This window comes from Erithacus rubecula (assembly GCF_903797595.1).
Source record: "Erithacus rubecula genome assembly, chromosome: 3".
Taxonomy (NCBI): domain Eukaryota; kingdom Metazoa; phylum Chordata; class Aves; order Passeriformes; family Muscicapidae; genus Erithacus; species Erithacus rubecula.
The window spans coordinates 41,335,835-41,394,536 of NC_136689.1; the positions used below are offsets into that span (position 1 = coordinate 41,335,835).

Here is a 58,702-nt window from a genome sequence, read left to right on the forward strand (position 1 = left end):
GAATTGCAAATGGTTATTCGCAATGGACAAATGAGGTTTTCTATTCATATATATTTATATATATGAATATTTATAACTAGAGTTCAGTTCTGTCAAAAATGTCACTAATATCCACTTGTATGATCAGGCAAGTTTATTTCATCTGTCTTCCTGCCCTTTGTAGTCTGTATTTTTTTCTTTATTGAAAAGGAGAATGCTGCATGGAACGCCTACAAGAATGCATTTTACAAAGAATAGTGGAAAATATAAATTCAGAATTTCCTTTTCATAATCTATGGCACACCCAGTGCTAAAAGGTGCTTCCACTTTATCAGGAATCAGAACCAATGGTAGACCTGCCTCTATTTCTTACACTTGCAAAATTAATACCAGTAAGCTTCATCTCAGAATGGACTTTGAGAGATTGTCTGGCAGATATTTTCAAATGATAAATAATGGGAGGCAAACAATACTGTCTGGACAGTGTACCAGCTGAAAAAGAGGCAATATTGGTCCTTGGAACTCTTTTCTAAGTATTTACATACTGCAACTACTCAGCATGAGAGGCAAAAAAAAGTTATGATCTCTCCATGTCCTCCTCTTTTTGGACTGTTCCCAGTACTAATTTCAGCAGAGGAGTGTTCTAGACTGAAATCCTCTGGCTTTGTTACTTACAGGAACTCAAAGGCTGCACACAATGTTGCAGGTTTTCAGACTTTTTTGCAGTAGTACTTTTGTCCTGCCTTTTTGTGAGGCCAAGGATCCACAGCAACAACCCTTTAGCTGAAAGCCTTTTGTAAACTGAACCAACAGGAGCAGATGCAGAAACAGATTTCCCTCGGGAAATAATGTCAAGTCAGTCTGACAGCTGTAGTGGCAAGTATTAGCAATGTTCATTGCCCTTGTAAATCTTGGGGATAAACACCCCTAACATGTCAATGATGGTGGTGGAGACTGAGTGGAGTGTAGGTGTTGTAGTACACAGTGCACATTCCTGTGCTCTCACTGTGCAAAAATGGCAATGAATGATCGTGTCCATTGGGCAGGGTGCAGCTACTGTGTCACAGAGCCCATGGGCAGGCAGGGCAGAGGTGTGGTGCAGAGGCTTCTACGTGGACATGTCATGATGCTCAGCATCCATTGATTCTTTTACTCCCTTGTATTTGTGTCTGTCCAGGTGAATGCTTCCTCTTATTGAAGCAGAAATTGTTTATGCACAGCACAGTGCCAAGAGCCATGCAAACATTAAAATGCAGATATGATTAATCCCTGCTGATGGAAGCAAACCCATGGCATAAGAGAAGCAAATTATTCTGGTTCTTTCCACCGTGGCATGGACATCTCTATGAGAGGCTGAAGGATTTCCAATCTGGCTTTGCTCCCTGTTGGAAATAACATTCCCCTGATGCAGCCTTGCAGGAGAAGTTGGGCTGGCAACACACCCTCTCCTGGGCTGAGACACGTGCCTGTTTCATGACAATGAAAGCTTCCTCTAGGCAAATTTTTCCTCTCAGCCAGCCTTCTGGATACCATCTTTTGCCCTTTTTGCTTTAGAGGGTAGGGAAATTACTGACAAGACATCAATAACAAAGGGAATTTCATTGGCAAAACCAGCAACCTGCTTTTCATTGTTACTTTTTATTCATGCCTGGATCACATGCAGTGGTTTCTATGACAACAGAAAAATTATTTCTTAACATAAATCAAGTTTGTCAGACTTTTACTTGTGCATTGCACTTCCTGAAGGCTAGAAAAGCAATTCTGAGATGGAAAGCAGACAAATGGATCAGGTCTATGAAAATGGATCTACCAAGGATGTAAAACGGAAAAGATTCTTTGTTTTCTTAGGGAAATTTCTTCTTACCATTGCATTGTTGTTGTTATTCTATATTTTGAGAAAGAAAAGCATGGGAATAGTGAATATCAGAAGTAGTACACTTACATTTTAAATGCAGACACTTTGGGACAAATCAGCTGTCTTTCTAAGAAAAGAAGTATGAATATTCAGTACAGAAGCAACATAGGAAAAAGAAGAAAAGAGAAGGTTCATAGGAGCTCCTTTTTAGAAAATGTAAAGGGGTTTCTTAAAATCACCTTCTGTTCCTGTTTGATTCACAGGTAGTAATGATAGTTCTTGGTAACTCAGTCCCCAGAATGTGAAATCATAAATTTACCTTTTACTTTCACTTTGTTTCTCATCTTGTCCTCTGGCATTTTTTTTTTGTTAGCCCCTAAAAGTATAGTTAGCATTGGCAGATTGCAATGACTGTTTTGCAGGCAAATTTTGCAGGCTGTTTTGCAGGGCTACCGTATGAGTATGGACAAGCATATTGTCTTCTGCCCCTAGCACAGCTCCTGTTTGTCTCAAAGAGAGCTTCCCTGAATGAGCAAAGGCAAAGCCTCACCTTTTGCTGCAGAAGGTAATGGATTGTTTATTATCCCTTCACTCATTTTAGTTTTTGATTTGGCAAAACTCAGTAGGAGTGATTTCTCTTCCCTTCCTTCCCATTTTCCTTTCTCTCTGCTCTACTTCCTTCTTGGCATCTCTCTTTTCTTCATCCTTCTTCCAGCAATTCCAAGCACAGCCTCAACTGCATCTTGGCTTCATTTCTATTCCTCTCCATCTGCTAAAATGTATTCATGTATTATGTATCAAATGTTGACATTTATAATGTTGTCAATAAGGTTTTGAGTCAAAGCCTGAATAGAAACAAGCAAATTAGGCAGCATTTATATCTCATCAGTATTTTATATTTCAGACTATTTTTTGGACTGAAGAGAGGAAACACTGCACAGTTTGGACCTACTAGGAAAATCTCCTGAACAACAATGATAGATAAGAGCAATTTTTTACTTTAATGTAAGTATAAAAGCCAAAGAATATGATGGTTTCCTATGTTTAACTCATGAATCAAGGTGACCCAACGTTTCAAGAATCCTGTGTCAAAGCAAACATATGCAATTGCAGCAAAGTGAATGTGCAGTCCTTTTGGAATATCCACACATATTCATGAGTAGGAGTGGGGTTGTGTTCTTAAAACAGAAATTCCACAGCAGTTTAGTATATGATCTAAAGAGGGGTTGCCCTCTGCCTTTCCTGACGTGCTCTCTCCATTCTTGTCTTCTCTTTGTGTGATCATACAGAAAGCCAGTTAAGGGGGAGAAATGAGCAAATCATTTCATGGGGTGTGCAGAGGGGAAAAGAAGCATTTCCTTCCAGTTTAGCTGTCCAATTCACTGCAGGATTAGGTATGGGTTTTGCCAGTGTGAGGGAGAGGTGAAAAATCCAGTCAGCAGTGTTGTGGGACAGAGGGGCAGGTAGTCCAAATGTAACAGCAACCTGGGTCAGCTCAGACTCTGACAGAACTGCAGATTCAAGTGGGGATTTTTAATATCTCAGGCATGACTTTGCTGTATCCATAAAAGCATGAGAGGTGTGTCAAACTTGCTTCAGAAGCATTGCAGCATTAGGGATGCTTAAATTTACAGCCTTGGTTTTCATTCCTTTTCATTCTCTGATGTATTGATTGCTACTCTTCCTCCAAGCTGTTTGCTATGCATCACACTTTGATTTTAGGAGAGGTCTCAGACAGCTCTGGGTATTTGGATAAGACAAATTTCTCCTGCTCTACAGATTTATTTGATTTATGTTTATGGGATGCCCATATTTGTCTGTTTGGATATGAACTCCATATACACAGAATAATTTGATTGCAAGTTCCATAGGTCTTCCAATTACAAGATGCTACAATCAGATGGAGGCAAAATATGAAATAGGATCAGGGACAGTACCAGTCAATGCTTATTTTTCCCAAAATGTGATTCTTTTTTTTCATTTCATCCTATAAAAGTTTTAGTGCTTGGAAGAAATGGAACAAAATGCAACAGAAATCTTTAGGTGTGATTTCCTCTTGGTAAAAACACTACTGAAACAAACTGAAATTCAGCTTCTTCATTAGTATGATGAAACAAAGAGCTAGGCAAGGTAGATTAACAAGTACATGGCTGAATCTGGAAGGAACAGAAATGGAAAGATGTTATAAGTGAGAAAAGAAAAAAAACACTGCTTTCCTGAATGCCTCACTTAGCCAAAGCCCTGCACAAATGCACAGCCAGGTGAACCGTGTCCCCTTTACCCTCTGATCTGGGTCTGCAAATGATTCATGGCATTCACTGATCCTCCACACCAGCTTGCCAGTCAGTTATGAGGGAATCACAGTTTCTATTTTTTTCATTCCATCCTTGCTTTTACTTCATTCAGTTAATCTCTCAGTGGTGTGTTTGCAAGTGTGAAATAAGCAGCAGTGAAATGCAGAAGAGTTTTCTCTCTGTGTATGGCCTTTCTGCTACTCTGCCTTTGTGTTTAAATGTTTTCTCTTGTGTTTGGTTCTTGATCCTCCGGGTCTTTTTAAATATATCTCATTTTCTCTAACCATTTTGCAAACACAGACTCAACCAAAGGACACACTCCAGGGCAGAAAAATTCTGCTTTATTTGCTCTTAGAGGTCACCTACCTGAATATTATATTTACAATTTTGAAATTGCTGTTTATCCATTCTAACTGGTTCAACCCATACATTCTGTCCTAAAAATAAGACCTGGCCTTGAAACACTCTGAGGACCACCCAAGGATTGCTGAGCACTTCCCACTTCTGTGAGAACTGAAGGCTCAAAGTAACCCCCTGTGCTGTGCCTTAACTCTTCTGGCAGCACAGGACTTCGAGGCTTCACCCCCTTCTTCTGCTTCCCACCTTTCCTGTTTGCTAAGCATCAGCTGACAGGTACCAACCAGTACCTGTGGTTGCATTTCTTCAGCTGTATCTCAAACAGAGAAGAGCTCAGCAGTGCTTTTTCATACTTAGAACAACCTCTTGTAGCTATCAAGTCAAAGGAAATGAAATGTAGGAATATTTGCAGGAAAATTCCAAATCCCACTCCTCAGTAGCTGAGCACAAGCCTTTTTGGGAGAACGTGTTTTGTATCAATCACAAAGAGTTTGCAGTTTAACTGTGTCATTCTGGTATATGTGACATCCATGACTTTAAATGTGGCATTTTAACGTGCAATTTAAATGTTTAAATGTGTCATTCTGGTGTGTGTGACATCCATGACTTTTCATCCACTACAGGATGACCCTATGCCATCACAGAATGATACCTGTCTGTCCTAAAGTGAAGGCACACCTTCTTCTCTCAGGAGGTGGATTCCAAATGGAGACAGCCCACATGTGACTTGCAGGAAGTAGTATATTATTTAGTTTCCCTTTATTATTTGTAGTCACCAGGACCCATAAAAGTTGTGCACAAATGTTTGCCAAACTGGAGCTCTATTCTTTTAACTTACAGTGCACCTGGCAACACAATCAAACATTTCAGGGTATTGTCAAGGGGAAAAAAAAGTGATGTTGTGAAGTGATTTCAAAAGGAAACAGAAGTGTTCAGTCATGAGGCTAATATTTGGCAAGGGAAAAGTGACAGTCTATAGAGAACACAAAATATATTTTCAGAGGATGGTGACTAGAGAAGGATATAAGAAAGCTGTGCCAGATGGCAGAACCAACAAATGAGAAAATAAACTGTACCACTCACTGGAATTTTACATGGCAATACATCATCTAATGGGCTGTAATCTCAGCGAGGTAGACTGGAATAACTCCAGTAAAATCAATGAACTCAGCAAGTCCAGCTGGGGACGCAGAGCAAGACGTGTCTTTAGCAAGTCTTTTTGTTTAAGCCACGCTTTGGTGCTTTCTATGCTGTTTGTTTTCCTCTTGGAACACACTAAGGGCCAAACTCATTTTCCAAGGGTGTCCAGCACCCAACCTCATCAGCATCATTGCTCCTGTCAGAACCAGCAGCAGCAGATTGCAGCAAGATGCCCGTTCTGGGCAATGGTAACAAATGTTAGCCAGACAGGAACAGACCAGAGGCCCAAAGCAGCCCCCTGAGCTGGCCTGCCCTGGCCAGCACTGGCAGCACAGCCCAGGATTGCAGGGCCAGGGGTGCCTGGGCAGGCAGCACTCCCAGGGAGATGTTCCGCCTCATCTCCTCTGCAGACCAGCTGCTTCTGCTCCTCCATTGTTTCCAGGGGAGCCAGGAACTGAACAGGCAATTACAGACCTGCACACATGCTGGCAATCTGCTGCCCCATTATGTCCCTCGACCTGCTCTCTCTATGTATAATGGGGTAGTGAAGTCAGACCCAGGGCACTCTGCAATAAATGCAGGAGAGCAATTTTAAAGGAAAAGCAAAGCTTTTGACAAGAAAGAACTCTGAAGGAGCTAAAAATTTTATTTTATGGCATGTAAAACACATGCTTGTGATGAAATGACCTAGTCATATGCAACAGACAACTTGCAGAAAAACACCAGTGCTAAGCACAGAGCAATTTGAAGGGAAACAGGCCTCCTGAGAGTATTTACAGGTTTTATTTGTATTTTCCTTTGGTAGCATGGATGCAAGAGAAGAAAACCACCTGATTTGTTTTTCCCTCCAACTTGTTTTCCCAGAACTCTGCAAGCCAGAACCCATCATAGACAAAATTCTGGAGCAAAGATCAGCTACATCAGACCTCCAGGTAAATGGATACCTTGGCTCACTGTTTTCAAAATGAGTCACTCTGGTTATTCCCTTTCTTAGATCACAAATGACATTATTGAGATTTTCTCTCTATTTTTTACCCATCATCAAATGACCTTTAGCTGTGTGGGCAGCACCAAGTAAATATGATCCTGTCATCTTACGGGTTAAGAGGAAAAGCACAGAAGAAAAGCAAGGGTTGATGTAAGTACGCTGCCAAGCAGCCCATGTATTCATCAACTAATCTCAGGCAAGCCTCCTGAGATGTTTATCAAGTTAAATGCTCAGTTCCTTTCCTTCTTTTCCCATTTTTCCTGCTGCTTTTGGATTTGCTGCCTATTCAGAATAGTTGTCTTGGTAAATAGAAGTACTTTGGAACCAAGTGCTGGCTCTTCTGGCTGACTTTTCCAGAGCTGTTCTATTCCTGAGCACTGCAGTACAGGAGCAAAACATTATGAATTGAAGCTTAATGAGTCCATTATTCAACTCATCTCTAGATACAAGGTGTCCTAATTTATGGACAATGTGGAACAGTTGCTGAGTTTTTTTGGCATAGTGAGGGCATCTTTCTGGTCCTCCTCACAATGATTACAACCATAAGAACATAAATATTAAGGACCTGTTAATTTTCCAACATTTTTCTGCAACACCCTCAAAAGTCAGCAGGAGCATCTATTTTCCAATGAAAAGTCACTTATTGCTGTCAGTGGGGAACCAATGAATTGTTTCTCTGACCTGGCAGTGAAAAGAGACAGAGGAATAACTTCAAAAGCAGTTTGAGGTATTTCTTCTTTACTTTTTAGGGCAGTATAGATGTATGTTCCTAAATGTTCTCTTCAGGTTAGCTATATCCACTTGTGTTTGTGCTGGAATGGCTAAAGCAGTACAGCTTGTGGGCACAAGCAGTTATTAACCTTGGAGAGAATACAGAAGAGCTTCTGATGGCAAGTTGTAGTCTGGACCTCCTGCTGTACCAGAAGGAAAGTCAAGAGGATGGAAGGCATCTAGGTTTCAATAAATCACTTTTCTGTCACTGTGGAAGTCCTTTTTCAGAGCCTGTAGAGAACAATAGACTTAAGCAGGCTGCTCAGCTCTCCATCCTCACTCCAGAGGTACCTGGGGACCTCATCAAAACTGGGGAGTTTGGGAGGAAACTGTGGTTCAAGTGATTTTCAAAAGCTCTGGGAAAGGAAGCCTCTTTTGCAATGTACTCTCTCTTCTCTACATGTGCATTTATCTTGTGGTACAGGCTCGAATTTTAAATCATAGTCAGAAAGGTAGTCTTCTGAATGGAAATTAGTCCTGAGACTAAGGAGGAAAAGGTTGGCATCCTCCACTTAGTCAATGGTTAATGATAGGCATCTTCCAAAGCCTTTGGAAGCAAGCTTACATTCCTTTTTTAGGATGTGATAATTGCCCTCAGGTCTCCACAGGCTATAGAAATAAACTCTGTGTCAGGGTTTGTGTAGATGCTTGGTATTTAGAAGACTAAATTTGGGTAAAATTAATGTTCTTCTATTGATAAGATTTTGTTAGTACTAGGACTAGATCATCACAGATTGCACCCAGCTTGGTCACTGTAACCCCTCATTTGGTATTGCAGCTTCTGTTTTTTGGGCATTGCCTTTTCCCAGTGACTTTATAACCTAATGCTGGCCATTTTGATTACAGAACTATTTCCTTTCTCTCCTTCAAATGATCAGGGATGTCAAACCTTGTGATGGAGATACCATTTTAACCCAATTTTTTTTTTTTATTTAAACATACATTTCTTTGCCTCTGCTCAATCTGCCTGTATGCCAGATTTTGGCAACCATGACATGAAAAGAACTGTGTGGGACTGAGTCTAGAAGAAGTTGCAGTGCCACAAGAGAAGTCATGAGTGTTTTGGGGGAATGTCAAGCTCCTTGGAGGTAACTGGGTTCACCAATTCTGCTGGAACATGGTAAGACAGGTATGGGTGTTACTAGCACTTGGAGCCAGCTTTGTGATATATATTTAGTTGCATGGCACCCAGGTTTCATTTGCCACTGAGAGGGACCCTATCCATGCCTATATTATTTGTGAGTTTAATTTTTACAGCCTAATTTTCAAAGATAGCTGTCTCCTCCAGCCCCAGTGACTAAAATTGTAGTTTGGAGGATTTACTTCCTGTGAATTCCTAAATAATTACTCTATTGATTACACAAGGGGGAAATATTGCTGCTGCATGTAAGAGCTGTGGGATTGGACTCTTGAGAGTTAAGATTCTCCTGGCTATGATCATCTTCCCTGTTTGGTCAGCTCCAACAAATTGAAGACAAGCAGAACATCAGCACACAATTACATTTCTGACACGTTGCATCTTGCTGTGCTGTTCCTTCTTAAATCAAAACCTATTTTCACTCTTATAATTTAATAGAGCATGATATGAAGCCTTGAATAGAATGCATTTCTTTAAAATTTGACTAAAAATAGCTTTCCTTCCACAGTGATCTCATATCTTTTTTGCTTTGTTTTTATGATCAGTTGACTTCCATTTCACATATACACATATTTTATGAAGTGGATTCATACAAATGAGATCTCTGAATTATTAATTTACTTTGTGATTTATTTTAATAGTTTCTTTATATGAGTTCTCAGAAAAAGAGTTTACTGTTATGTAAATGGACATTTTGCAGACATAGCACCACCTCTTGTACATAAACATAGTCAAGTATATACTTTTATGCTTTCCTTTTGAAGGGCAGAAGAGTTAGTGGCTGCTGAGGAAAAGTTTAATTTACATACTTTTATCACCTCTGGGCTTTGTTAATCTCTGTGACTGTAGGCTTGCAAAATGATATGTATACATTTGTTTACCAGAGGCCCTGCACTAAAAAATCTGGGCTCTGTTCCTATTGAGTTGGATAACTGGAGTGAAGCTGTGGGAAAAGCTCTATTTTTAATTTTTTTCAGCCATCTAAGACAATAAGGCTTCAAGTCCTAACTGCATTATCTTCTGCTTCCCAAGGTTTTCTGTTAACCCTGGGAAATGGTCATCTGCTGGCAACTGTCTGTATAATTCCTGGTCAGATGGTTGGCCCCTTCATGCTCCACTTATGTGTTAAATCCCTTTTCTGTGTACAGTGCAATTGGATTTCTTGTCCCAGCATGGATTGTCCATTTTCATGACTTTGCAGCACAAAACCTGGGCATTCTAGCAGGCAAATGTTCATGATAAAGTAAAAGTAGTGTTTCGAAGAGAGCTGTACCTCTCCAGATTTTCTCTGCCTTTATCTGTCAAAAACAAAACTGCTTAAGGAAGGTGAGAAGGGAATTTGCATTCCCAAAGTTCAATCAAAGAAAAAAGCCCTGCTCACCCTGCCTCATTAGCCTGGCATTAGATTGTGGACCCAGTACCAGCAGAGCCCAGGTTTGTTCAGGGGAGCTGTGACTGATTATCAACAATGATGGACCTGATTGCTCCTAAGGCCTGAGGAGACCTGCAAGGGGATTGGCACTGGAGGACAGAAAATGCTCCTGGCACAGATGATCTCATTAGAATATTTATTGGTGTAAAGAAGACAAATTTGAATGTGTCAGTTATATTCCAAGGAAAACACATTTGTGACAGGATGCTTCAAGAGCACAAGACCTTTAACATATTTACTCTGTTAAGGATATTCAGGATCAATGCATTAAATGTGGTGGTGAAAACAAATAAGAAGATTTTTAAAAAAGAGAAGGAGAAATAGGAGCCAGGCTTAGATTTCATAAATGTTAGAAGTTGTGCCTATTGACTCAAAAAGCTGTAACATCAGTTAAAAGGATTCTGAGCTTGTTTGCAGAAAGATACACTTTCAACAGACTTGCAGAAATCTGAAATATTAGAGTAACATTAAGACCACTTGATTACACTTCACCATATCAATATGACTTTTCACAAAGCATTTGTTGAATGACCAGAAATCTGCTGAACAACAGGGTTCAAATATTTCCTCTCACTATTAGACTGCCATAACAAAAAAAAAAAAAAAAAGAAAGAAAAAAAAGAAAAAAAAAAAGAGGAAGCAAATCAAATCACAGTGTTCTGTGCAGTTTAGCATGGTAGCCAAAAAGACATCTGACAAGAGGCAGAAGTTCAGCCATGGGTTCCTTTGTCTCTTATTCAAAGGGAAAACAATGGGAAGAGATGTCCTGTTACACTGCTGCACAGTAGCTCCTTTTTTGTACTTTGCACTTGAAAGGAGACATGATACTGATCTTCATGGCAAACCTGATCTCCAAAGAGACCTCCACAGAGGGTATAAGCACTGAGCACTTAAAACTCTAAACCCTGCAAGACAATTAAGATTCCTGATTTCATCACACCGTGATAGAGCCAGTCTGTCAGCACTACAATCAGCAGTGTAAATGCCAAAAGAGTCTCTGGGAAGCCATCCCTCATCCTGGACATAGAGATACCTCAGGAGACAGGAACATTCCAGTTGACTCAGCAGCTTGAAGCTTCCCTCAATTTCCAGCAGGGACTTCAGAAAGAAAAGTCCTGGGTACACTGAACTTCTACTTTAAAGAAAAACCCTATGGAAATCTAGCAGAAGAACTGTGTTTCATAAAACACCCCATCTAACACTGAGAAAATGGCATTGAGCACCATGGCTGAACACTAGAACTGTCAGTGTTATAACCTTTACTCTGTCCCTTGGTAAATCACAGTCCCAGTCTGGCAGGGTGTATTTTAGGCAGGCTGAAAGGAAATTTCAAACAGTCTGTAGCTTCCAATAACGTGTATCTTAACCTATTTCTCCCAGCACCTCTGAAGTCCCTCCCAAGCCAGTGGCCTTTTGTGTGTCCCATCCCATCATTGTTCTCCCCTCCCTCCCAACTGCCTAAAGCAAAGCTCTTTCTCTCCTGATACCTTTTTCCCGTGTAGTCTGAGGGAGGGAAAATTCTGCTCCTTCTCCTTAAATCCCCCATTTTTCTGAAAAAAATTTATTATTAGCTAAGCATTGCCTGGTTCAGGTGATTCCTGAAGACTATGGGAGGTGGCAGTTTAGAGAACAGCCATGCCTCTACTACCATACCTGGATTATATATTTTCCTGCTCCAACAGGCAGCAGGAATGTGACACAAATATTCTCCTTTCACTGTTGTTAAATTGTGGCCAAGAATATTACAGCTGCAAGTTCATCAGCTTAATCAATATTAACAGTAATAATAATAAAATTTCTTCAGGTTAAATGGGAAATGTTTTCATTTCAGATGAAGACCTTCAACCAGCACTTCAACCATGAAGTAGATGTCTGCTGGTTGCTCATAATTTTGTCATATTCCCATTTATAACTGGGCTGTATTTCTTTGGAAAAAAGATAAAAAAAACCGTAATAAAAAATTCTTGGTGGTGAATGTTTTGCTGTATGGGTCATGACATTGGAATGTACTTATATCCTACCTGAACAGGAAAACTATTTCCAGTTCTCATCAACCCTTAATTATGTTGCTGTTAATCAAAACCCGAGAACAGTATCATAAACTGTGCTTATTTTTACTCCTTGCAGACTGCAGATCCCCATTACTTGGGGGAAAAAGGGGGTTATGTAGGTGACTGTCTCCATTAATTAAGCTATTCAAATCCAATTAGCTTTTTCTAGAGGGTACTTTATCTCATTACAGTTCTCTTAACTTGAACAATAAAACAAACAAGCAGAAACTACAAACCAAATCTCACTGTTCCCCATGTCACAATCAGTTAATGTCCTGCTCACCAGAAAGTGAGCATTGATGTTAACTCGTCTAGTCAGGCCTGCTCTTGCCTTCATCTAGGCTGGGGAGCAACTCTGATGTTCATTAGAGACACTTATCACTGTCACAGGAGAATGGCAAGTCAACCACAGCAGCAGTGGCCCACCACGAAGCAGCCAGAAGTTTTTGGATGTAAATTGGTTTGTAGGCAATCACAAGCCTGGCTGCTGCATTCAAAGGTGAGGCCAAAGCTCTGTTCTCAATTCAAAAGGCACAGCCTGTATGGTGAGAGTGCAGCACGTGTGAAGATTTCCAGCACTAAGGCTCAATGTTGCTGTTTCCCACACAGGATTTCACCCAGCCATGTGGAAGTGAAATGCTGCCACACACCAAGTTGTTTTGCCATCTGGACACTGCAGGAAGCATTTTGCTTCTCATAAACAGGCTGAGATCATCTTCCCTCATTAGCTAGGTCATTGAATGGCTAGCTATCATGCCATGTTATAACATGCACACTCCAATGCATAAACACTTCAGACCAATAGCCTCCAAAATACAAAAATAAGGACCATCATAAGATCCATAATTTTACATTTCTTTGCTGAAAGATGTTCCAAACTCATGTTCACTACTTGGCAGTGTAAATGAGCACCATTCAGGTAATTTACTCAGCAGTGACAGTGATTGGCAGCTCTATGAGAAATACCCAGATGTTCCTGTTCATTTCTTGCCACCTTGCAGGATTCTGGCAGCTGATTGTAATCCAAGAGAGAACTCATAAAACCAGAAAGAGGGGGTAATAAAGGCCAGATATGCTGGGAAGCCCATGAGAATGGAGAACAAGCTGCTCTGTCAATGACTCAGAAACAACCACCTCCCTTAGGAGTAATTTCATGGGATTTTTTTTAGAGGACAGAATTTGAATTAATGAGAGACTTGATGAATTTAAGTAATAATATTTCTATTTGGGAACTTGCATAGTCAAGAAAAACAAACTAAACAATCTGTGAGTGCCCATAAAAAAAGACAGGCCCTGAACCAGAACAATGTAGGACTTGGCAAGTTGGATCTCTAAACCCTTTTGCCCAATAGGTGCAATTGCTGGCATGCAGGTGGAACTGTAGTTGCCAGGGATAGAGCAAACTGAGAACTGGTTTCGAGACTGAACATCACCAACAAGCCTGAGAGAGAGAAAACAAATATGCCAAAGTAGTTTTAAATTAGAGGATTTCAAAATACTTGTCATTGATATCAAAAAGGACAAATTGGCACATAACTCCTTTCCTCCTCTGGTCTCTGAGGCAAAGTCTTTGTGTATGCAGTGCTGTTTTGAACCATATCACATTCTGCATTAGTGCATAATTGCATGTGTAGATTCTTTCTTTTTCCTGCCTTTCTTCCACAAGTGGTGAAATTGCAAACTATAAGGATAAACAGCAATTTAGAGAGCAGCTCTCTGTAATCCTTGTTTTCTTCAGAACATGGACTCAGAAGGGACAGCATGATAGACCTTGCTGCTTTATCAGATGACCTGGGTGGAAGCTGAGAGTGTTGTGGAGGGCATAGCTGGAGGCAAATGAGGGGAAATAGGACAAAAACCTGTAGGAATTAAATATCTATTTGGTTTGCTTCTGACAGAGCAACGTGTTTGCAACATTTGCAGCAAACTTCAGCACCAGGGTCTGCTTTGTAATGCTGGTAAGCCTTAATAGCAGAATTTCCCTGTGATGTTTGAATGGTTAAACAGGTTTTGTTTCAGAAACTAGAGGAAGTATTACAAGTATTATGATTAATGGATGTCATTATGCTGCCAATTTCCTAGACATGTTGTAGCTAATTTTAGGCAAGATGCATCAACCTTTTGTGCAGTCATAAAGTCATTGGTTGTGAAAACACACCAATCTCTAAGGAATGTGCAGAGCTACAAGATGGGCACATGAATTTTAGATGCCTGAGACAGAGCCTCAGCATCAATTGCATATCCATGCAACACAAAACCAGAACCCAGTAAGGGCAACATTTGGGAGAGCTGAGTTGGGCAACTCTACAGAGCCCAAAATAACCACCCAAGGAGGAGAGCAGAAATAACATGCATCAGACATGCAAGTCATTTTGGTTGAACCCTGAACCCTTCATCCATTCCAAAGACAACTTTGTAGATGACTAAATGAGAGGTTTGCTTTTGGAATGCAGCATTTACTGCTGATTTGAAGGGATGGTGCCACAATTGATAAGTTTGACAACCCCTATTTAGCTGGCCCCTCAGGGAGATTGTGATCCTGAGGGATGATGGTCTTTGTCCATACTTAAGATTAGGTTGAGCTCCTGAGTGATGCTGCAGAGGTTGTCTCCTAAGCATGTGATGGTGTTACAGTCACCAACAAAAAGGAGTTTCTGGATGATCTCTTCAGTGACTCTTGCAGTTGGATTTCAGTTGCTGTGGACAAACCAGTGACCACTGCCACCATTTGTCACAGTCTGAGGAGGACAAGGCCTGAAGACAGGGGAGTTGAAAAAGGGAGCAACTACTTGGTCCTGTCTTAATTCTGAAAACCTTGCTGACATTTGTGTTCCTACACCATGTGTCTGCTGGCATGGTTCTCACAGATGCTCTGACTAATATTAATCACTACAGCCAATTGTTATGTGTCTGAACTTCTACGTGTCTTCTCTAGCTGGTGTACACTGATGTGAGAAAGCAATCAGACAAAAGATTTCTCAAGTCCCCAGTTAGGGTAACATATCATACAGGTGGATGAGCAGTCTGTGTCTCTTGTTCTTTGTCTAACTTCAGGTTTTGCATCAGTAATGTCCCAAGTCAAGGTGGGAATCATCTCATCTGACATCAGATGTCTCCATCTGAGCTGGCCTTTATCATCAGTGAAGGAGGTACTTGTAGGCATGAATCATCTGCCCTCTTTGAAATGTCTGCATTGGGCTGAGATGACTCACCCTCTTCCCATTTACTTCAAAGGAAGCTCAAACCACAAGCTCAGATAACACCTCAAGATCCTAAGACTAGCCCAGCACTATTCTTAATATCTTGAGGTGTATCAGTGGCCCAGTTGAACTCCTGGCCTGTCTTTTCTAAATAAAATAAAGCATTTGCCCTGAGAATGATGTGTTGAATTTATGCCTACTGAAGTGGGTGCTCTCAAACTGGAAATAGCCCAGTTTCAATGAAGTGTAAATATCATGGGAATACCTCCTGTCCCTGGCTTCTATATAGCCAGCTATATTTTGCTAAAGTTTTACAGTCACATCTTCCTGTTATCTTTTAAATTATATTTCTCCAGCCACCTTCTACTCCACATGAGCTACTATGGAGAGACCAAACAAAGCATAAAAAGAGGACACAGCAAAGAGAGAAGCTAAGACATACAACTAATTCTGCCAGCTGTATGAAAAAAAAGTGATTGCCCAAAGGATTTTTCACTTCTGTCTCTTTTCTTTAAAAAAAAAAATAGTTATTTATGACAGCAATAGAGACTTCTCCAATAGAGTGATCTTAGTGGGCAGTGTCCATTTAAATTAAATTTTTCTAATCAAATAGCTAACTTCATCAAGCAGCCAAAATCAATGCTTTGTATTAGACACGGACCCAAACTCATTAAGGCTTTATTATTCAAGCATGCACCTCCCTTCAGCTTTTATCTCCCCTCAAGGGTTTTCATGGTAAAGCAGGCTTTTTTTTTTTTTTTTTTTTTTTTTTTTTTTAATTAGCCCTTCTGCCCTGGAGTCTTCTATTTGATTTTCCAGTATCCAGGGAAGTATTGTTTTTTTTAACTACTCAATCCTTGAATAGAAAATTTTGCCTCTTTTTTCTACATTATCAGTGATAATAAAGCCTCGTGGAAGACATTTTGATAATGCAGAGACAGAAGTGCACAAAGGCAAAGTGACACTTCAAAGGAGCATCAGCTCTGATATTGGAATCTCATTTATCTAAGTCGCTCCTAAAGGACAAGTTGGCAATTCGCGAGGGTGCAGCTCGCACGCACACATGGAGTGGCATGAAAGGCTTTGCTTCTGCAGAGCTGCCTGATCCCAGTGCCCTCAAGCATGGGGAGATTTATGAATACTGTTGTTGTATTTTCATATTTCCTCATCTTTATTTTCATATAAAGAACCAACTGCCTGCTTAGCTGTCTTGTGTGGCACCCAGAAATGGTTGTATGAGGTTTATGGTTATTGTACGAGGTGTAATCTACAGGTTTGCTGCTTTCCCAGTATGCTGAGCAGCCTGTGACTGCTCACCAGCCCATAACTATCCATCCAGGTACCCATCTCAGTGCCAAGGATGCTGTGCCTTTGCTGCTTACCTGTGGTGTACCTCACTGACAGGATAACACAGCAGGGCTGTGTTAATAATCAATGTTCATGTATTCAATGGGGATGACTATGTGTCTTATACACTGGAAATATCACATGCACCCATTCAGGAACTAAAATTTTATTAATAAGGGCATTACAACATGTTGTTCAAGGGTCTTCTCAAAGCTCAATTCACATGCTGGACCAGATTGCTGTCAGTGACTGGTGAATCTGTAGGGTGGGTAGGAGCACCAGGGAACCTGGAGCTGCTCACAGTGCAGAAGAGCTCATCTGCTGTAGCAGCAGGGCTCTCAGAAGACAAAGAGGTCTAAAACTGCTGTCACCTTTTCTATTATTTCCATCCTTTGCACAATAACTCACTGTGTGCCAGCCTTGAGTGCCAAGGCAGATATTGCACGTCTGTGGCACAAAACAACCTGGTGCTGAGCTGGGTCAGACAGACACACCCCTGGTAAATTTCCATTCTGGCAGGTAGCTAATGCATCTGTCTCCTTCCCTTTACTAAAGACTTACACTTACTTTACCTCTGTGCTTGACAACTGCCAAAGTCTCTATACCTTGCTGAAAAACTGGGATGTCAAAACTGAGACCAAGAAGAGAAAGGTTTCAGCAAGAGACAAGCTGGGAGCGAGTGTGACTGGGAACAAGGCATTTGGTGAAATTTTACCTCAGTTACTTTCAGACTAACCATCATCACATGAAGAAAATTCAATGTGAAAAGCTGGCAAATTGTTCTCCAAAGCGAGACAGTTTTAGGCAGTAATTTCGAAAGGAAACTGTTCTACTCCTTTTAGTGAAAGAAATGTCTGCAAGCAGCCATTTAAGTGTCTATGCAAATTAATTCATTCAGTGATCATTTTGCTCCTGCTAATGAGTTTATCTGTATTCTCCCAAAATCCCCAAAGCCTGGGGAATTTAAAGTTGTGCACTGTTTTGGGAAAAACCTCAATAATAGTAGTTGAAAAATGGAATTTTTTGAAATAGTGTCAAAGAACTGAAATTGGCCTGAAATGGCTGTCAGATTGAAAATTTTTACTTCACTTTCTTGGTCCAATCAGTTAATTTTCAAAGTTAATTACTTCTTAGTGTAAGCTTGTCAGAAGCAAGCCCCAGCCCAGCACAGAGGGCTCTGAATCATGCATTAATTTTCACACTCACTCTGTATGTTTTTATATTTAAATCAGGTTGCCACAGAATTCCTGACCCATCCTGCCAGAACTTTCCCAAAAAAACAAGACTTAAGGCAAAGCTTAGCACCATCCTGCTCCCTACATGCATTTGGGAATAGAGTTTTCTTCATTCTGCATCACCATCATGGGAGATAATTTCCCTATGGTTGTGCAAGCTTCTCTGCCTCGCATTGCAGCAGGATCCACACATGAAGGGAGAGGCTGGCAGCACAAGCAGGTGCCTGGCTTTGCAGTGCCCCATGTCTACTTACTTCTCTTTGTTCTTCTATCTTTTTGTTCTCAACTTTCCCATGGGTGTCAGTTTAGTGGAATTTGGTGTGTTGCCTCATCTGAAGCTGTGTGATTTTGGTGAGCACTGTAAACCAAGCCAGGCTAGCTCGCTCTTCTGGGAAGTTCTGTACTGTACTGGGCAGTAACTGGAAGTCTCCAGAGTGGAGTGTCCCTGGTGCTTGTTCCAGCCTGTGATGGGAATTCCCAGCCCCTCTGACTTGACACCTTACCTGCATGTGTAAGCACTTCTAACCCTGGTCAAAGCCAGTCAAGTCTGCTTCTTGTCATAAATCACAGCTCCTCGGTAACTTAAGGAGCCCATGGGAACACAGGTGTCATAAATGTGTGACCCAAGGATTTCATGTGCTTCATGTTCAGAAGGTGGCTGGCTGGCAAACTGAAGAATATGGTGCTTTCAAAATGCCATGAATAGCATTTTTAATACAGATAATTTTCTAGAAACATTGCTAGTTGGCAGAAAGGGAAGCTTCTCTTTTTAGCCAGACCATGATTAAAACCATGCCAAATATACCATCTATGCTTGGTATTAAAAACAAATACTTGGCTCTCAGGAGCTCTTTAGATCATTAGCATATCTAAAAGTGCCTCAGGAAAAAGGACTGTCTCAAGCCTTCAGTATCCACAGAAATATCCCTCTGCTCTATGATAGAATCAATTACATGCAAACTAGATTTTTGACAAGAGTTTTTCTAGTCTGCTCTTAGAAACCTTTAGTGACAGAGACTCAATAAACAGCCAGGTAATCTCCCTCAGTGTCTCACAATGTCTAGAGTTAGGAAACTTAATTTTCTGGTCTAAGTCTCCCTTGCTGAAGTTTAAATTGACTTTTCCTTTTCCTCCTGTAGTGGAAAGACTATTCCCTGCTTCATCATCACATTTGAGGGCTGCAGTCCTCATTCTAAATCTTCTGTTTTTCTTTCTGGTCTTGCTGAACACTACCCATTTGTACAGCCTTTTCTTATTGGTAGTGTTATTTAGACACTTCTACTCCCCATGGTCATTGCTGTCCTTTGAATTTTGAAATATATCAAGTGCTTTTGTTTTGGTGTGCTGGTAGATGTCAAATGCAGGTCTCCAGCAGAGCTGTGGCACTCCCAGTGTCTCATGGATAACACTCATCCGAGTGAATCGAGTATCTCCCACACATTTTCACAACTGCATGTTATCATCCATGTATTTTAAATTGGAAACTGCCACCTTAGATCTCTCTGCAGAGCTTCTGGTGGCTAGGAACACCAAGAGCTACAGAAGTAAAATGGCTTGAGCTGTCCCCTCCAGATCAGAGGCAGGTGTGGGAACAGGAAGGAGGAGGTTGGTTTTAGAGAACTGTGTGAAAAGCAGGGAAAGAACAGCATGTGGAATGCAAGTGTCAAGGGCTCACAGGGAAGCCCTCATCAGAGTTGCAGCCAGTTCCCAACCCACTCTCCTGCATTCCAGCCCATCCTGGAGTTTTCTCTGTTTGCTCAGACAAACCAAAGCAGTTAATCTAGCACTCACCACCTTAAAGAGGTCCACGAGGTGGTGAAGGCCATACAATATCAGATAGATACCTGGAGTCCCCCATGAGTGTTATTCTGCCGTGCCAGAGCACGGCTCAGAAGAGAAACCAGCCAGCAAAGCAACCACTGGGTGCTGTAAGGGTGTGTCGGGCTCACTCTCAGTCTGCACAGCACTGTGGCATGTCTGGGCTGAGCACAGCCCCCTCCTCTCTCACTGACACATGGGTCAGGGGGGCACAGTGCTGCATCCAGAGAGGCCACAGCACAGTGTGGTGACAGCATCAATGCAGGGCCAGAGCAAGGATGACTGATGGAAGCAAGGGCAGCAGGGAGGGGAATGAAAAAACAGAACCTGCAAAGTTCTGAGCATATTATGCTCTCTTCTTACCAATTTTCATTTGCATTGAGAAGGCAGCTTTTTTTTCTAATCATCACCAGCACAGCATATTTCCTGACTATTTGGAGTGGTCCAGTCATGTAAGATGTTCTCATTGAAAGCTATATTGCTTAGAAATGAAAAAGCCTGTGTTTGAAGAAAGCCACCTTTTTGTTTTTCCTTGATATTTGTCAGGCACTGAAAAGGCTCCATGCCATGTGCACAGCATCCATGCCTGGAAGGAAGGGGTACTCTGGTGGAGAGTGGCACAAGGCTGTCATCCTGGCTGCAGAGAAACAAAAGCTCCAAGAGGCACTGCTGTCAGGAGCAGAGGGGACATGGAGCCTTGCAGCTGTCACCCTCCAAGTGAAGCTCCCTATTCACTCACCTCCTGCCATCCATGCTCATCAGGGCTCCAGATATTCCCCCCTCCCTCTGCCTGTCACTCAAGAGCCCCCAGGGATGCTAATGCTATAGCCTCTCCCCTGCAGCATGAATAAAAAGCTCTGTTCTGAACTCAGTTTAATAGGAAGCCTCACAGCAATAATTAGAAAATATTCAGAATTTGGTTGTTGTCTTGTTGTGGATCTGCAGCATCTTGTGCCCCTAGCATAATTATTTATGAATGTTCCACAGAGACCAGGTCCTGTCAAGAAGTGATTGAGTCAAATGCTCACTGGCTGCACTGCTTGACTGCTGTGGCAGTCATCCTCACCAATCACCAGCAGAACAGGATACTGCCCTTATTAAAACAGACTACCTAATTGCCTCCTCTGGGAAGGAAAGAGTTCCAAAATCCTTATCTGCTTGGAAAGCAGTGGACCCAAAATCCCTGTTTATATCTCTGTAAAAATACATGTATAGGTGTTCACATGACTGTAGTTAACACATACACACTGGCATGTGCACACAGTCATCACAGAAAGGTGATAATGACACTTTGATATCTTTGATGATTATGTGAGGCACTGGGCAGCTGATACAGTGGTAGGTGGATCTCACCAGGCATCACAGAGATGACAGCTCAGTACAGCTGTGTAAGGAGAGAGAGCCAAGTAGCTGGGTCCCTTCACACTGGCCCCTGATGGATAGTCCCTGCCTTGCTGCCCCCTTTGCTATACCACAGTGCTATAGACCTTCTCCCAGTTTGTGGTCCCACAGGCCAGCAGCAGAAGAGAGGCTTATCACTCTGTATTTACAATATTTTGTAGTATTTTTCCTCTAAAATAGTAGGATCACAGCTCCTGTGTCTTGGAGCACTGCTGTCAGTACTTGGCTCACTGACCCATATTTCTGCAGAGTGCTGAGACTGGTGAGTAGTGTGGCCACCTCAAACCTACATCTCCTATCAGTCATATATCCTGACACCTGATATGGTGTGATCAGTGCCCTGATGAGGATATGATAGGATAAGGATGGATGAGGAGGAGACACTGACCCAGTGACTTCTCTTCTGTTGTGCAAGTAAGTGCTAACACCAGAAGTTTCAATATGTGATGGAGATGTATATTTTCTCATATGAACTGTGAATTTTGTTTCCCTGTCTGACAGGTCTCTCCTGTTCAGGACTCAATGAAGGTCCCATTCTGATGGCTACATGCCACTTCTCTGCTGCTAAAAAGAAATTAGGCTAAAAGGAAAAGAGGAGGAAGATAACTTCAGATATTTCTGGTTCCCCCCAGATATCTGTTCTTCCACAAATACTAGCTGAGTGAAATTTTGGGGATGCACATCCTGTGTTAAGTAACATATTCCAGCATTTGAGTACATTTTGGTGAAGAACTTCATTGAACCTGCCTTGTGCTAGTTTTATTTAGTGGTCCCCACTTCTTGGATTGGAGGCCAAAACTAAAAGTTTTTCCTGTTCTCCATGGTCACATTACTTATGACTTCACAGACCTTTAGCATCTCCCCTCTGCATTTTCTCTTTTACAAGAAAAAGAGTCCCAGAAACATTTATCAATGTTAAGTTTTGTCTGCCATTTATTGCCTGTTCCCCTTGCAACTCTTTGCATTTGGTTTTGATTTTATTACACCTATTAATTCATTTTTCTACAGCTATTAACTTGAACTTTCACAGATGAAGAATGGGTATAACCTGAAGCCATGGCTCATGTACATCATGAGTGAGAGTCCTTCTGCTGTGTTGGAAGGGCTTTTCAAAGCAGGCAGCCTTGGATCTGATTTATGATGTCTCCAAGGAGAGCTTAATTTGCAACTCATGAACACAAATTCCTAAAGGTTTCAGAAGCAGTTAGCCCCACTCTGCTGGCAGAGCCTCATGCCTTGAAACAGAGAGGATCCACTCTGGTAGCCAGTGCCTTTGGGAGAGGTGCAGGGCATTGATTGATGTAACTGGATATATGTTCTATTGTGCTATAGTGCAAGGACAGAGCTTGGTGAGGCATGCAGGGTTTTGTTTTAACCCAGTTTTCGGAGGAAAGAGGCAGCTTGCTGCTCTGCCACCAGTCTGTGGTTTTTAAAAGCCTTAAAACACTGGTAGCAAAGGGCAGCTGTCCATGGGTTAGATACAAAAAGAACTTCTTTTGACCTAGAATGAAGTTCTTCTCTTCCTAGTTTCACAGAATCATGTGCCATCAGAACAAAAGGATTTGTAAAAGCCTATAAAAAAAAAAAAAAAAAAATGGGGCAGCTGCACTTCCACAAGCCTCTGCTTCTCTCTGCCAGACATCCCTTATGTGCCCAGAAGATGGGTGAGGTGAATGAGGTAAATGCTGAGCTGTGAATTCCTGAGCCACCCAGCCTATTACTAATTACCATGATTAAATATTGACACAGTGACTGCACACAGGGCTCCCAGGCAGAGATCAGTACCCCTCTGTGGCGGCAGCAGAGAAACCCAGACAAAGAAATAGCTCCCCAAGCACTTACACTGTAAGACCCCATCCTACAATTATCATCCCCTGGGGACTGGCAGCATGTGTGAGAGCTTGCAGAGCCCTAGCAAGAGGCAGGTGGGAGTCAGGAGGTTTCTGACCCCAAATCATTGCCTTTGGAACTCCCTTTGCAGCAGTCTCCAGCAGCTGGGGATGGTGAGCAGAATGAGGCAGCACAGGGGGATCTGCTTCCCTGCAGCAAACACAGGCTGTTACCCAGAAGAATAACAGGGCCCTGCTGCTTTGGCTGCCAACCCCAGGGCATTCTCAGGGAAGCTCCCACACTGACCTCCCAGTCCCACTTGGCTGCCTCCCTGTGTGCCTGCCCAGGCTGGCCAGCCTGGTGATTGCAGCCCCCCACACCCCCCTCAAGCATCTTATGCCTTGTCCTGTCATGGGTCCCAGCCAGAGATCAGGGCAAAAGCTTGTGAATCTGCACTTGAGATTGCTCCTATTCAGGAAAATGTCTAATCAAATGTCTAAGAGTATCCTGCACAGGGATGCACAAACACACCTAAAACGGGAAGATTTTGCCCTGGAGATGCTGCCAGAACATGGAAGCCTCTGGAGGCTGTAGCTCCTTCTTCTCTCTCCTCCTCTTCCCCAGCACTTCTGGTTAATGTGCTGGGCTGTGTGCCAGGGGCACAGATGTACTACAGCACGGTTTTTACTCCCGTATTGTAGCCGTGTCCAGCGCTGATTTTGACCATGGTCATTTTTTAATACAGCAGCTGACTTGGCCACAAGTGAAAAATAAAATATGATCCCTTGCAATTGCAAACTGCCCAAAGCCATCTGAGCTCCTTCTCCTCTGGGTAAAAGAAGCACTATCTGTGAAGCTCCTCTGTATCCAGTGCATCTACTAGCCCAAACTCCATTCCTCCTTCATTAGATTTTCCTTCTTCATCTCTTCAAATCATGATGGGCAGCTGCAAAAGCCAGGATGAATTTGTGTCGGGTTAGTACTTGTAAAGCAGCAGCATATTGAGTTTCTCAGCTTGACCCTGCTCCAGTGTTAAGGTTTTTAATGAATGCTCCCTGTTGCTTGTGTTAAGAACAATCACTACAAAGTCTGAAGCTCTAAGGAGCATTTGCTTTGTGGCTGAGCTTTCTCATCCTGATGCCAGACAGAAGAGTATATTTTATTTCAAAAGTGATGACAGCAGAGGTAGCCTCTGAGATTGTATTTGCAGGGAGACAACTAAAACTCAGCTTGTATATTGATACAAAATGTTGCAAGGCACCAATTTCTCCATTCCTTTGGTTTCACACTGCAGCATCCAGCAGCTTTCACCCTGTAGGGTGAAGGGCTGCAGCTGCTGCGATGCTGGATGGGACCACCCTGGCTCCAGCTTCCCTTCTTGCTCTCCCAGGAGCAGTGAGGAAGGGGGAAAAGAGGGAGGAAGTTATGCTGAAGCTTTTTTCCCCCGTGGAGTGTCAGAGGCTGCAAAGACAGATGGAGGCAAGGGCCAGAGAGGGGACTGAGGTACTCACTTGTGGTAGATCCTGTCAGTGTACCTTCTGCTGAGGATAGCTCATGTTCAGAGCCAATGGCAGCCCTGAAAACACTCGCATAACCTACTTGTTTGGGATGGGGAGAGGAAGGACAAGACAGGACACAATGTATTTCTTATCCACCCCAGACATAAACAACAAGCTGTTAATTATCAGACTGTAGCACATACAGCTGTAGCATACATAGTTTATACTGGAAACTGTTGTTTAAAGAAAATATCAAGAATTATATTATTTTGGCTTCTAGTTTGCCTGTACTGAGCATGTTGCTTGGTACTTTAGTACAAGCCTGGTATATTTCCAGTTTATTCCAGTTAACCAGAACTTAGCTGGGAAGAAGCCTGAGCCATCCTCCAGGTTTGCAGATGAGCTGGGAGAGGGGTCAGGGAAGCTCAATTTTGCTCCACTTCACCTCGGACCTTTCCCCTGTCTTCAGGGAAGATGCTGGGGCTGAGGGGGTCATTCTAACCCAGGGGTAGGTCCCACACATCTGGCCTGGTTCAATTGGTGTGTAGCAGGTGAGAGCTGCTCAGTGTCCAGCATTAGAAGTGCTAATCCAGTTGGAATGAAGGGGAGGGTTATGTGGGAGTCTGTAGAGAAGGAAACACACTTTGTCCTGATTTCTCCAGGTACTTTTGTAACCTTGAGAAGAATTAAAGGAGCCTCAGTACTGTTCTTCCACTTTTGACGATATTTTAATAGTTCATATTTTAATGTGTTCATTAACACAGTTGTGTATTCAAGTACTTGAGCACTCATGCTTTAGGTGTAACTTCAATCAGCACTTGAGGATTGGGATGAACATCGTGGTCCATAGCCAAAGAGCTGTGAAGCACATACACAAGAAGTGACATACCACCATCTCAGGCAGTCATTTGATTCACATTACTTTTAGCTGTAGCTTCTTTTCTTGCTATTCCTCATCCCTTAAGAATCTCCACTTGTTACTCCATCATCTGATTTGGGGCCAAAAGGTGAACCAGCCTGTTATTTTGAAGTTATTTCTAACTTCATCTGTATGGAGGCTGTTTTCAACACAAATAAAGTCTTCAGTCTCTTCATTGTGTGTCCTGACAAATAATCTGACACAACTGAGAGAGCAGGGCTGGAGAGAAATGAGTGGGCAAATGCAGAATGAACTCTCACTTGAGCTAGACCTCCTCCAGCAGTGTGTATGCCATCCAGGTGCTATCTCCTGCCCATGCTGCTGCTGCTGTGCACACTGGGGCTGCCTATTGCTCACACTCTTCAGAACCTGTGTGGGCAGCATAGTGGTAGATGTGAAAGCACTCTAAAAATGAGTATCAGCAACAGTTTTACATCCACTGAAGAGTATGTGTAATGGAGAAGGCAGCAGTTCAACTGTTGTCCCAAGTCTTGCTTCTGTTGGTTCCTCAGTGACTCTTCCCTAGTTCCTGATTTTTCTAGCTCTACTTCTATTTCATTAAAACACATTAAAACACATAACAAGGAATTTCTATCCCTGTTTTTGCAAATATGTAGCCAGAACTTTAGTTATTAAAAGAATAGCGTGGGTTTAAATCCAATTAGTCTGAATTTTCTGATGAAATTAATCCAGATTTTACTCCCTTCTTGAGAGCAACTAAATATGTGGTAGCAACTTATACCTCTACAAATCAAGTATTTATTGTCCATCTAAATTTTTTCTGCCTTCTTTCAAATCACTTTTCTCCTGCTTTACAGAAGAGAAAACTTTAAATGCTTAAGTTTGGCCTGCAAAAGTTGTTCATGGTTTTGCACAGAGTGTGAGCTGAGACAACTGTTGTCCCAGGCTGTCACTTCAAAAGCTATCGGTCCAAAAAATCCAGAAGTTGATTTTACATTAAGGCATCCATGGTGCATGTGGTCATATAAGTACATCATAGTGGAGACTTCTATAGGTTGTCAAGGGGCAGGTTTGTATTTATGGTACCCAAAGAATAAAAAAAATGGAAAATAAATTTCCTGTTTTGAAACGAGTCTCAATTTTATCATAGGGAAAACTACATCATGAAGCTGACTGCAATTTAATGTACACAGCTCTCCTGTTTAGCCACTAAGCAGATTATTCTCTGCTGGATGGATGTGTCATTCCTTTTAATGTTAATGATAGTCGCACATATGCCATGACAGAATAAATGCCAAAGTATGTGAACCATTTAATCCCTAAAGGAAAATGGAGTAAATCCTTCAAGCAATGTAGAATCTGCCATCAAAGTGATGGGAGCCTGTGATGGGTAGAGAGAGCTTCTAGCAGAGCTGAAATGTAGGGATTTTGCTTTGCCAGCTTTGGCAGCAAAGCCAACTGAAGATGTTCCCATCCATCCTGTCCCCATCCCAGTCCCCTTGTGCTGTCATCCCCTGCTCCCTGAATTGAAGCAACTGTAAAAATGCAAAAATGAGCTGCTAACAGGACTGAGGTTTAAATCACCCCTCCAGAAGAAACCAGAAACCCGTTTGCCCTTGCTGGTCTTCAACCCAGCTCATTTCACAGTTCTGCAGACAGTTGTACCAGAGGCACTGGGAGCAGTAAACAGTGGCCAGAGTCCAGGAACAAGCAATTAGAGAAGGGCTGGAGAGAAAACTTTCTACGCTGGCGCAGGAGGGAGCGGGCGAGCTGAAGGATGTGGAGTTATGCCAGGGTGCCTGCCTTGGCACACAGAGCAGGGCTGAGCCACCTCTGCACAGGAACACTGGCTCACCCAGCTGTGGCTCATCCAGCTGATGACTCCAGCAGGCTTTGGTCAGCACAAGGCTTCTCACCTGTGCCTTTGCCCAGGCTTTGAGGTGGACTGTCCAGCTCTCCCAGATCACTGCCAGGCTATTCAAGGTCCATCCCTGTTGTCTGCCCTCTGAGACACCTCTAGAAATCATGGACACATGCCAGAGCAGTGTGACAAGGGATTCCATGATGCAGAAAATCCTGAAAATGAATGGAAAAGGCAACACCAAAACATCCTTTGGAGTTCTTTATGCAGCCATAAAGCAAATGTTCAGGTGTACAAAAAGAGCAGGAACTGGGATTTTATTATTTTAAGAGGCCCTTGTAACCACTGAGCTACGCCAGTAAAATCAGCTTTAACTGTGTATTTTCACCCAGATTATCACAAGTTTATCAACATACAAACCCAGTGGCGTTACTTAACATCTTGACTGCTAACTTGCCAGGAATTCAGAGCCACAGCAGAGGAACTAAGCTGGTTCTACCCAGTCTATTCCCAGAGGATGAAATTCCAGTGGGTGTCCCCAGTAACAGCTGACCTGCAGATCTGGGGTACTTTCATTCCCTTTACTTTGTCACAATACATACATTTCTTTAAGAAATTAGGAAGATTCTTGCCATTGGAGCTGAGAATCTTAGAGGTCTTTTCCAACTTTAGTGACTCTACAATTCTATGATTCTGTGATTTCTGAGGTAACCTTCATGGTATTAATGCAAGATATCACACGGAGCTGAAGGAATGCAGTCAATCACAGCAGAGTTTGGGAATTAAACCAGACTCTTGCTGCTTCAAACATAGAGCAGGTCATCAGACCAAGTTGCTTCTTCCCCACACAGGGTTTTCTTCCATGGTTGAGTCAGTCTGGATTCACGTGGAGTCTCTCACATGGTACCAAGAGGATATGAAAGTGAAAACAGACACGAGGGTCCTGCAGATCTGGCAGGTCAGCCTCTGCAAGCCCTGTTTGCCACCCCACCTTCTCTTGCCCTCCAAGACTGATGGGGACTTTGCAAAGTCCCCTGATGTGCTGATGTTGTTGTGGTTGACAGCTCCACATGCAAGGCTGTTGCTCACTGGGTGCTGGCAGTGGCTCCAGCCTGTGTGTTTGACCTGCTCTTCTGGCTGGCTGCGGTTTGGTGAGCCACATCCCTGCTCCCACACTCCCTGCACTGGATACCGCTTGCTGTACTAGTATCAGCAACAGCAGACAGGAGCAGGGAAGAGGACAGAGGACCTTTCAAAGGACACTTGAAAGAAATGCCCCCCTTATCTAGAATGGACTGTGCTGTTCATCAGAGAGGCTGTGAATTGTGACCAGTTTTGGGGGTGATAGCACAGGTGTCAGTAGAGATGTAATTCTGAGCATGGTTGTCCATTCACAAGCACATGCCCACCATCTCCACTGCCAGGGTAGCTAATAGGAGCATTGGTTATTTCATCAGTCTTCTCCTTCTCAGAAGCTCTACTCCTCTGCTATCACAGCTAATGAATCATTTTTATGGGATATTGGGAATGCAGATTGAGACTATTTAAGTACCACTGCTGGAAAAGAGTGCATGCATTCTGAGAAATGACAGGTAGGTGACAGGCACTGACTGGAAGGTTTAGTCTGCCAAACAGCAGCTGCAAAGGCAAGGGACAGCAGGGATTCAGGGACCTGCAAGACCATATGAGCTGCCCATCAGACAAGCTGACTTCAGTGGCAGTAGTCAGAAGCATGCTATTCACATCTTCTGTTTAATTTCCTTGTGTGTCTGAATGTCTGATACACAACTGCAAGCATCAGGTCACTGCAGATGACTGAATGGCTAAACTTAGTCACTTTGATTGTAGTAATTCTCAGAGTCATCATCCCGTTAAGCAAGCTGTAGACCTGGGCAGGTCCCTTCTCCATGGGTAAGGCTTTCCATACAGTGTACAAACAGCCCTGTTGCAGGACCAGTGGGAAGAAGACTTTATTAGGAAAGAAAACACGATTTTTATTGTTCTGAAAGAACAGTTGGTGGTGAAAGCTCTAACATGTACAAGCTCATGCAAACAGACATGGTGACAAGCTGTGCTAAGAGTGCAGAGGACTTTAGCCTCAGAGCTGCAGCAGTGCCAGCCTCACAGAGCAGCAAACAGCCCTGTCTGTCCAGTGTGGTGGCTGGCTGGGTGTGGAGCACTGTGGCAGGATAGTGCATAGTCATAAGGATCTGGGGTCCTGCCAATGCTCTTTTTGCAAAGGTTAAAGTTGAGTGACAGGGGAAGAGGTCAGAGGCTGGCTGTAGCTCCTGAAGCAAGACCAGGTGCAGAGCACCTCACTGGAGACTGCTGGGAAGGAAGAAGAGGGTCAGTGGCTGCCATTCATTGCTTGGGTTCCATATAGAGGACTTTTCTTCTTTCCAGAAACACTCCAGTTCTGAGATGTTATCTCCACCACTTCCTACATGTTTCTGAAGACTGTTTACTGGTGGATCTGGCAGCAGTAGGTAAAATGCTGGACTCAATGATTAATTAGAGGCCTTTTTGAACCTTAATGATTCTAACCCAGGGGTGGCAAGCCTATCCCCAGTTTCCCTCTTGAGCTCTTTTATGTGCTGATGCACAAAAGCATGTTCTTGGGGCCTTTGCTGATCTGCTGCTGCAACCCATCTTTTAGCAGGGATGCTGCACAGGGCCAGCTTGATTGCTTGATTGCTCATCTCTGCCTGGGAGGGTTCAGGGAGTACTGAAGAGCTCTGGTGAGTGATCATGTTACCGGTTCTGCAGGTAGCACCCTCCCTTTTCTTGGATGACACAACAAAAAAACTGTACATTGACAAAACGTAAAGGAATTTAGTGAGAGCCTTGCTCTGGTGATTCCCAGAAAGGTGCCTCCTGCTATCCTGCAGAGCCAGAAAAACACAGTCATGCCCTGGCCCTGATGCACAGTTGGAGAGGTCTCAGCAAACATTTCATTATCCCACTTTATATCTGCAGCTCATGGATTGCTGCATCCATAAAACTGTCATACCCTCTGGCTCAGATATTTTGCCATGGCAAGAAAGGGTCCATGGTCTGTGCTTTGTAATTTAGGTTTTGCATAAATAATTTTATTGTAGCCTGGTACACTGACTTCAGAAGGCTCAAAAAATAGAGCTGAATTCATCAAGGTGAAGGCATTCACTTCCCATAGCCAGGGGCACATGGAGGAGGAGATATGTGACCAGCACCGGGTTGACCACCCTAGGCACGGCAGCCAAGAGGGCCATTGACAGCTGGGTGACACATCAGCAGCCTTTGTCATGAGATGATGTGAGCTGGGCACAAACTCACATGCTCAGCTCCCAGAGCTGCCACTCCCCATCGCTGCTACATGACTAAGAGGCAGCTCAGAACCTTCCCTGATAAGAGATTTGCAGAAACAAAAAGAAATACAGTAAACAAGGAGTAATAGGATAATAAAAAAGAAAAACCTTCAAGAAGAGCCAAAATAAAAATTTCCAAACTTTTATTAACCAAACCAGGCAGTGTGAAGGCATAAAAACTGGCACCGATTTTCTGTGTGAATTGCTGCATTTCCAGCACTATGTGTCCTCCTGCACCAAGACAGCAAGTCTTTGCTCTTTGCTAGAGCTGAGCATATGATCCTTAAGGATGCAGAGGAAAATGGAGAGATGTGCTTGGAGGTTTCCAGATAAACAATAGAGAAAAGGGCAGCCATAGGCCTGAGTATGCTGGCCAGGAGAAAAGCTGGGAGGAAAGAAGCATATTTTGCCAAGTGCAGTTATTTAGCCTGCAGCTGTAGCTGGGGAGAGGGGGAGCAGTGTGTAGGGCAAATGCAAGCTCATGTCCACTCAGGGTAACTAATTTTCTCATTACTGGGAAATATGATGCACATGTTGGCAGTGTTCCACAGACACTGGTTTCAGTTCTCCCCGACTGGGCTGCTTGCTGCAAGGCAGACATGGGAATGTCCGTGCTGGCTGGACATGGAGTGCCTGCTTGTCAGCCTCAAGTCACTTCAATGTGGTAGAGATTGGCTCCCTTACACTGCTATTCCAGCCCCAGAAGCTGAAAAAGCCTAGGGGAAACTCAGCTCCACCTCCAGTCCTGGGCAAGGATGGCAGGTAAAATGAAGTAGGCTGGGATTGCAAGGATCTGGGCAAGCAGAGGTAACACAAGATCAGCAGCTGCAGCGTGGCCAGCATGGCACGGTGCACACAGGTGAACACTGAGAGCAGAGCAGTGTGATCAGCAGCCACTGGAGCACTGGAGTGCAGATGCACACAACACCAAGCATAGCTGGGGCAGAGCCTGCTCTGCTGGGACATTGCTTCTGATGCTGTACAGTCCAGCCATGATCCCAGAAGGAATGGCTACCATCAGAGCTAAGAGGTGTAGGCACCAGCTGCCATGGCCCCATGCAGCTTTGACAATGCTGGCACCCATCTTACAGCTGCTTCTCCCCCTTGCTTCAGGTTCTCAGTCTGTCTGCCTGCAAAGGAAAAGCCTGTGTCCAAAGAACTTTCTGCCCCATGAGCTGATTCTTTTCTTCCCCAGCCTGATCCCTTCTCCTGCAACAGCTGAAATTGCCAGAGAGAAAAAGCAGAGTCTCACAGGCCAGCAGCAAACTTGCTTTTATCATTCCTGCAAAGCCACCACCAGCTAGAGCTGTTTCAAAATGTAGGCTCTGCTGACCTCTAGGGGACTGCTACAAACCCAAAAACATAAAGATTTCAAAGCTCATGGCATGTTACAGCCTCTCTTCACAGGCTCCTCAGGAGCCCTGCTGTGGGGATAGCACAGCTGACACAACTGGCTCCTGGTCTCTTTAGCACTAGGAGTGTAAATAAAACCCTGGCTCCAACACTGCCTCTTCCATCTCACTTTTATGGCAGCAGTACCTCAAGAAAGGTGTACAAGCAAGATAGGCTGTTAGGTTGCTGGGGAGATACTACCTGCTATCAGACTGCCTCATGTAATTGCCACTTTTCAGCATGGAGAAGCACACTGGGAGTTTGGGAGTTCGTGGCTTTTAGTATCAGTTTGTCTAATAAAAGCTATAAAAGCCTTGCCTTGGTGTCACAAGTACAGCACTACTCTGGTATGGGTGCATATACCTAGGCATTGGAAATAAAGTTAAATGTGCTTTTTTATGGCATTTCATCACTCAGTAAACAAGTGGAGGAAGCAAGAACCTTGTCATGGAGTAGAAGGAACATGAAGAAAACACAAAATCTGATGTGCTCCTTAAAACAGCATATGGTGCTGCCAAGGGCAGTAACAGCATTTCCCATCTGGCTGATTGAGGACAGCTGTGGTGGGAAACAGAGCATTAGGCAGCAGCCAACAGAGGCAGCACATCCTGAGTACCTCTAATGAACCTGTTCTTGATACAAAGCCAAGGCCTATCATAGCCCTAGAGTATCCTAATTTCTTGATCTGGGGGACGTGTGGCATAACTTTGGAGAGCTGGAGTGGACAGACTTGAGTTGGGAAAAAACTTGTGCACATGGCAGTGGCCCCAGCTGCAGCCACAACCCTGCAGGGCAGCTCCCCACCACAGCAGGGCAGATGGCTGTCCTGGGACTGAGGTCCATGCTAGCAGACAGCTGATGTCTAAACTGTTTAAATTTACTTGACCTTCTGATTCAGGAAAAAGCTCATCCAGCAGACCTGAGAGGGCAGCAGGCTCCAAGCAGCTGAAGAGGTGCTTGGAAACAGCACTGCTTCCACAAGGGCAGCTGTATCTGTAGCCACAGCCTAACTGTCCCAGTGGCCTCCACCATATGCAGGGGCCTCTCAAGAGGCTGCAGGGCCTGTGTTGTTGGGATCATGCTCCAACACAAGGGAGGCAGTCCTGGCAGGCACTCCACCAGCCACAGCAATGACTTTATAGGCAGTGCTTAGGCCTCTGGGCACACCAGAGGACATGTAGTTGGTGTGTTCCTATTCAGTGCTCATGCCCTGGGAAGTGCCAAAAATACAAGGCAAGTGCTAAGTTAAAGCACTTCGTCTTCCATGGGCTGGAAGATGTCAACCCACAGAGGCTCATGACAAAAGGTTATGACTGACTTGACTCTTTCAACTAAATCAGGATAAGAAGATGTCAAAGCAGCAATTAAGAGTGAAGTGTTTAAAGAAAAGAGACTAATTATTTGAGCAGAATCACCATTTTCATTTCAGTATTGTTACGTCTCTTAATTAGAACAGATGTCTCCCTATTCTGTGCAAAACAGAAAAGGACCTGTGAGGTCTGAAATACTGGCTCATACACAAATACTACTATCAATTCCCAGCTTCTGACAGCAAATCCACTGCCTCAGACTGTGCCAAGCCAAAACACCTGATGATTCTGGGTCCATTAGAGCTGGCTTTGAAGTGCCCAAAGCTCAGATGACATCATTTTGTCCTCCTTACACCTGTGAACACTATTATCCCACCATGCACTAGCAATGCCTATGAAAGTCAAGCCTGTGCCACATGCATGGTAGTTGTATTTTAGCCCCTCAGATTCACAACCTAGTTGATTTTGCTCACAGAAAAAAGACACCATTAGTCATCAGAGTTTGGGAAGATCTTTAATGGGAAGCTCATGGCATAATGACACTGCTGGATTTGACACCTTGGTGGTGGACGAGGAAGGAGGATCAGGAGGCAGCCACTGCTCCACTGAAGTACTTTGAAAGTGCTGAACAAAAGGGCAACTTCTTTTGCTGACTCCTTTCACAGCTTCAAAATCCCAAAAACAGAGAGGTCTTTCAGCCAGAAAAATGGTGGAAACCACACCAAAGACAGACTTGGCACGGTGTGGCTCAATACAATTTCTGCTTGATGTGTTGAGGGTTGACTAGTCCCTGCATTAGTAAAGGAAAACTTGACAAAAGAATTGCATTGACTAAAATCCAGAGCTGACATTTGTACCACCGCCACCCCTGAAGATGAAAGCTTCCTTTACATGCAGTAAAGGAAGATCTTTGCACAGATCTTTGCCTACATGAGCAACAGCATGTTGGTACAGAAAGGGAATTTCAAAGTTCAATGTATTTTACATGAAACCAGTAAGCTTCATTATAGTCAGCAGTAACTAGTTCGAAGAAGTTTGGGGTTTTTTTCTTGTAGGTTAATGAAGGCCCTATTTGTTAATCTGTTTTTTTTTTTTTTTTACATCCAAGCTTGTACTGACAGTGCAATGCTATGCAGATCTGTATAAATTGGGGTTTGCAATAATTCAGATGTGCCTTTAGAGACAGTCATTGTTTAAAAAAATCAGCAATGAGAAAAAAGTCAAACACAGACCATGTAAAACACAATTTGGCTCACTGAACAAGTAAATGTGTTTAAGTGAAGAGGTGTCCTCTGCTCACCTGCCACAGACATCAGACACCAACAGTGCAACTAAGTCTCAGAAGTCAAATAAAAACCCAAAGTTACAAAGTCTGCCCTCTAAGGACCAAATTGAAGGACTCTTTAAATATCTGCATTGCAAGTGATGTCCCCTGAGCCATGGTCAGCCTGCAAGGATGACCTCAAGTCCGGCCTGTTACAGGGTCTAGGAGCTGCTGCCCTGAGTCACTCCTGCCTGGCTCTCACACAAAGCTTTCCCAGCTGCAGCTGTCTGCAGAGACAGGCTGCTGGGGAGGAGGGGAGGTCCTGCCAAAATTAAACACATAAAACAAAGCATTTGTCTCTGCTCAGCAATTTACAAAAAGGGGCATCCAGCTAATGCCCCTGAAGGGATTTTTCCCAATTTCCCATGTCCTCTGACCTGACCTAAAACAGCCAGCACTGAGAAAGATTGCCCAGTGACCAAGGCAACCAGACAAGTCTCATTTTCTGGATGCCCAACCTGGAGAGCCTCAATGGGTTATGATTTTCAGAGAGTGGATTATCTGGCTAGACATAACTGTCTGTGAAATGATACTGGGTTTGACACCTAAATTGACTGCTGTCTTCTGCACAGCCCCTGTCTGGCATAGACCACTCACAGTCCTCAAAGGATAACACAGTTCCCATGCCACCTCATCCCCCTGTACAGAAAGGACAGTATGACTCACACCGTGCTGAACTGCAGCCCCACTGACATACCTGGCTGCAGGCTGTGAAAGGTAAGAGGTATTTCTCTCCTCCTTCCTTTGCTTCCCTTCTTCTAGGAGTGAGAACTTCTGAGAAGAACAGAATGGTAAGGAGAGACAGGAAGGAAGTATAGACACAGGGTAAGGATGCAACCTCTCCTCCTGACACTGCTAAACACTGAGTAAAACAGCCATAGACACCAGCCCTGGATCCCAGACAAAGATCAGGAAAGATGCTGAAAGAGGCTGGGAATATGTCCTGAATGGCAACTTTCCAAAACGATGTCCATGATTATTGCAATCGTTTTTACTGTCACAATCTCATGTCCTACCTTGCAGAGGGGTAAAGGACAGGGACCTACCCAACAATGCTGCAGCAGAAACTCCTCCCTGCTGCCCCCAACGACCATCTCACACAGCACACCTTCTGTGGAACACAGTCATCTGACATGCATGTCACTGATGCAGGAAAACTATGGCTCTTCCCAGAAAAAATGTGGCATTCTTATAAGCATGAGGCTTTCAAAGGCACAGAGCTATGCAGTGAGGGGAAACTGCCTGGAAAAGAGCTGGGAGCAGGGCAGGAGGTCGAGCTGAAGTCTGGTAAGGGTTCAGGTCATCGTGATCAGGGGTGAGCTATTCCCCACATTTCTGCAAGGTAACAGTCAGACAATTTTTTCTCTCATGAGCAAGTCCTTTTAAGAGATGTTATTATGCACCTAAAAAAGTAGTTTCCTGCACCCTGACTGCTGCTCCTATCAACTCACACAATATCCTAATGCTGGAGACAAGGGATAGGCTTTTCAGTTTGCCTATTCTATCCCTTCCTCCCTCAACCATCTTAACACATTAATCAGGCAGGACACTAAGAGGAAAACACAACTGAGCTCAAGGCCTCAGTAGTGTCCAGAGGAGTTTTTTACAAACTGCATATACTTGGCAGGATGGCTTTGGCTGTCTCAGAAATCTCAGCATCTCTCTTTCTGAAGGGGCTTTGCTCACTCTTGCCCCTGCACTCGTCATAGTTCTAAAATCTGCTATTCCATCTGGCATCCCATGTATTTCTCATTGCCCAAGCAGCACTCTGCTGACTGCATGAATGTAACTCATATTCAGAAGCACCAATTCTGCAAAAGGCTCTGCTGTATTTATATTTAGTTAGAACATGAAACGCCTATGAGAAGGGCCAAGGGAGAGCCTTCTGTGTCTTTTCATTACTGGTTTGCTCTGAGAATAGGCAATGACAATGCATATCTCTGTTCACCCACAGACCTAAAGCACTGCTGAACAAGAAATACCAACAGCCCCTTTTACAAAAGGCTTAAGGTGGGACTTTCAAAGGAGTTACCCTGCTCCTGCTAAATCTTCCAGAGGCCTGCATGCATAACTGGAGGCCTGCCCTGAACTCCCAGAGACTTAGACCCATGTAAAGCTCAAGGCAAGGCAATGGCAGACATATAAACCCACATCTCACTAAGTTTGCAAGCACTGATGCAAATGTTGGCAAATCTTGTGTCTCAGTCTGGCAGTCTAGTCACTGGGTCATGCTACCCTTGATTAATTATTGAATGGTGGCTAACTGCAATATGTGGAAGGAGGAAGGGAAAATAAAATACAAATGAAATACAAAAACATTTCATAGAACAACCAAACCAGTTCCACACCTCTTGCATCATTTGGCAAGTATGGAAAAGTAACACAGTAATACAGAAATGTATTTGGTCAAAGTAAGGAATCAATGCTTTTTGATAAAATACATTCTATATTAATGCTCATTCACATTTATAACATGTAAATTAAATTTTCTACGTATAAAATTCCAGTTTATTCTTAGTGCTGCCTGGTCATGCTTCAGTTCAGCAGCAGGGCTCAACACATTCAGCTCCTAGGAAAGTGGGAGGAAATAAGAGTGCTCAGCTTTCTGCAGGACCAAGCCTCACATATCCCCTGGCCCTGCAGGTCCTATCTGAACAAAATCTCGCTGGCTTCAGTGGGAGTTTTGCAGTGGAGAGAACTGCAGAAGGGCTGGATGTCCAGCATTTGCAGTCTGTGTGGAAGTCACTCAAATGGTACAGGACATTAAAAAAAAAAAGTGAGTTAGTGAATACAGAAAATAATAATATATCTACATAATTTACAGCACTGTTTGCTTGCAACTGTATTAATGCTCAACCGCTCATTAACGATTCAATCAATACGCAGGGAAAGGTAGCAGAGTGCAACACACATTACAGCCTCCTGCATGCAATTACAAGCACTAGATCTTAGTCTTTCCTCATTTCATTAATTCCTGCCTAGCCCACTGCCAGCATGCCCAGTTCCCACTGAGCCTTGTGGAATTAACCCCTCACAGCATTTAGGCCAGTCCACACCTCTGCACAGGTCCCTGACACTGTGCAAGGTGCTTTTAGCAGCAGGTTCTTAGCTACTACCCATGTCCACCCTGCACCCTCCCCTCTGCTGTGCCAGCACTGTCTGTGCAGCCACACGCTGAGCAGATGGTGGGACTGATCCAGCTGGAAGCCTGCCTGGCTGTGAAAGGCAGAGGTCTGTGTCCCAGTCAGGCTGGGCTCGCAGCCCAGCTCACCGGGCAGGTGTGCATGGGGTGCCTGCACCTGCACACTGGCTCCAGCCACCTGCCCCTCAAACAAATGGGTGCAAGTGCCCAGCAAACCTGAACAGCAGGACTTTGCCTGCAGCTTGCACTGCTGTAAATTGTTTGCTTGCATTACACTAGAGCAGAGGAAAGTCAGCCCCATAAGATCTACTTCTGTGAGCCACAATCCAAGTGTTGGATGCTATGAAGAGAGAGGGTCTTCCAAAGGAAGGCTCTGTTTAAGGTTATAACATCTGTTTTAGCTGGAGAAGAAAGAAAAATTTAGGGGCTTAAAGCAGGGATGGAAACCACTGGTCTTAGACTTTATTTCAGTAAGCAAAAAGCCTATTGCTTCTGTACAGTGTTATACAGTGAACTGCCACAGTTCTCACGTCACTAGTCCATAGAAAAGGTGCTGCAACTATCAGGTCTATGCCTGCATGCTGAAAGAATGTACAAAGTTGCATTAAGCTCTGTTTTTCTTCCACTTTTTTTTTTTTTTTTTTTTTTTTTTTTTACATTCTTAAACTCTGACTTCTACAGTGTTGCAGACACATCTGTGCAGACTCGGGTAACACACATTGTCCCAGTTATGGAAGATCTTTGCCTCTGATGGAAAAAATCAAGTGCTATGCATCTCTCAAACCACCATCATAAATGTAAACCATCAAGAAAACTTGCTCTCTTCAGTAACCCTGGAAAAAAGTCTTTTAAAAATCCATTGAAAAGGAGACATCATTAACAACAGGGTTTTCAAAATTATACAATGAGTAGTTTATAGGAATTGTCCAAGTATTTTCTCTTTGCTCACTCTTTGTTTTTATAAAGCTGATTTTGTATAAAAGGGCTTTTGAAGCATATGACCTTTGTTTTACAACTTTTAAAAAAATTGGAAAAAAGGAGTGAATTTAGAAACATCTTTCTTGATTGTGGAAAACAGCTGTATTACAACAGAATTACCTTTGCTTCTTATATTTTCAGTACAAAAAGCAAGTAAATAAAGAGACCCTGCATTTTCACAGTCTGGCACTCATCCAAGTTAGAACTACATAAAACCGGTAATAAATACGAGGAGTTGTCTTCTCCTTCATATTAAAACCCTCACCAAATCCCTTGGGGAGCAAGTCCCCTGGTAATAAAACCCCACTACATTTCATATCAGCTGAAGCAGTTATTTCAGCTTTCCTCCAATAAGGTGTAAATGCCCAGTCTAGCTCAAAGGCCCAGGAAGAGGTCCAGCATAATTTTAAGAGCCAAGTGCTGGTTGATACCCTTATGGCTTCAGTGCTAGTTGCATCCAAGCTGCACTCAGAGAAGATCCCAGAAACTACAGGCCTGTCAGTCTCATTTCAGTGCCCAGTGAAAATTGGAAAATATTATTCTGAAGGGTATATAAAAACACCTAGAGTACAATGCAATCACTGGTCACAGCCAGCATGGTTTCTTGAAGGGAAAGTCCTGCTTGTCAAACCTGATTTCCTTTTATAACAAGGTAATCTACCTAGCTGATCAAGGGAAGCAAGGGGATGTAATGTACTTGGAGTTCAGTAAAGCTTTTGATACTGTATCAAAAGCATCCTTCTGACTAAAATATCCAGGACACAGCTGGATAAACGTCATAGGATGGGTGAGCAACTGGTTCACAGGCTGGACACAAAGGGTTACAGTGAATGGGGTGACATCAGACTGGCGATCTGTCACCAGTGGGGTTCCATAGGGCTCCATCCCTGGCCCTGTGCTCTTCAACATCTCATTAACAATCAGAACACAGGACTTGAAGGAATACTAAGTAAGTTTGCTGACTACCCTAAATTGAGAGGAGCTGTCAACTCTCTTGAGGGCAGAGAGGCCCTGCAGAGAGATGTCAACAAATGAGAGAGATGGGCAATCACCAACTGTATGAAGCTTAACAGGGGCAAGTGCTGGATTCTGCACCTGGGACAGGGCAACCGTGGTTGTATGTAAAGACCAGGGAATGAGAGGCTGGAGAGCAGTGCTGTGGAAAGGGACCTGGGAGTTCTGGTTGATGGCAAGCTGAATGTGAGTCAGAAGTGCCCCAGCAGCCAGGAGGGCAAATCCTGTCCTGGAGGGCATCAGGGACAGCATCACCAGCTGGGCAAGGGAGGGGATTGTCCTGCTCTGCTCTGGGACAGCCTCACCTTGAGTGCTGGGGGCAGTTTTGGGAGCCAGAATATAAAGAAGATATTTAACTATTAGAGAGTGTCCAGAGGAGAGCAACAAGGATGGTGAAGGGTCTGGAAGGGAAGCCTGGTGAGGAGTGGCTGAGGTCACTTTGTTCAGCCTGGAGGAGACTGAGGGGAGACCTCATTGTGGTCTTCAGCATCCTCAGGAGGGGAAAAAGAGGGACAGGTACAGATCTCTTCACTCTAATGACCAGTGACAGGACCTGAGGGAATGGCCTGAAGCTGAGTCAGGGGAGGTTTAGGTTGGATATCAGAAAAAGCTTCCTCACCCAGAGGGTGGTTGGGCACTGGAACGGGCTTCCCAGGGAAGTGGTCACAGCACAAACCTGACAGAGTTCAAGAAGTGTTTGGACTCAATGCTCTCAGGCACATGGTGTCACTCTTAGGGTGCCCTGCACAGGGCCAGAAGTTGGACTCGAGGGTCCTGATGGGTCTCTTCCAACTCAGCATATTCTATGATTTCATGATTCCAATGCATAATGCCATAAGGTCTGAGTAATAATTTGGCAGTGTGCCAAAACCAACAAAGCTTAAAGTTAGCTGTCATGCAGAAGTGGAATAGGCGACAGATATTTTTTACTTGATTTGTAAGAAAGCAGCACTTGCCTTTGGATCACATGGTGTTGGAGTACCAGGGCTGCTCTATAATGTGTGCTGCTGGTGCCCGTTACTCCCAGTTATTAATTCAGCACTTGGAAATTCAGGAGTCAGTGAAATGACATCAATATGTCTGACACCCCCCCGGATTTCCTACTCCCTATTATTTTTGTTAAGCCTTCATATGCACTTCTGCAGCACCAACCACTGCTAAACTACTGTTTTTCAGAAGTCTGCCCATATTTGGTACTTTGTCAAAAACCTATAGCTGTTGAACTAAAAAGAAAAGCGCAGGTGGTGTTTGCTCTCTGCGCTGGTTTCCTTGGAAAGGCCAGGGGTGAGGACTTGGCACTCTCCCCACACGCCTCCTACATTCTCAGTACTCTACATTCATGTCAGCAAACACTACTCCCGAACACAAATCGAAGAGACAAGTCAGCGACAAAACTACTTCTAGACTGATAACGGCAGAATGCTACCAAGACAACTCCATAGAAAACCCACTGAAGCAGGAGCAAAATTCAGGTCACTTCTTAGCAAAGCTCATCACGGATTATCATTACTATTTTGTTTTTTTAAAACCATTTTTTGTAAAACTTTTATCTTGGCAGCCAGACATCCCCTTGTGATGTGCTAATTCAAACAGGCTAATGTGGGACCACCTGACCCCACCTGGTACCAAAGGCTTCCGAATTTTTTTATAGCTTCTCAGAAAATCACTGCTGACTGACACCCATCTGTTGGTGATCAGCTTCTGGTTCCTCTTCTTCCACATCTGCGTTATATTCTTCAAATGCATCATCATCAACATCTGGAAGCCCAAGTAGCTACAAAGAAGAGAAAATACCGTGTAACAGTGAATTACCCACTCATGCAGATTTGCTGCAAATCTTCACACAAATCCTACATGCACTTCTTAAAAACCTCAAACCCTGGAATAACTGCATAATGATCTTGGCTCTCTTTCTCTCCCTCCTGGGATAAAGAAAGATTTGAAAATGCATCCTCACACCAAATTAAGCGCTCAGAGACCGGAAGATAAATAAAACCAAAACAAAGCACTTGCAAAAAGCTTCACATTCTTCTCTGAGGCCACATTATGAATTGTTGAGTGTTTAGGCTTGGCAGTGGTTTAACTTCTGAAAGAACCATGATAACACTGTAGCAGTAGTTGTCTTGGTTTAAGTTTGTTTTTTGTCAGCCCTATAAAAGACAACGAAGAAAACATCCTCATGAAGGATTGGCTAGTGTGGAGTCTCTAAAAACCCAAAGAACCTGCCCTGTCAAATGCTTCTCTTGAAGCCTTTGCTCCATCACAATGGGCAGAGTCTTACATACTGTGTGCAGCCCTTGCAGTAAGAATTACTGTGTATTCCACTGAAATATTGTCCCTTTAAACTTCTGCAAAAATAGATTTGGGCTTGCAAGGAACTGCCAGCCCATCTTCCTTGAACAATGTTTGGATGCCTCCACTTGATGGCTCCGACCACTCAATGTCACCTCTTCACTACAGGAAAAGGAGCAAACAGCTATGTTTCAACTTCTCCCCTCTCCCCCAAAAGGTTGCCAAGCCAACAGTATAGTTAGGAAAACAGATACACCAAATAACAGTAAAAATAATGCATTTGTTGTGGAAGTTTTGTATTAGAATCCTACACTAACAGCTATTAATAGCCACAAAGCAAAATTGTAGGCTGGACATTACTGAGAATACCATGTATTTAGCTTGCCAGGGCTGGAAGAGCAGCACAGATGCATGTAACACTCTCTTTGGAGAGTGATGCAGCTGCTAGCTCTTGAAAGAGGCAGAGCCCAGAAAATCTGTGAGGAGGGTGACATTCTTTAGGTGAGAGCATGGAAATGATAAGGCTGCAACAAGGCCATTTACAGGGACCTAAACTAATTCAGTCTGTCATTGACATTCAAAGTTATTCAGTGGACATAAATACAAGGCATATAATAGTTTCTGGGTGCAATGAAGCTTGTATTGCTCACTGTCACAACAAGAAAATCAGATTTTTAGTTACAGGGTTTCTTCAGCAGAGAAATGGAAGAAGAATTTGCTGACTAAATCCCCTCCTTTGCATTTTAAGAATACTTACTTATGGAGAGACCCCAAATGGAAAACGTTCTTGTTTTCTGATCAGAACAAAGTAATTGTTCCTATGCATTTTTCAAATCAAATGCTTAACTGAACATGAACTGCTCAGGTCATTTTCAGGATGCGGGGGTTTTATTTCATGGTGAAGCTAAAATTAAAATACTCAGTCTTCAAAAGGTAAGTTCAAGGACTCTTTCTAGACTTTCTTATACACCAGTATTATTTTCACTAAACTAATCTGGTATATTCAAATTAAATGTGAATGTTGTACTCCTGTTTGTATCACGTGGCAGAAAGAGTTTTGACTGTACTTTTTCTTCCCACCTCTGGTCATAATTCCTCTTTGATTTGCAAGGAAATGAGTCACATGAATCTTCATTTTATGGGATACTGTACTGCAAAAAAAGCATGGAAAACACAACACGCACCACAAGAACTCCAAAGACATACACAATCCCAAAGGATGGGGAGCACATCCTGCTTTTCACACATTCCCTCTCTCTTTGCCATCAGGAAATCCAGTTCCTCTTTCCCTACAGCAGCATAAATCAGAGGCAGCAGTGTTAATCAGAGTGATGCTGTGGACTCTAGTGGTTTTACAGAGGAAGGGATGGGATGGGATGGGATGGGATGGGATGGGATGGGATGGGATGGGATGGGATGGGATGGGATGGGATGGGATGGGATGGGATGGGATGGGATGGGATGGGATGGGATGGGATGGGATGGGATGGGAGGTTCCTTCAAGGGAGATGCAGTTTTATTCTCTCACAGACACGTTATGACCCCAAGGCATGGGGGAAGCAAGGAGAGGAGCCAGTCTAAACATCAACCCATAACAAGGCATCACATCTTGTTGTTTCCCACAGGATTATGGTGGTCCCTCACTGCTGTTAACCCCTTACTGTTCTCTGGACTGCAGTGACAAATCACTGTACAAAAGGTAAGGTACAAAAAAAGGTACAAAAAGTAAGGTGATGAAAAAGGCCTGGGCTGACCCTAGATTGACTCCCACCTTGTCTTCTTTCCCACACACTAGCTTCTGCTCCTAGTCCACAGCTGCTTCATATATTAAAGTATCAGCTATGCAGCACACTTTAAAGGACTTAAATGGAGAGGAAAAAAGGAGAAAAGGCATAAACCAGAAAACTGTTGTAGAAAGAGAGCTGATTCATCAGTAGAAAAGCCGAGGGGAATAAAATTGCCACGCAGTGATGCATGGTTAGGAGGAGGTCAGGGGCATGTTGAGGAGGGAAGGAGGGAGGATAACAACCAGCAGCATTGCCTGAACCATAGCTATTTATTTCTGCTGGCTGAAGTACCCATCTGGAGGTAAAGGAGAGGTCACTGGGACATGCATGAATACAGTGTATATGGATTAAATGGCTTTTACACTGCAGACTCCCCACTTCAGATGTAGGCTTTCCAGACTGAAGATGAGCTCAGTGCAAGACCCCTGGAATTTGCTGCTGAAATTGTATGACTCATGCCTTGGTTTCCTGCAAACTTTGCCAGTTGGTGGGATGTCCCCCAGGCATTTATTTTATTTGTCTTTCTTGACCCTTTCAAAGTTCCCTGATATCACAAATAACCTCACAGTTACTAACTCATGGAAGCAGAGTGACACCTCCTACTACTTTAGCCTCCTACTAAAAGCCAGCACACAAGCACACTGAAAAATAAGCCCAGTACAAGACCGAGCTTTAGCAGCCCATGTGATGCTACATTAGAGATAAAACAGTTCTGTTGAATCCCTATAGGAAGGACTATGACTCCAGGCAGATGTGCTTAAAAGCACCAGCACAGGCATCTCCTGGCACTTCTGACATCAGACAGACCGAGGCACAGGAGGAGATGGGATGCTCTGAGACAAATAACAGTATTTGTTCTCAGTGCTATTGGTTGATATCGTACCTTCATGGGGTCTGGCACTTCTGGATGCTCCTTGAAGAAGTGGATAATAAGGTAAATTACAAAGTTTTGTGGAAACCAACTCAGGAAGGCAGTAATGGGTAGAGACAACATGCCCCTCACCACCTTCAGTAAAGAAACACCTAGACCTTGCCTACAGCAGGACTCAGAGGTGTGGTTTAGTTGCAGGCAAACCAGCACTTTTTAAAAGCCCCATCTAATTAAATATCTTGTTTGGCACGGTGTTTAGGCCATAAAACATTAGGGAGAGATGCCTGAGAAGAGTGAGGGACAGTGAGCAGACCTAGACCACCCTCATGGCCTTCTGTTCCCAGGGAAGACTAGTGAGCAGAGAGAGAGAGGGATGCTCACTGTGAGGGATGCTAACTGCTGGGCATTCATGTTCTCATAGTCTCCAAAACACAGGGCTCAGCAACATGAGAAGCCAGTCCCTTCCCACTCCACAGCCTCAGGGCAAGCTCATGGAGACAAGGCTGGGCTGTTATCATGAATGTGCAGAGCATGGCTGAGCTGAATTACTGGAAAAAGTTGGTTTTGGAGCCCTCAGTTATGGGAAGGCAGATGCTCATGCTGTGCACAAGGGCATGGAAAGACGCAGATGCACTGCCACTGTTTTCTTCTAAGTTCTTCCCTTCCAAGGACCCCAACAAGGAATTTCAGAACTGTCTAAAATCATGAATGTCTACTGCAATACCAAAATGGAGAAGACTTTCAAAAGGTGCTTAGCAAGCATCTGCTAAAAACCTGGTCCCCAGTGTCCCAGACTGAGAGCCAGAGCCACCAGAAATTACAGAAAAGCCCAGTCTGACCTTCAGTTGCAGTTTTTCCTAAACTGCCATTTTTCAAACTGGAGTTTGACAGACTGGTCTCTGTCAGCTGATTTGCTGGGATAGAAAAGAAATACTCTGCAAATGCACTGTTGCCTTGAAGCTGACAGCAGAGTGGTCTCATCAGTAAAATGGGTCCAGCAGAGAAAGGACAGGAGACAGCATGAAGTGATGACAAGGAAATAATTTCCCAATATTGAAGAAAAGTCATTTTGTTCTGGCAAAGGCCTGAGGGTGCAAAATAACTGTTTCCATATGTCTATTATAACACCATTCAATTTTTAAAGTATTTTCTCCCAAGTATGTGCTATTTTTAATAATTACTATGAGGAGAAAGTATCAATAAATTCCTTAATTAGACTTGTCTACATACAGCCATACCTCAAATGATAACCCCAATTTTGTTATGCTGATGCAGATCTCTTAATACTGGGTCAAAGGAGAATCTGAGAAACTTAGTATCTGTGGTACAACCATGAGAAAATGAAGAGGTACTCAATTACAGTCTGCAAGAGGTCTCTGGCAACTAAGGACACCATTTTTGAGCAAACAAAAGCAAAATTAAATTCAACAGCTAGGAAGCAAAACCAGAATAATGCAGATTGTAAACAAAAGAGTTATTCATAGCACTGTAACTAGCCATGAGAAGAAAAAGTACCCAACAGTGTTGTATCCTTTAAGCCACCTGAAGACTACATCAAGAGTGGGTGTCTTTGGAAAAGACACATTCTACTTCAACCTCAATTTATATGTTGGCTGTGGGAATCATGAAGTAAAATGTGATGTATTAATGAAGGGTTCAGGCTACATGAGCATAATGGTTCCTCTTGCTTTGAACCCTTTCATTCTGAAGAGTAGCTCAACTTGGTTTGAATGAAGTCAATTTTTCAGTAACTTAAGTTATGCTGGAATAAATGTGGTTTAAATGAAGTAAGCAATCTGCACCAATTTAATTAAGTCTTTTTGAAGTCCTCCTTAGTTAAACCAGTAGAAGCTTCTCATCAAAGGCACAGCTTCCCTGAGTAGAAGACAGCTATGAAGATCCTAGAGCCCAATATTGTTCTGGGAAACATACTTCTATTTTTTGCATGTTTTCACAATTACAAACAGCTGTAGTGACAGATCAGATTTCCAGTCCTTTCTAAGAAAAGTGTGCATCTGTTCTATTTATTTCTAGCCTCTCAAAGGATTCTTTAAAATTATGCTCTTTTATGTCGACCAGCTGTGGTGATCTGTGCAAGAGTGTAACACAGGGAGGGCCAGTGTTTTCATATCAGTGCTCCAGGCCCTCCCTTTCTGTATCCAGAAGACTGGATACATTTCCAGTCTTCTCAACTAGTCAGCCAGAAAAAGACAGGAGGGAAAAGGTCTACATTTTCAGTTGAGCATAAAAACGTCCATGGGTGAACTTCTTCATGGACATCACAGGAGAATGGCTCTGGCTACAAACCTTTGCCCTGCTTTGCACCAAGCCCTTAGCCAGCCCCACACATTCAAAAGGAGAGGCTATGTAAAAAGAGCATTTGGTGAAAATAAAGGGCAACAGCCAGCCTAAGACACTGATGGATCTTGATTTTGGCACAAATCTTAGTGTTAAATGGAGAAAGCTGAGTAGCAGCAAAACAGAAAAATACAGGCCCCCTCCCCACAAAACCCAGCTTCTCTTCTAACTTCTCAAGCAGTGACCAAACCAGTGTTTGCAAATACCAAGTGACAACCATCCTAACAAGAAAATCTGTATCACTTGGGAGAAAAAATCCTCAGCCATAAAATAAACCATCCTGAGGAGAGACCATACTTCCAGTTTCCCATAGGTTTGCTTTTGCTGTTCATATCATTGCAAAACCCCTCAATTCCAGAGCCAGGAAACGACTCTGCCACAAAGTCCCACAGCGCTGACTCGTATCCCGTTCCTCGGAGTCAGCGCTGCATCAGCAGGATGCGAGTCCCTGCCCTCTGCCACTGGCTGACACACCAGTTGGCCTCCCACCCTGCATGGGAATCTCATCCTCTCAAACACAGAGATAAATAGAAATAAAAAGGCAGCTGACTTCCAGGAAACAATTTCCAATTCCCCATGGTAGCTTACGTGCTAACGCTTCTGTACTCAGGCACTAACTGGAGATGTAAATTTATGGAGAAGAAAAAACAACTTCCTCTATTCAGTGCTGTCCTAGTAAAAGTCACAGGTAACTGTCAATGTTTAGAAGGAAAAGAAAACCACTTACAGGTCTGAAGGATTTGAAGACTTTTTCCAATATTTCATGGAGGGTCTTTTTCCCACAGGAGGAGATGTAGTCCTGTGCGAGCTGCAGGAAAGGTAAGCAGTCCTCACTTTCGCTCCACACATGCTGAAAGCCAACAGCAACACAAGAAAGGAAAGGCATTAACAGGAATTCGCGCCAACCTTTCCATGTGATTTTATAAGGTGACATGTTGTAAACATCTGCCAAAGTACATTGAGCCTCCTGCAGTTCAGACCCGCCCTGGGGACAGGCACTGCAGTCTCTTTCATGAGCCATGTTTCTGAGGAGGAACCTGGATTTTATTAACATGATGAATCATAAAAGATAGAAATCAACCCAGAAGTGGATATGCCTCATGGTTGCACCAGCCATGAAGCGTACATGCATTTGGTGCACACATATTTTACCTATGAAGGTGCTTTTGTTTGACATCAGCCCTGATCAGACCTGGAAGTAATACTGGGTTTTCTCTTTTTCTGCATCTGCTGCAGTGAAGCCCTCAGGAAGAGCTAAAGCATCTCCTTGCCTTCCTAGCATTAGTGCAAATATGATGCGACCCTGGAGGTGGAACTTGATGCGTAATTCTCTCAACAATGCAAAAGAAAAGATGCAAAATCTGGCTGCAGGCTAAGCACAGAGTCAATGAGAGACATTTGGGCACTCACAGCATCGTGACACTTCAAGCTTCCCACCCTGCAATGAGACTTATGTTGGGGGTTGAGTGTTTTTCTGTTACTGTGTCAATTGAAAGAATTTTCCCCATTATCATGCCAATGGAGCTGGCCGGGTTACACCCAGGGTCTCTGATGACTCCAGACAAAAGGGGTGGGTGGGAACGGCTCCCAGAAGGGCCTCTGAGGCTTCTGTGAGGGGTCTCATGTTTTCCGGTGAGCTCAGAGGAGGATGCCCGGATCTTCAGCCCACGCGGCCGGAGCACAGCAGAGCCAGACCCTCTGCGATCACCTGCCCTGCATCTGCCCCGTTCCAGCCTCCTGCCTCTGCGGACACAGCTGATCCCCCGGACACACACGGTGAGCGAGGAGCCGCCGCTCCAGCCCGTTCCCACCCGAGACCGGCGTGGCCGCTGCCGCCCCCTCCTGCCTCTCTTCCCGCCTGCCCCTCAGCAGATCCGGGCTGGGACTAAGCACAGAAACAGCGCGCTTGCATCTAAAGGGACTGACACCGAGTTATCTATTCTGTTCTGTTAGCAATTTTAACAACTGCTGTTGTTTTCTGCTTGTATGGTTAGATATATTAGTAAAAGAGCTGTTATTCCCACCCCCTTATCTCTGCCTCAGAGTCCTTGATTCAAACAATTATAATACTTGGGGGGAGTGGAACCAAAGTCTCTATTTCAAAGGGAAACTTCTGCCTTTACTGGCAGACACCTGTCCTTTCAAACCAGGACACTTACTCCTCCTGGAACCCAATCCTCTCTTCCCAAGCAAGTACATTTAAACCCATTTGAGATCCTCCTGCCTCACTCCTGCTCTGGAGATGCTGGTTCCCCAGCCTTACACTGTGAAGCCTCTCTCAAAACTGATGTTTATTCTGGTGCTAGGAGGTTGTCTGAGACAGAGCTGGCAAGTGATGGAGGGAGCACCCAGGCAACAATGCTTTCTGTGCCCAAGGCATAAGCTAATGCATCATCTTAAACACCTTCTGTTTGAAGACTTGGTCCATGGGACTCTTGGGCAGCCTGCCACATAGAGAAGTGCAATACTGCAAAATTGGTATGAAACTCTTGTACCTCTTTTTCTGTGCAGAAACTCTTTTCCCCAAAGTGCCTTTTTACTTGCTATAAACAGCAGGTTATGCTTAAACAAGGAAAGAGGAGGATCTCTCCAAAGCTTAACTAACATTCAGGGAAACACTCAAAACGACAGATGTTTCAATCCCTAGCATAAGGCTTGCATGTTGCCTTCCTCTTGACTGGTGAGTACCTGCCAGGGATACAGTTATGCACTTAACAAAAGAAAACAGTACTTAACATCACCTAAACTGCACCTTTAAGATAAAACCTGTAACTGCTTTGCTATGAACTTCACTTGACCTACATTTTCTTTGCTGTTTGTTGCACTTTACAAGCATAAACATAATGAAATGTTCTGTTATGAAAAGATCCCTGCATTACTGAGTACATTCTGCACTTTCCATACAACCAGAGTCATGTCTTAACCATTCTGGCAATAAAAATAAGTTCTTTACAGTCTTGCCAACTCTCAAACGCACACACCACAAGTCTCATGATACTTCATGCCATCTTAAGAGTCATGGGCCTTGTAATCCTATAAATATACAACTACATCTCAGCTTCTGTTTACAACAAAAAAAAAAAAAGAAAAAAATTCTGCACTTTATTATTTCTATGGCCTAAAAAGGCAGAATGTAGATGAAGTGAACGCAAATGAGCCCTCTTCAAAGTATCAAATGAACACTTCCAAATCACATTTTAAAAAAAGCCTTTGGAGAAGGTTTTGGAGGTCTGGTCTTCATACTTGAGGTTAGCAATAACTGTTTAGTTACTCCTAAACTTCAGAGCTGAATGTTGCAGCTTGGCAATTCCTGGCTTGTGATAAACCTGTTACAATTGTTTATATGTATAAAACAATTATGACTGCTGAGATCCTCATTCTTGTTTAAATTGTGGCTTCTTCTGACTGCCAGAGCTATACACAGGAGCTTCCACATAAATGAAAATCAGGCCCTGCCCTTTAATAAATCATAGCTGGTTCATTCCCCAGGGAAAGTTAACCCCTTATTATCCTACTGTGTTTTTACAATCTCTTTTTAAGCTGCACCATATTTTACACACCTGTGTGAATTCATCAGCAGTAGGCAGAATAAGATGATCTAGCACGAGGGAAAAAACTAAGAGAATAATCTGATCACTGAGTTTTTGAGATTTTTTTTGCATAGCATAACAAGACAACTAGCAAGTAGCAATTAAAAAAATCTCCCCATCTGCAGAGGATTTTAAATATTGACTGTAGCAACAAACACACGACTAAGTTTTATGTGCCATTAGTACACATATGTCATTTGAAAATGGGTTGATTTAATCTTTTCCCTCAAAAACCACAACCATAATAAAGACCAGGGTTGTAATGCCTGTAGGTTCAGCTGCATCTACAGCTCTCTGTGGTGGTTCAGTGCTGCACCCAAGGAGCACAGGAACTGTCTCAGCACTGACTCACCCATCTCCAGAGAAACCTGTAATAGCAATTTTGGCCTTGCAAAATAAAAACAAATGTAATTTCAGGATTCAGCTCCTGCTTAGAAAGTTCAGTAAAGCTGCATATACGGAGATGCTTTTCCTGGAAAACCTGATGCCTGAGAATCCCTCTGCAGTGGGAGACGGTAGCTGCTGGCAGACTGGTGGACTACAGTGTTTGGCTGTGGCTGTGCAATTAAAAAAATATTAATCTCATCATCAGAGTGTGTGTTTTCCAAGCTTGCCCAGTTTTGCTCACAGTTGCTTTGTGTCACTACAAAAGCACACAACCACTAAATTCCACCTCAGCCAACCTAAGATCATGGTTGAATTATTTAGTTCAGCACCTACACACAGCACATAGCTGAGGAAATCAATAGAGCTGCATCTGGAGTGGTTTGCTTTCCCTCACACCTTTAGATGACTCAGTATAGCTGGATGGCAGAATCACGTGCTGGCCCACCTTTTTCTAAACAGCCCACTTATTGTGCATGACAGCAAAACTTTTTATTTATGGGGATAATTTGACTTGCGTAAAATATTCAGACCCACTGACTCTGTTCTGATATATTTTCAGAAACAATAAAGCAAGCAAGATGGCATCATATTTTTATTTATTTTATCAGTTACTTTGAATACCAGTAATAACATGGTGACAAAACAAATGACAGACTGTAAGGAATAGCATCACAACCCTCACTCCCCTTGATTATGGCTACACAAGTCCAATTAATTTCTCAAGAACCTCAGGAGCATCAGGAGCTGAATTATACATTGTTCAGCTATCTAAAATGCTGATTCGGAGTTTCAGTGTCCAGGTGGTACTGAAAATGCCAATAAGCATCTACATGGATCTCCTGTATCCCTAGCATGTTAAAACCCTAGCCTAAAGATATCTTTTCAGGAAATGAAAGGTATCAGATGTTGTGATCTGGGATCTCTGATGTTAGACAAAATTCAGTGTTTTTCTCCCCCAGATTGCATCTTGGCAACCTTTCCACGTTTTTTTCCTCTCCTCTTTCCTTTTAAGTTCATCATGCTCATCATCTCCTCCTAACAAGTGGGTTATCATGGAATTCTCTGGCACCTCCTACATAGCTTTTTAAGTCTCATCATTATGAAACGACGACGTAAAGAAAGAACAAGAATACCAGGCATCAGATGCTTATTAAATGTGAGGCTCCTTTATAAGAGGCATAGGGTGCAAGAAGGCTGTGAAGTGTGTCACTGTGAATTCTGTTTATATTAATTCACTTTCACACTCCACACTGTGTTAAAGGAGCCATGCAACAAAGTTTAAAGTGCAAATGGTAATCAACCCCTTGGCTTGTATTAAGTCTCCTTAAAATAAACTTTAGGCTGCAATTGCACATAAAAAGCGAAGTTATAATCTGGAACATTAGGAAAAAAAAAGCAGAGTGACTGCAAAAAACCAAAATAATCAAGCTGGGAGCAGAAATTAAGTCCCACAGTGCACTAGGACAAGGAAACAGGATGCGGGAGAATCTAATCATCAGTGGGTCTTAATCACATTAAAGAAACACCATCTCTTTAAAGAAAAGGAATTACGAATGACACCTATCTGCCTCTCTTTAAAGTATTATCATTACAAAAATTGCCTCAACTAATAAGGCTAGAAAAGACAGAAGAAAACATCACTTCTAGTTTTCCACTGCTTATGTTCCAGATTTGACAGGAGGTGGCCCTTCGCTCCATTTTACTAGTGGTGACTCTGGGCAGGGAGTTCTTCCCACACCAACCCTGGAATGAAAATATTTTCCAAAAAAAAAAAAAGAAAATGTGAATGTGATTTCAGAAGAAAAAAAGGAAAAAAAAAAAAGGCCAGCATTGGAATACAGTCTGAAGCTGCTTAAGATTTTTTTTTTAAGTTGACTAGACTTCGTATGAAAGAATTCACTCAATTATTGAGCAGTGTATAAAGAAACAACAGATGTCAAAGAAAAATAAATGGACTTTCTTTGCAATTTCCAATATCATTGGTGTCCAACCACAGTTTTTAGCCTAGTGCTGCACTGGATTCATACATATTCCTGTTCAGGAGTGCAGCGGGCACAGCCCTTTCTGGGCAAAGGCATACATAGGAGAGGAATGAGCACTGGGGTCTGGCAGCCTCAGAGGTGCTGGGAAGACAGATGTGCAGAGCTGTTCCCACAGAGGACTGAAAGAATCCTGAGATACCCCGCTGCTACGTCTGAAGGTCTCACGAATCCCTGGACAGATGCATAACTAAACTCCAGATAACTTCTTTCATAATTCAGCATTGCCACCTACTCGACTAAATAAATAAATAAAGGTCCTGCTCGCTGGGATCTGTGGTCCTGGAGAAGTCACTCCACTGCTCTTTGTTTCCATGGACCCATCTGTCAAATGGGCTCACTCTACACTTACCTGTTGGAAAGGGAATTAGCGAACATTTGTCAAGCAAGTGGAGGGATGAAACTTCCTCCGTGAAAGGAAGAACCTACAACGTTTCTACAACGGCAGTGCTAGGAGCTGTTTTGTTAAAATAAGCAAACCAAAATCCTTTCATTGAAGTTAACTGGCACTTGGCAGCTTACAAACCCCGTGGCGAGGTGTCGCTTTTCCGTGACCCTTCTTGCACTTCTGCTCACCATCAGGAGGGTCTGGCCGAGGGAAAAAGCACCCCCTGACCCTTCCCAAAGACAGGGGTTGGAGCTGGAGCCTTTTCCGCACAAACTCGGCGCTGAACTCCGGCGGGGCGGGGATGCCTGGCCGGCACCTGCACGGACCCCGCGGCGGGCCCGGGGGAGCGGCGGGGGGGGCGCGGCCCTCCTGTCATCCTGACTCCATTTTATTCCTGCCCGTTCTCCATTTGCCGTGACAGCCCTGCCAGTGCGCCCGTCCCCGCGCCTTGCCCCAGCCCCGGCACCCCGGCAGGATGGAGGGGCCGCGGGGGAGCGGCAGCTGCGGCCCCCGCGGGCGCGGGGCAGGCGGGGGGCCCGCTCCGCTCCTCGCCGCCCGCCCGGAGCCCGCGGCCGCCCCGGGCCGGGCGATGGGGAAAGGGGGGTGGGGTGTCCCTGCCCGCAGCCCTGCCCGCGGGGCCGCCCCCCACCGGCAGCCGACTCCATTTTGCAGACTGTGGGAGGATCCCCCCGGCCCCCGGCCCCGCCGCCCTCCATCACAGCATCCCTCCCTCCCTCCCCGGGCACGGCCCCGTCCTCCGCGCCCCCGGCGCTGCCCCTCGGGCGCTCCCCGCGGGCTCCGGGGATCCGCACGGACGGCGCGTCCCGGGGCGGCGCGAGGGCTCCCCGCGCGGGGGGCGCCCCGCACGCCCGCGACCCCCGGTCCCCTCACGGGGCACTCACGAAATTGTCGCCGCAGGCGGCCTCCGGGCACAGCACGTAGAAGGAGACGCCGGGCTCGGCGTAGAAGTCCATGCGCCGCTCCGTCTCCTCGGCGGCGATGAGCTGGAAGGGCGTGCGGGCGCACCACCGCTCCGCCGCCTCCGCCAGCGCCTCGAAAGCCATCGCCGACCCCGCCGCCGCCGCCGCCGCCGCCGCCTCCCGCCCGCGCCCCCCGCGCCTCGCGCCGCCCCGCGCCCGCCCCGCGCGCCGCCCCTCCCGCCCCCCGCGCCGCGCCTCGCGCCCCGCGCGCCGCTCCGGCACCGGCCCCGCTGGAATTCGCCGCGGACAATTGACTCGAACCCTCCTGGCAACTTGGGGGAGAGGGGGGGAAAAGGAAAGCTCCACGCATGAAGGCGCTGCCGGCCAGACCGTGCCTCGCCTCGCCGCTTCCCATCCCTCTTCCCGGGACTGGGCCGGAATCTCGGCAGGACACGGGTACCCCTGCACTGGGCTCCGTGGGAGCCACCCACGTGCGGGCTGTTGGGCTGTCCAAATACACACAGAATCACCCCGTGACGGTGGAAAGCTTTACGGAGATTCCTCCTGGCCCTCTGTCCTGTGGATCTGTGTGTTTGCAATGAGGTTCACATTACTCTTCCAAGCTTATCCCAGGGAATTATCTATCTATATGTCCAGCCAAGGCATGGGAGATACGTGAGCTGGTCTGCATTAATAATAGGCATTGACGTGCACTGTGCTGCAAAGGAAAGCAAATCCTCACGGGCCTGAGTGGGTTTTCAGCGCGAAGCCCAGGAATTCATAGAGGTGAACAGGAAGCACAGAGCCCATAGTGGCAGTGGGCAGAAAAGTTTGCAAGGACAAAGAGGACACTTGCCTCTGAAACAAGTGGCTGTTTCTGGTCTCCTGAGTGGTGTTCCACTGCATTCCCAAGGCAGGTACCAAAAGCCCTGCTGGCCGTGTCAGTGTCACACCCCGAGCACTCCCATCGTATGTATCGGTGCATAAATCATTCCACCGCTCCGAAGCAACGGTGAGGTCACCATACGTCTTCTCCAACCTTAATGACCCCGAGGCTGGCTCGGTTACAGCGTGGTGGCGATAAGGATTCTGTGATTCCAAGCTGCAGGGAGAATGTGACTGAGCAGAGCAGCACCAGCACAGCTGTGCCAAGGATGCGTTCCCGCTGCATTCCCGCTGCATTCCCGCTGCATTCCCGCTGCATTCCCGCTGCCTCCGGCTGTCCTGGGGCACGCTGCGAGCACCCACGCTGCTGTGCTCAGCCCCACGGCCACTGTCTCCCGCCCAGCGCTGAGGTGTCAGGAAATGCAACAACAGGAGTGCTTGGCTACTGTAACTCAGCTCCTTTATGCGTGGTGGAATGAGGGTGCTTGCTTTTCCCACCAAAGGATTTATTCTGCACACATATTTTGGATAGTGCCCGCATTCCCAGGGTGCTCTTAGAGCAGCAAGTGTTCAACACTCATTATGCTTGGAGCTGTGCTCTGAATGTGCAAAACATGGTAAAAACTACCAATGTTCCAAAACTCCTCAGAGGTGCCTCAGATCTCAGATAGCTGTGCACTTGAAGGTGCTTATCCTGCTCCTGGCACATGTCTCTTCTCCAGGGCAAAAGGAGGCAACATCAGTCTCCTACCTACTGCATAAATCTGGGGAGGTGAGTGCAGTAATACCTGCAAAACATTCGGTGTGTGGGGTACCTATGGAAGACCTGTGGTTTGCAAGCAGCCTGGGCTGGAGCAGTGAGTCTTGAATAGCTGGAAAGGAAGTCCTAAACCTCTTGTCACTTCCTGAAGGAGCCAGGGGTCCTGTAGAAAACCAAAGGTTACTGCAGGCTGTCGGAGTTCCAGGTGTTGGCAGAGCTGTGAGTCCTGTGCAGGACTTTTCAATTTTAATATTCTCTCATCATTGGGCATTTGGGGTTTTCCTTTCCAAATACATTTAAGTAATGAGCATAAAAATAGGACATGGAAAAATCTTTTCTCCTAATATGTGACATTTACAGCTTGCCTGCAACCACTGGGCAGGGAGCCACACTTGGGCAGATATCTCCCCTGCCTTAGGGCTCAGCCACCAAGTTCAATCCCAATCCCACTGTCTCTTTGCGCTTCCCAGAGTTCTGGCTTTGTTTTCTATTTTCCCCAAAGACCAGGCATTGGGTGAGGATGTGGTGATGAGAGTGAAGCCTTGGCATTTCCTGTCGCTGTCGGGGCCATTGGGTTTGGGGCTCCCGACATGGGCAGCCAGGCAGCCATGTCCTCCTGTCTGGCAGTGCCCTGGCCCATAACAGCAAGGGGAGGTCAAGGCTGTGCTGCAAACAGGCACCATTTCAAATAAATGAGGTCTCAGTGTTAACACCTATGATTTATGTGCATTTTCAAAGCCCTACATGAGCATCTTTTTAGTCCTTAAAGCATCACTTTGAAGTATGTGGTGTTCGTTATCTCCATTCTGTGGAGTAGGGAAGCTGACAGGTTTCAAATGAGATTTTAAATATCTTAGTGCAGCATGCACTGCAAAATCCTTTGTCACGTTTGAGGGTGCAGCCATTCAAATCAGACAGATGTGATTATTTGTTTATTTACATGCAATGAGTCTCTTTGCTCTTACACCTGTAACCCAAAAGCAGATTATAAAAAGAGTCTGGTGAAGGGTAGTGATTTTGGCAATGCAGAAGTGCTGCTTGCAGAGCAAGCCAGGCTGAGTGGCCCTGACCACTGTGCTGATGCTAGGGCCTGAGGGATGGACACGTGAATGCAAGGCAGGTGCAATGCTCATGACACCCTTAATGCCTCTCTGCAAGTCAGAATCAGAAGCACCCACTGCTTCTTTGACAAGATGGGGAGACGGCCAACAGTGCTGTACAGTGCCTAAGCTTTGCTGGAATGGTGTATATTGAATTGTTTTCTTCCTACTTATTGAAAATACTCACAAGCATCCATGCCCCAAAGCATGGCCACATAAGGGGAGCAAGTACCTTCTTGGGAGAGAAGAGCTGTCAAAAAGCTGTCTGCTGTGGCAAAGATAGTTTACAGAAGAGAAACCAGAGGAAAAGTAGTTTCCCCTAACTTGAGGGATGCACTTCCATTTCCATCTCCTATCTGATGCTTTCCATTGCCCTGATCCAGGCCACAGAGAGGGCAGGGAAACATTGCTAGATCATTTCAGAGGGATGCCTCTGAATTCAGTAACTATGACCAGCTGGAAAAGGCATTTCACTTTGAAAAGCATATGGAGAGCATTAGGAAGGGAGAGCATGTGCACTTGCCATAGCCATGCTAGTTGGAACAAAAATATAAATATCAGCATTTTACAGGTGACTTCTGGTTTTTTGCAGGTTCTGCACCTCCACAGAAATTAGAGAGTCATAGGAGAGAGAAGTGTCAACATGAGGGCTGAGTGGATAAACCAATTTTCTGCCATTTGCATGGATTGAAGGAGGAGTGGAGGGGATGGTTTTCAAAGTATCTGGCTCCCAGGAGTTACCTTTACAAAAGCCCTTGCCACTGCAATGCCTGATGAAGAGTGTGGTCTAGAAGGCTATGGAAGAGCAGAGTACCTCTCTGCTCCCCCTGGACATCATGACACTGGGAAAAGACATGTAGGGAAGGCAAAGCAAGAAGCTGTGGAAGGTGGAGGAGCAGAAGGGTTTCTGAAATGCGTCAGACAAACAACCTGCCCACAGCTGTGGTGTCTCTCTCAAACACTGAGCCACTGTTCTTCTCTACAGCAAGTTAGAAATCTGACAAATTCTGCTCAAGGACTGACCACCTTAAGATTTTGTTTTTTCTCTATTTTTTCTGATGAAATGCCCTCATTGGTCTGCTTTTGGTGAACTGCCAAGCAATTCGCATTAATTCGCCTGACCAGCTGTAAGAACCCGATTGCCCTCCTGCAGCCCTCATTACCCACCCTCCCTGCTGATCCAAATTCAGAAAGGTCAGGGGGGTGAGCTCCAGTAAATTATAAGAGATACACCCTTAGCTGCTGTGCTGTGTCAGCTTGTTCCCTTGCATCTCTACACTGTTTGGTCTCCTGAGGAAAGACTGGTTCCCTTCCTCCAGAAAGCAAAGGCATAAAGAAATCCTAGGGGAAACAAAATAGGTGAGGGCATTGATCCTTTCATGGACACCCCCTTACAGACATTTATACCACAGACCTTTAAAAAGAAAGTATTTCTTATTGTTATCAGTAGTGGTTCATTCACAACACGCTTTTCACACACCCAGAGTGTCCTTGACACTTGCACTTTCTTGAGCAAGGTGCTGAAAAAGCTGTTCCTGCAAAAGCCTGGTATGTGCAGGGCTTCCAGTGGTGTTTGCACCCTCACAGCATTCCCACTGAGCCTTTAACACCATTACATGTCCTGCTGCAGCAGAGCAGCAGGGTGTTGTTCCAGGGACTCAAAGTGAGTGACTGTTGGCCAACAGATCAGTTCTAGGCTGGAGTCCAGGAGCCAACATGTTGGTATCTTGCAAATATTGTTCCCC

General features: G+C 44.4%; 1 protein-coding gene across 3 annotated transcripts; it reads right to left on the reverse strand.

Annotated features, from left to right (window-relative positions):
- Window positions 1-33,617: 33,617 nt before the first annotated feature.
- On the reverse strand, window positions 33,618-54,409 carry MTURN (maturin, neural progenitor differentiation regulator homolog). Of its 3 annotated transcripts, none has more exons than XM_079302053.1 (4): window positions 54,195-54,399; window positions 47,616-47,738; window positions 41,200-41,354; window positions 33,618-37,015 (listed from the first exon to the last, which is right to left on the reverse strand). In XM_079302053.1, the coding sequence occupies exons 1-3, from the start codon at window positions 54,354-54,356 to the stop codon at window positions 41,244-41,246; spliced, it is 396 nt and encodes a 131-aa protein (XP_079158179.1). In that variant the 5' UTR covers window positions 54,357-54,399; the 3' UTR covers window positions 33,618-37,015; window positions 41,200-41,243. The 3 variants fall into 3 exon arrangements, with proteins under 3 accessions (XP_079158179.1, XP_079158178.1, XP_079158177.1); XM_079302052.1 differs by having other exon boundaries at window positions 33,618-37,177; XM_079302051.1 differs by having other exon boundaries at window positions 33,618-41,354; window positions 54,195-54,409.
- Between the last annotated feature and the right edge of the window lie 4,293 nt (window positions 54,410-58,702).

Excerpts from the sequence above, each read along its gene's own strand:
- MTURN (XM_079302051.1), bottom strand. The coding sequence starts at position 54,356 with ATGGCTTTCGAGGCGCTGGCGGAGGCGGCGGAGCGGTGGTGCGCCCGC. Across the intron at positions 47,739-54,194 it reads CCGCCTGCGGCGACAATTTC|CATGTGTGGAGCGAAAGTGA; the intron begins GTGAGTGCCCCG and ends GTTGGCTTTCAG. Across the intron at positions 41,355-47,615 it reads TCTTCAAATCCTTCAGACCT|CTACTTGGGCTTCCAGATGT; the intron begins GTAAGTGGTTTT and ends TCTTCTTTGTAG.